Genomic DNA, 53,367 nt, shown 5'->3' with positions numbered 1-53,367 from the left:
TAGAGCAGGAGTCTCCAACCTTGGCAACTTTAAGCCTGGTGGACTTCAACTCCCAGAATTCCCAGCTTTGCTGACTGGGGAATTCTGGGAGTTGAAGTCCTCCAGGCTTAAAGTTGTCAAGGTTGGAGACCCCTGGAATAGAGCACCAGGTAGCGAGAAAAGCAAAATCTCTTTCAGAGGACAAGTGCACTTGTGTGTTTTGCTACTGAGAAGTAAAAATAGTGAGATATCTGTAAGCGTTAGAAAGACACACACGTCATATTCATGGCTCACCAACCATAAAGTGCCTTTGTGTTCCAGCAATTTGCTTCAATTAGGCTCATTATCTCGGTCCGCCCCCAGGCGTCTGGTAAAGGCAGCAGCTCCCTTGGGGAGAGGAATAGACAGCAGCTCCGACTGTACTTATCAAAGGCTGCTGTGGCCTGTGAGCTCACCTTTCGTTGCCCTTGACATTATCGGGTGTTAGCAGGTAGGGAAACAATAACTTTCTGGTAAACAGCCCTGTGTTGTTTTTCCTTCCTGCTCATTTTACATTCAACTTTCCCTTCTAGTCTCTAGACTTGCAGTCTCCATCTCTTGTACAGTTGGGGAAAAAACACAGTTAGAAGAGGCATTACTAGGCAGAAAGGTCACAGCTGAAAATGTAGCCTCAGAATTTATTTTAGCTATTCACCTTAACGGTGGTTTATTTAAGAGACAATGCTGAACTCAAAACAATAGCCTCTGGCTACGTATTGAGACAGAAGCTGAAATCAAATGAAATCGAACTAATGGCCTCTCAAGGTCTTAAAGGAAAAACCGGAGATGACCTTCAGCTACTTCTGTTTCACTTCTCTTTCCTCAGCCTGCTAATATTTTCTTCGAGGCAATTTCCTCCAATCTGGTAACCTCAAAATATACTGGATTTGCAACTCTCATAGTGCCACCTGTCATGGAGTTTGATTGTGCTTGATAATGGGAATTGAAGGTAGCACATCTAAAAACTTGGGAAAAGTTTACTTATGGAGTGGGGACCAAGCAGGTAAAAATCCACAACAAAACTATGGGGAACCGAGCCAGGCTTGACCATTTCACACATGGTTAAGTGCAGTCTGAACCAACCAACCAACCTATACGATCATCTGATACTTTAGAAGATTGGAGATCCTACTCTGAGCATCTCTGGCATGATTGGGTCACATTTATATAACAGCACAATGGCCCTCACAAAACTGGTGCATTTACTAGATACGTTTTTCCTCCTGGTTCAAGTATTAAAACTCTTTGTTGTATTCCTAAAACAATCATTGGACAAGAATTATAGACTCAGGCAGAAAAAATATTTGACTGCCAAGTGTCAAAATGGCGTAAGGCAATAGGATGCTGTGTGAAGGTTGATCATGTAACCTTTCCCCCTTTTCATTAGATTTTTGTAGCTTCATGGTATTAATGTTTGCCAATTAATGAGTTAAATCGTGCTTCTATGAAACTGCATGCAATGCAAAGGGCTTTCTCTAGGATCAACCAATTGTGTTTTGCTTTTGCAGAACCTACATCGATCTTCAAGTAACTGGAACAGCCTTGCAAAGCACTCTTGTTATTCTCAACATAGCTGAGAAACAGAAGCTGAAAGTAATGTTGCCAAAGTCAGACAGGACATCAGTGGTGCAATTCAATTTTTTAAACAACTGGTTCTGTGGGCGTGGCTTAGCTGGGGGTGTGGCTTGGTGGTCATGTGACTGGGTGGGTGTGGTTAGCTGGTCATGTGACCAGGTGGGCATGGCTATGTGCATAGGGACTACTCAGAGGGCTGAAAAAAGTCATTTCTGACTGGTCCTCGCACTTTTGACCGGTCCTTGCACTTATGACCATCCTCACATTTATGTCCGTTGCATTCTTAACAACCGTGTCAGTCATTTCACCACTACTTCTCTTCACCATGGTGACAAGATAGGGCGCAAAATGTAAAATGTGAGGACAGTTGGGACTACCCAGAGGGCTGAAAAAAGTGATTTCCGACACGTCCTCGCACTTTTGACCAGTCATCATTTATCCCCATTGCAGCATTCTTAATTAAATTAATTAAATAAAAATGACCTGCTGGAGCAGTCCGAGGCGGGCATTTGGGCCAGCTGCAGGGCAAGGTGATACAACCAGGGTAGGTAGGCCGCTGCTGCCCAGGTGGGAGGCGGGCACAGGCCTACAGGGCTGGCTGCAGGATGAAGCGATCAGATGGGGTAGATCAGGGGTCTGCAACTTTAAACACTCAACCTTAAACACATGTAAACACTTAAACACAACCTTAAACCTGGGTGGGCATTGCCAACTCCATATCACTTACTCCCACCCAGGTTTTGTGGCTCCCAGTATTTTCTTTTAAACAGGTATCTCTGTGTGTCTCTTTCATCTCTCCCATCTCTTTCTTTCTCCCCCCTCTTTCTCTCCTTCATCTCTCATTCTCCCCCCTTCTCTCCTTCATCTTTCTCCCCCACTCTCTCCTTCATCTCTCTTCCTCTCCATCTCCCTTTCTCCCTCCCTTTCCTTCATCTCTTTTTCTCCCTTTCTCTCCTTCATCTCTCTTCCTCTCCATCTCCCTTTCTCCCTCCCTTTCCTTCATCTCTCTTTCTCCCACCCTTTCTCTCCTTCATCTCTCTTCCTCTCCATCTTTCTCCTCTTCTGCCTGGGTGGCAGCGGCAGCACACCTACTGCACCATCGGGTTGCCCCTCGGCTTGGAGGTGGCACCTTAAGCCTGCACCCCACTGCGTGCGTCCGCCTGGCTGCGCCTGCAGCCGGCTCTTGTTGCTCTTACTGAGCTTTGCAATGGGGCAGACAGTGCCCCTCCTCCTCCTGGAGCCCATTACGATGCGAGCTTCGGCTGCAGCCTGGGCAGCCAGTGTTCCAGGGTGGAGAAAAGTCGTGCATCTCCCCCAGCGAATGGATGGACTAGGGCAGGGGTGGGCAATTGTGGCTCTTTTACAACCTGTGGACTTCAACTCCCAGAATTCTGGGAGTTGAAGTCCACAGGTTGTAAAAGAGCCACAATTGTCCACCCCTGGGCTAGGATAGGCTGATGCCACGCGGGTGGGAGGTGGGACAGAGCGAGGGGCGGGCAAGCCAGCAATTTAACAAACGGTTTGGTGTGCTGCAAGGCCAATAAATTACAAAAAAATACCAAACCGTTCGTTAAATTACTGGCTCGCCTGTCCCATTTATTGGCAAAGGGCAGGATGAGCCAGCAATTTAACAAACAGTTCAGCCGAACCGCCTAGAACTGGCAGAATCCCACCAATGCAGGACATGTATGGCCTGGAGTGAAACACAGCCCTTCCTTCCCAGGATAATTCCATGTATGTACCGGTAGATGTGATTCACCTTTTCCTTGTTGCTCTAATGCTTGCCTCGTTTTCCCTATTTTCTTCCATTGTTGTGAGAAGACTTGTAAGTAAGAAGAGATATGATATACCAGACCAAAAGTCCTATTTAGCACAATGTTCCTGTCAGATGCAATTGGGGATTCCACAAATGGAACATTAGGACACTGGCATTTCCCATTCATGTCCTCCAGCAATGAGCATAACAAGTCCTACTACTTCTATTACTGAAAGTCTCACATAGCTAATGATTGGAACCTTCCCCTCTTATGAAAATGCTATTTCTGCTAACATGGGTTTAATAATGTCTGTAATGGAGATTGCTGGAACTAGTTACTAGCAACAGGGAGAACTGATTTTTCTAAGAATGACCAGCAGGTCTGTGTGAGGAAACGATTTGGTACATCCAGGGCAGGAGAATTTTGGGTCGGTGAATACAGGAAAAAAACAAGTGAGAATAATTGGAATAAAAGTAGGTAATGAAAAATGTGAGGTAACATTTGAATTCTTGAATTCACACAATACCATGGTTACGTTAGCTATGATTTAAGGAATTATTCCAATACTGTAGATTCACATTACACACTGGACCTTAAACTAACGACCTGAGCTGGTTTTTCCCCAAACACAAAGTCATTAAATAGTCTGGTGAGTTGTGGCAGCTCAACTACAGAAACTTCTGTTTTATTCATGCTGTGTTACAGTCAAAGGATTTTAAGGGAACATCATAAGGATGGGCATGCATGAAGTTATTCTGTGTTCTGAGTTCATGCTCAGAAGGAACATTTTTTTGTACACATACCAATTTTAAAAATAAGAACATATTTGAGAGAGAGACTGTGATGAAGAGCTCCATGACTCACGTAGATAATCTCTGGGCTGCTTCTTACGGATGTCTGGATCAGAATGTTTCAATGCCCCTGGAAATGCCAGAGGAATTCTTCCATGCCTATTCTGGGGAGGACAGAATCTTAGGCTTTGAAAGAGACATATAATCATAGAGGGCAATATATTACCTGTCTGTTGCAATGGTTCTAATTTAAACCTGTCGCATAACTTTCCTATGAAGGTTAATACTTTTGATGGATGTGGCCAGTGCGGGACATCTGTTCCTGTCCATGTTAGTAACTGTTGTGTAGTCCAGTCCTTAGGTAAGATGAGCTGTGATGTGCATCAGGAGGAACCACCCAAGTTGCCAAGACACGTAACACCGTTTATTGAGGGTTTGATCTCTGGAACATTGGCACTGACATCACAGACCTGGAGGCAGCCCCCAGCAAAAATCAATTTACAGAATCATTCAGGACAGAGTTATCCTGAGAACAAATGGAGTAAGTGTTTCCATAGCACAGATGTAATGGCACAGCCATAAATACGCAATATCTTCATTCTTGAGAGTGAGTATTACTATTGCTGCCTACTTAAGATCACAGGCAGCACTTTTGGTACTATCCTGTCACTTACCACAAAACAATGCGCAAATTACCTGATAACCCAAGTGGGCAGCTCACAGCAAAATGGGCATTTATGTTCAGGTTGTTTTGGACTGGGGTTGTAGTGAAGTGTTAAATTCTGGGCATTTTACTGCTCAGAATCCTCTAATTCTCATTTCTTTACCTCCAGTTAAGAGGGACATTATAGCATTACTAAGTGGTTTCCTGAAATCATCCAGATGTTCAGGTGGACGAGTTATGCCCCTAATTCTCCAGATGGACACCACCTCTGTTGAATACCATACCTTCTTCAAGAAGCATGGCCCTTATTCCTAAGGTACTACCACTCCAGAGGCAAAAAAAAAAAAAAAAAAAAAAAAAGATTTTCAAGAAGGAATTTGGAACTCTTGCGCTCAAACCCAAATTCTGCAATTACTAAACTTGGAAATAAAATATTTAACTATACCAAACAATTATATAACTTTGCATGTTTTGTTGATGACTTGGTTTCCAGACCTTTTTGGCAGAATTTTCCATCAGGATATAGCATGTTAGGGAATAGGCAATAACTCTGAATATACACTCCCTTATGACTAATTTTTAAAAAATTGCACAGCCCCTTCTGCTCCATTTGTTTATCTTTGAGCAAATACTGCTGATGCATTTTCAGCTTGTTCTTTATAAAAGCAAGAGCTAGAAAGGTTTCTGAGATTCTCAGTTTGATCAGCACTAATCAATGTGCAATTTCTGAACTGTAGACTTTCAGACCTCCTAGCTATAGTACAGATTCTCTTTTCATCCAAAATCCACTTAATGTCATCTCCAACCTTTAGCCTATAACTCTCCCAGACCCATACCTGGGCTATCACTGACTTCTTCCTTTCTGCTCACCTACAATGGAGTTCACCCATGGAATACTATGAATGCAGACAAGAAGGAGGACATGAGTCTCATCAGGATATGCCTACCTATCTCAGAGAGGACACAACCAGACACTGAGGTATCATTTCAGGGAGCTAGACATTCGTCGGTTTCCAATCACACGTCCCACTCAGTGTCTCCTGGACTTCCAGCTCCACCATCCTTGCTCTGCAATATGGCTGTCTTATGAGAAAAGAATCAATGGGTTCAATCTGCTGGAGACAATGGACTGAACTGCTTTAGATGTTGCTCTCTCCCTTCACGTCAGGAAATTCATAGCAAGGAGGTAGTTCATTCACTGCTAGATTTTCACTGATGATGTAGTGGTTCCTCTCCAGATACTGCGTGCTAGTATGTACAGTTGCTTGGCTGCAGCTCACATCATTGAGGTAGTTGCCAACCAGTTTGTGCTTCTCATAGGTGCTGCTGCTCCTCCCGTTACGAGCATTGGGGGTGTTGCTGTATGTGTGTTTATACTCTTCTTCTATGTCCCGACCAAGTTTCCAGCGTGTCCATTTTTTGGTGAGTTCCGACTGTACCTACAGGGAGGACACACCAGCAAAAAGTTGGCTTTGTCGCCCTTTTGGTATGATTATTTGCAGCATCCTGATCTCCTTGTACAGCCCTACACCTCTGTTTGCAGTATGGGACAGAATATGGAAGTGTAAAAGGGGGAAAGGACGCTGGCTCTTGCAAATGAAAAAAATGACTTCAAATACCGTATTTTCCGGCGTATAAGACGACCCCCGACTTTTCCTGTTAAAATATAGGGTTTGGGCTATACTCACCGTATAAGACTACCCCTCTTCCAACGCACACCAAATAAAAATTAAAAAACATCAACTGGCTCACCCACAATGTAAAAGCAGCTGTGCTTGACCCAAAATGGCCCCTGCAACAAGCAGGAACCTCACACAGCCACAAAAAGCCCAAAAAAACAACTTTCACATTTTACACACACAAAATTCCACATACAGCTTTGTGAGATTTTGTGTGTTTGCGTAGTTAGAGTGAAACACTACAGAAACACACTAAATCTCAGAAAGCTGCACAAATATTATTTTATTTTTATTTTTATATGAAAACTAAATTTAAAACTTCCTAAACTTTAAATGGCTAGGTCTAAAAAAGAACAACTAAAAAAAACCCCAATTAACTATTTTTTTTAAAGCTCCCAAAGGGGAAAAAAACTTACCCAATAGAACAGGGGTCTCCAACCTTGGTAAGACTTGTAGACTTCAACTCCCAGAATTCCTCAACCAGCTTTGTTTTGCTGGCTGAGGAATTCTGGGAGTTGAAGTCCACAACTCCCTGCCTGCTTGATTGCAGGCAGGGAGTGGCTTGCTGATGGAATGGATTCAGGCAAGCGAAGCAAGGCAAGCGTTGCGACTAGCAGCTAAGGTAAGCAAGCTGGCGGGGGAAAACTTTTTTCCTTTTACAGGGCTCTGGCGATCCCAGCTGAGTTGCCTGATTAGCAGGCAACTCAGCTGGGATCGTCAGAGCTTGGATCGCCAGAGCCATTTAAGGCTCATCAGAGTCTTTCGGGCTGGTCTGCCTGGTTATAGGAGAACAACACCCAGCGTATAAGACGACCCCCGACTTTTGAGAAGATTTTCATGTGTTAAAAAGTCATCTTATATGCCGGAAAATACGGTAATTTGATGTGTAAGGCACCTACAACTACAGTTAGCATTTTAAATCCAAACAGTATGTTAGATTTACCCAAATCTAGTAATATTCCAGCTATATTTCTACCAAAAATTGCACAGCAGGCATGCTTTGACAACTAAAATACCAGTTCTGTGGTGCAGCCACATATGGATGTGTGAACTGAAAACTATAGTTAGAGCTGCCTTTTTAATTGCTTCTTGACTACTGAAACTCAAAAGTACATTGTACTCAGCTCCATCATCATTCAAAAGATTGCAGCTTGAAATTCTGGACCTCTCATAATTTAGCCACAAGGGCAAAGCCTGTGTCCCATATTTCTCTGTTTAGGACTCACCTCTTTGTTCACAAAGCAGTAGAGAATGGCCACCAGCATCCCCTAGGGATACAGAAGGGTAGTTACAAACATTGTAATAATAATTTCCAATAATAAAATATACGGAAGATATGGAAGAGCCCGAATTTTAGTACAGTTCTTGTTTCTCACCTGAAAAGAGCCAAGAAAGAGGTCAAAGAACAGCTTGACAAAGCGCAGGGTGCCCTGGGCTTGCTCATCAACGACAAAGGCAAAAACCATCTCATGGATGCCCAGCAAGGGAATCAGAGTTAGGGTTGATTTCGCCAGCCTAAATGAAGAGCAGGTGATTAGGCCTCATCTCAAGGAAAAACAGTTAATCAAATGTGTAGGGAAGAGACGCACCATCTTTTGGGGTGAGAGACAAGCATTACATTCAATCTTATTAAAGTGCATCAGGACCTGCATTCCCAGAAACTAGGCAGATCCAAAATGGAATTTGAATTTGACATGATGTGAATTTAGTAGTTAGTGTGATAGCTTCCCATGCATTTAATAGTTTCTTCTTTTTGTCACATTAAACATTTTTACATGCAAGTTTACACTCAGAGTAATGGGGGAGTCACACCAAAAATTGGCAAGGGCTATAGTCTTAATGTATTGATGGCTATTTTAGAAAGGGGGCTGCCCTGACCTAGAAAACCAAGGATGTCATAGGGAGGGTGAAAAAATGTTCTTTTCCCAAGAAGCTTGCCATTTGGGGAAAATGCTGAGAGCCAGTACCGAAACTTGTAGTCTGTGTATCGCATCTGGTGGGCACGGAGCTTAGAGACCAAAATCTGAATGATACGGATGAAAATGAAGAAATTAATCTGGAAGAAAGAAAAAGAAGCAGTGTGATTGAGTGGCAGGAAGAGATGGCACTGCATGAGTTGATGAGACCTCCATGCATAATAACCTTCTAGAGGATTTTTGAATAGTATTATACCTTTGATTTATTTTCTTACTCTTCCCAAATTTATAATGACTGTTTTGTAGCTTCTGTTCCAATACTGCTCATTTCTATCCTTAATTAGTGCTATAAGATTTCCTAGAGAAAATATTTCAATGACCAGGTAGACAGACTGATAGGCTGGCAGGCAGAGAAGTTCACAGGTTGGGACTTAAGTATTTAAGAAAAGTGTTATAGAAACACTGAATTCTGCTACTCAGGAGAAAATGTATGTTCATTACTGGAGAACCTCTGGTATTTTTTCAAAACTAAGTTATGTGCTAGTGTGGCTAATCACAAGAAGATAATAACTCTTAATAATAACTCTTGTTATCACATCAGACAAGCCAAAATCTTCAGCTGCTACACATACTGTAAGTGGTCACTCAAATGTGGATGAAGACCTGGTGCTCAGACCACAGTATAGTTCCAGGATCACAGGACTATGTTTCCTAACTGGTTTCAGTTAAGGTTGTTTAGCATTTTGGAGTGTGCAGAATTGTTCATGTACTGTAATAAGGTAAAGGTAAAGGTTCCCCTCGCACATATGTGCTAGTCGTTCCCGACTCTAGGGGGCAGTGCTCATCTCCGTTTCAAAGCCAAAGAGCCAGCACTGTCCAAAGACATCTCTGTGGTCATGTGACCGGCATGACTAAACGCCAAAGGCTCACAGAATGCTGTTACCTTCCCACTAAAGGTGGTCCCTATTTTTCTACTTGCATTCTTTACGTGCTTTCTAACTGCTAGGTTAGCAGAAGCTGGGAAAAGTAATGGGAGCTCACCCTGTTATGTGGCACTAGGGATTCAAACTGCTGAACTTTCAATCGACAAGCTCAGCATCTGAGCCACTGAGCCACCACTGCTAATCTCTTAAACCAAAATACCTTAAACCATTGTTTCTTTTTGCAGGATCACACTGCAGTTATAGAGGGCAGTTACGTGATTCCAGAAAAAGGTTCACTCATTCCCCTCCAATGCATTGTTCCATTCTAATCCAAAGCATTATACAGCCCTAGTTATATTCTCTTTACAATTAAACAATTGGGATCAAGTTATCCCCCACCCCACTCCCAAATATATATACTTATATGTACACTGGGCATTATTGTTATACGCAGAAAATAAAATGAGAAAAAGTCTGCTTAATATAAAAATCAACTTGATTGCAATCCGAACATTTGAAGATTATATGATCAAAATGGATAGAATAAAATTCACAAATCCAGTATACAATGTATAAATGGGGGGGTGGGGACGGGACCCAGAGGTTACTTGAAGAACTGCCTTTATGTAAATCATTCTGCTGGCAGGAGGAACGCAGACAATTCAGCTCTAGAATTTGCTAACATGAGATATAGAGCTTGGTTTCAAATAAAGATTGGACCGATTCATGGAAGTCACGGGATCAATGGCTATTAGCCTTGATGGCTGTGTGGCTCCCTCGGAAGGCCATCTGCTGCAAAACCATTGAGTTTCCTTATGCAGAAAAATCTATGAGAAGAGATTGCAGGACTACAGAGAGTCCTCAATTTATGACCACAACTAGGACCTGAATTACCATTGCAAAGCAATTGTTAAATGAGTCACACCTAATTTTATGATGGTTGTTAAAGCAAATCACTCCAGTTGCAAAGTGAACCATGCCGTCGTTAAGCAAATCTGGCCTCCCTCATTGACTTTGCTTGTTCGAAGCCAGCTGGGAAGATCGCAAATGGTGATCATGTGATCCCGGGATGCTGCAACCAGCGTTAAATAGATGATGGTTGCCAAGTGCCGGAATTTATTTTATTTTATTTTTATTTTATTTTATATTGGATTTCTATACCGCCCTTCTCCCTGAGGACTCAGGGCGGTGTACAGCCAGATTAAAAAACATGCAGAACAAATATTAAAAAACAATTAAAAGATATATAAATTTGGCCCGATTAAAACTCATTTACCAATTAAAAACGTTTAAAACATTTAAAAACAGTTAAAAATTTCATCTTAAGCCAGCCCGGCTTGTTTAAATAAATGGGTTTTAAGGGCGCGACGGAAGGCACTGAGGTCTTGGATTCTCCTTATCTCTGGGGGGAGCTGATTCCAGAGGGTAGGTGCCCCCACAGAGAAGGCTCTCCCGCTGGGGGTCACCAGCCTACATTGTCTGGCTGATGGCACCCCGAGGAGGCCCTCTCTGTGGGAGCGCACGGGTCGATGGGAGGTCGTTGGTAGCAGCAGGCGGTCTCGAAGATAGCTAGGCCCTATGCCATGGAGCGCTTTAAAGGTGATAACCAACACCTTGAAGCGCACCCGGAAGACAACTGGGAGCCAGTGCAGCTCGCGCAGGAGCGGTGTTACATGGGAGCGCCATGCTGCTCCCGTCACTACCCGCGCTGCTGCATTCTGGACCAGCTGGAGCCTCCGGGTGCTCCTCAAGGGGAGCCCCATGTAGAGAGCGTTGCAATAGTCAAGGCGAGAGGTGACGAGGGCGTGAGTGACTGTGCACAGGGAATCCCGATCAAGAAAGGGCCGCAACTGACGAATCAGGCGAACCTGACAAAAGGTCCCCCTGGTTACAGCCGTCAGATGTTCCTCCAAGGACAGCTGCATATCCAGGAGGACTCCCAGATTGCGAGCCCTCTCTGTGGGGGCCAATGACTCGCCCCCAATAGTCAGTGATGGAGTCAACTGACTATATCGGGATGCCGGGAGCCACAGCCACTCAGTCTTGGAAGGGTTGAGCTTGAGCATGTTCCTCCCCATCCAGACCCGTACAGCCTCCAGGCACTGGGACATCACTTCAAGGGCATCGTTGGGGTGGCCTGGGGTGGAGATGTACAGCTGGGTGTCATCAGCGTACTGGTGGTATCTCACCCCAAAGCCACGGATGATCTCACCCAGCGGCTTCACATAAATGTTGAACAGAAGGGGCGAGAGGACCGATCCCTGCGGCACTCCACAAATGAGAGGCCTCGAGGTCGACCTCTGCCCCCCTGCCAACACAGACTGCGACCGGTCGGAGAGAAAGGAGGAGAACCACCGCAACACGGTGCCTCCCACCCCCAACTCTTCCAGCCGGTGCAGCATGATACCATGGTCGATGGTATCAAAAGCCGCTGAGAGGTCTAACAGGACCAGAACAGAGGAACAACCCCTGTCCCGAGCCCTCCAGAGATCATCAACCAACGCGACCAATGCCGTTTCTGTGCTGTGCCCAGACCTGAAACCCGACTGGAATGGATCTAGATAAGACGTTTCCTCCAGGAATTGCAGAAACTGTCGTGCGACCACACTCTCAACAACCTTCGCCATAAAGCGAAGGTTGGAGACAGGACGATAGTTGGCCAATATTGCCGGATCCAGGGACGGCTTCTTGAGGAGAGGCCTCACCACCGCCTCTTTCAAGGCGGTGGGGAAGTAACCCTCACTCAACGAAGCGTTGATAACACCCTGGAGCCAGCCTCGTGTAACCTCCCGGGAAGCCAGTACCAACCAGGAGGGACACGGGTCCAGTAAACATGTGGCCGCACTAAGTCTCCCCAAAATCCTGTCCACATCATCAGGAGTCACAGCATCAAACTCCTCCCAGATAACATTCTCAAGACTATTCCTCGTCACCCTGCCCTGATCTACCCAGTCAGAGTCCAAATCCCCCCGGATCTGGGCGATTTTGTCATACAGGTATTGTCCGAAATCCTCCGCCCTGCCTTCTAAGGGATCCTCCCGCACTCCCGGATGGAGCAGGGCGCGGGTCACCCTAAACAGGGCGGCCGGACGATTCCCTGATGACGCAATAGAGGCGGAAAAGTAGTTAGACTTTGCCGTCTCTATCGCCACTAGGTAGGCCTTAATATGCGACCTTACCAGTGTTCGATCAGATTCAGCGAGACTGGCCCTCCAACCGCTCTCCAGGCGTCTTTTCCGGCGCTTCATTTCCCTCAGCTCCTCAGTAAACCAAGGAGCCGCACGAGATCGGCATCGGGTCAGAGGCCGCAAAGGCACAACTCGGTCCAAGGCCCCACCAGCCGCCCGATCCCAGGCGGCTACCAGGTCCTCGGCCGAGTCATGTGCTAGATCCTCAGGAAATGGCCCAAGCTCCGTCTGGAACCTATCAGGATCCATCAGGCGCCTGGGGCGGATCCATCTAATTGGATCCGCCTCCCTGCGGCGAGGGGTCGCGGTTCGAAGATCTAGGCGAAGGAGTGAGTGGTCAGACCATGACAAGGGTTCCATGTCTATATCCCCTATAACAAGACCACTCAACCACTGGCCAGAGACAAAAATCAGATCCAGAGTGTGACCTCCCCTGTGAGTAGGGCCATGAACTAACTGGGTCAGGTCCATGGCCGTCATGGAAGCCATGAACTCCCGAGCCACCTCAGACGTTTCACCGACGGATGGCAAGTTGAAATCACCCATGACTAAAAGCCTGGGTGTATCTACTGCCACCGTGGCTATCACGTCGAGTAGCTCAGGTAGGGCTGTTGCCACGCGGCAGGGAGCCAGGTACGTAAGCAACTCACATCCGGCTATCTGAGGCACAGTGGTCTCCCTCGGACCCAGATCCTCGTTAATAATAACCGCCACCCCCCCCACCCCTCCCCTGAGCCCTCGGCTGATGGAATGCTCTGAAGCCTGGTGGGCACATTTCAACCAGAGGGACGCCACCCTCCGGGCCCAGCCAGGTCTCCGTAATACCCGCCAGGTCCGCTCCTCCCTCTTGTATAAGATCGTGAATGAGGGGGGCCTTATTGACCACGGACCTGGCATTGCACAGCATCAGCCGGAGGCCCAGCTCCTGAGTATCTAAGCCACCTAGTATCCGAGCAGAGCCTTGGGGACTGGGGCAAGCAATTGCTCTCAGACAGCAAGTGCGAGCCCCCAGCACCTGATGTGGTCCCCTGCTCCCGCCATATCTGCCCCTCCCATTCACCGTGCCGATGGTACAGCCCTCATAGATATCGTCCCCCATCCCTTTCCCAATCCCTCGTCCGGTGCCCCCCGGATCGTTACCCTGTGCCGGGCACGGCTCTGACCCTGTGGAATTGTGATTACATGATTGTGAAGATCCTGCAATGGTCGTAATAGCAATAACAATAGCACTTAGACTTACATATCGCTCTACTCTCTGAGTGGTTTACAAATGGCACCATACTGCCCTCAGCAATCACAATCAGGAGGTCCAGCTGCCAGTTACTTTTTTCAGTACTGTTGTAACTTTGAACAGTTGCTAAACAAACGGCTGTAAGTCGAGGACTACCTATAGATGGGCCAGGGGGTTCATTCCATCTGGATACTTCTGATATTTTCTTCTTTTTGTGCCTATCCATTAAGGCCAATGTGGGCCACATGCATTTGGCAGGCTATGGCTCATCTATACCTCCCTTAGAGCACCTATGGCACAAGATAGGGGGCATTTTTAAAACAGGCTTTTTTCTATCCTGAAAGAAGAGTTTTAGCATATAACAGGATTTTTTAAAAGGCCTATATTGGGGTTTTTTAAAAAATATTTGAAATTGCAGCTGTTTATTTATAATAAGCAGTGATCTGAGCTTCACAATATTGTATTACATCCAAACTAGACTGTTGTTTCTCCGTGGCATATAATATATGTGGGTATATGCATTATTTTGTATCTATTGATTTATTTTGTCACATTCATGTGGTGTATATTGGAGGTGGCAACCCTTTGAGAGTTGTATGCAACGAAATTTCATTATAAGGTATGCCGATTCGTGTACATTCAAAGTGACAATAAAGTTATTCTAAGTCATTTGTTGATTGATTAATGGAAGCCATCCTGAGATGTGTAATTTTAAAAAAGTAAATAAAGACAGGAGGGAAAAGTGAAACGCCTTCACAGCTGAAAAGTAAATACTGTACATAGTTCCCCCACTCCTGCCCTTAATTGGTTAAAAGAACGTATAAAGAACAGAGCTGAAAACAAGAAAATGATGCAATTTTGAACAGAGCATTTAGCTCCCAAAACCCAAAGCTTCAACAAAGAAAAGAAAAAAAGGGTGGCTTACCAAAATGGCTAAGAATACAGGGAAACGCAGGATCCACCAGAAGCCCATATTATTATTGGTACTCCAACAACTGGGGGAGTGAAGAAAGAAAGAAAGAAAGAAAATGGCTACAGATTCTTATTCTTCAGCAGTCTTTCCTGCTGCTTATACATTGTATGGCCCTTGACCATGCATTTCCAAATCTTATGTGAATGGTACTTCCTAAAGCACCTGGTAATACTGGGGTTACAGAAAAACCATAGCCAACTTGCACACTATCTACACATTTGGATACTGCATCTTTGTATCATTTTTTTTTTTGGTAACTTACTGAATATTTTCGTAAAGGTATTTCACCACCACCCACGGCACAATGAAGAGGATTGGGGCTCCTGGGGGAAAAAAAGGGAACAGAATTATGCAAGAAATGATAATCTTTTCATCATAGCCAAAATGTCAGTGCAGGAGAAATCAATGTTCTAGATTCCACTCAATACGTATCTTCTGTAATTCCTAAAATATAGATATGAAGGAGGCAAGTTGTCATACTTTGAGGTTTTCTCATTCAGTTTGCTGAAGTTGCACAGATTCTTATTTGTTTCATTTGTACTGGGGCATTTGCCCCAGTACAAATAACATCTGGACTTTGATCACTATATATTTCCTAATCTTCATCTCCTAATCCTGATCTGAGTTAGCCCTTCATGCATGTAACTAACATGTTAAAAGCCAATGCAGAATTTCTAATTGTGTGAGTGGGATCACAACTAATTTGTCCTCATGTTTCCCAGATTCTGTCTTTATTGAGACCATCCAACTTCTCATGACTTGGTCATTATATATCAGTGGTGAAATGTAAATTTTGTTACTAGCGGTTCTGTGGGCATGGCTTGGTGATGGTGGGGGGTTTAATATGACTGAGTGGGCATGGCCAACTTTTTTTTTTTACTTTTAAAACCATTTTTTCTACAACCTCTTTGGCTGAAGAGGTTGTAAAAAAAATGCTTTTAAAAGCCTCTGACGATCCCAGCTGACTTGCCTGATTGGCAGAGGCTTTCTTTTTTTTTAAAAGCCTCTGACGATCCCAGCTGACTTGCCTGATCAGCAGAGGCTTTTTTTCCTTTTAAAAACATATTTTCTATAACCTCTTCGGTAGAAAAAATGCTTTTAAAAGCCTCTGATGATCCCAGCTGAGCTGCGGGATCATCAGAGGCTTTTTTTTTTACTTTTAAAAGCATTTTTTCGGCCAAAAAGGCTGTAGAAAAAATGCTTTTAAAAATTAAAAAAAAAAGCCTCTGATGATTGCGCAGCTCAGCTGGGCACTGGGGGGGGGCAGGGATTTTTGCTACCAGTTCTCACCAGATTAAAACCCAATCTCATAGACGAAATGCAACCACCGTCCAGAGGCCGGACTACAGCTGCATTGCCAGCTGCTGCACCCTCCTCCGATCCCCACACAAAGCAAACTAACACACACCATGAGCACATGACAAGACCTCAGACTCAGAGCCAAACCAAAGCCCGGGATGTTGCATCACAGCCATCTGCTCAAGACAATACATCACAGAACTCAGGATGTTACAACACTAAAGCTCAGGATGTTACAACACAGCCAACTACCCAGGATGTTGCAGCACAAGACTCAGGATGTCACAACGCTAGAACTCAGGATGCTACCACACAACCCATTACCCAGGTCGTTACAACACAAAAGGCTAGGACACACAGCTAGGACCTCGGCCACACAGGATGTTACGAAACAGCCGACTACTCTGCAAACATCAACTCCATCTACTAATCAAGATGTAACAACACAGCCAACCAACCCGCTTACAACAACAAAGCCAGCACTCCACACCTCCCCACACATATTTATAGACAGACGGCATCTCCGATCACACTTTGCTCGCACAAGAACGAAGCCACACCCCTGCTACACATCTAGATATTTAGATATTTTCATCTTTTGGAAAGCTTGCAAAGAGCACCAAATTTTCATTTATGGAGCAGAATGACACAACTTTCTCACCTGCAGGTAAAATGGCTGAGCTGAACTGAACCTACAAAACACATTCAGCCTTGGATTCAGAGATTCCCCATGGATGGACCACAGGACATCCCTGAAAAAAGGAAGACATAGGAAGAGATTTTCCACAATGCTTCCTTTCCTCAGGAGAGGTTTTCTGGAGAGATCCTCCTGAACAGTGTGGGAAATGGTAAGTAGGAGACTGCAATGTGTGACCTTCTGGAGCTTGCTGACTGCAGTTGCTATTATCAATAGAAATCCCCCCTTCGTTTCTCCAGAGGACAATACCACTTGATCTAAACCTAATTGCCTGTGGAACCAAAGAAGCAGTCTGGGTCAAATCCATACATCCTGGCTATTTTCATAATCATAATTGTTGCATGTGCTCTATGCCAGACATCAGGAATATGATCACATGCTCTAGTTCCACCTCCAGTTATAGTTTCCTGTTCTGATATTACAGCTGACTCCCTTGTGTTCTTTTCCTATGGATGAGGTTATCTGTGCCCTGGTGATTACTGACACTCGACTCCCCGTCCTGTACTCACCCCAGCCGATGCAGAGGTAGAGGGTGAAATAGCTGCGTTCAGAGAAGACAGTCAACACCAGCAAGTTGTACAGATAAATCCCCTCGACGAGCAGCCAGCAATAGTTGGCCACAATACCATACTGCATGAACACTGTGGCTACCTGGCACCCTGCTGCTGCCTGGAGAAAGGAGAGGAGTCAGGAAGAAGGAGAACCCCAAGAACATGTTGCTCTAAATGACAGGTTTCTGGGCTGGGAAACCTTTTTGTCCAAACCATGTAGCTCCCATGTTGATGTCTTATGGCAAAATTTCAACCTTGGCAACTTTTATAATATATGGTCTTCATACATGCAGGCTGGGGAATCTTGGAGTTAGGGGTCCTTGGTGCTCTCTGAGCTTGCTTGTCCCAAATATGCTATTTCAAGAGGCAACTGAACTTTCTGGTTTTTCTTTGAAGACATTTTGCTTCTCATCCAAGAAGCTTCTTCAGTGTTTGAGAATCTCCATAGATATCTGAGCTTGCTTGTTTTCTTGCAGATGTTTCATTACCCTAACAGGTAACCAGGGGTGAAAAGTAAAATTTGTTACTACTGGTTCTGTGGGCGTGGCTTGGTGGTGGTGGTAATGTGACTGGGTGGGCGTGGCCAACTTTTTTTTTTTATTTTAACTTTTCAAAGCATTTTTTCTGCAAATGCAAAAAAATGCTTTGAAAAGCCTCTGCCGATCAGGAACACAGCTGGGATCGTCAGAGCCTTTTCAAAGCATTTTTTAAACCACCTCTTCCGCTGAAGAGGTTGCAGAAAAAAATGCTTTAAATGTCTCTCTGACGATCCCAGCTGAGTTGCCTGATCATTTTAAAAAATGCTTTGAAAAGTCTTTCTGATGATCAGGCAACTCAGCTGGGATCTTCAGAGAGACTTTTAAAGCATTTTTTTCTGCATCCTCTTAAAGAAGTTGTAGAAAAAATGCTTTTAAAAGTAAAGAAAAAAAGTCTCTGATGATCATGCGGTTCAGCTGGGCATGGGGGGGGGTGATGGTGCAGGGATTTTTGCTACCGGTTCTCCAAACCACCCGCTGCCATCACTACCGGATCGGGTGATCCGGTCCGAACCGGGAGCATTTCACCCCTGCAGGTAACATCATCAATGCTAGTAAGGAGTGCTGTTTGCTGTCAGTTTATATTTTGGTGGCTTGCCTCTCTATGTGTGTGTGGTCTTAGATCTTGGAGTTGAAGTCCACACATCTTAAAGTTGCTAAGACTGGGAAACATTGGCTTATGGTTAAAAACTAACAGTGGGACAGACTGAAGAGTTTTGGAAGAAAAAAGAAAAGGATGAAACACTCTTTTAACACTTTCACAAGATTCAGAGTTTTCTGGGCAATGTACCAGTGGCCTTTCTTGAACTGTGGATTGCAGTTGTTAGTTGTTAGAAATTGTTTGATGAGAGCAAACACTGCTACTTCCCATATCCAGGATTACAAAATGTGTAATGCGTGACTTTCCAGATGTTGCCAAAGCAGAATTGCTAAGTGGAGCTGCTGGGAAATGTAGTTCAGAACTTCCAGAGGATCAGATGTTCCTCACCAAATAAATCTACAAACACTGAATCACTGAATGGAGATTTTATAGCATGACCATGACTCATTTTGAATCAAAATCTAGCTCCAGGATGAGCTTTCACAAGGATCTTATCTTCAGCAGTTACATATGAGAAGAACAATAGAGCATCCTTATGTGAAGATTATTGACATGAGAAGGTTATTGACAAGTTATTGGCATTTTGTACTGAATGTTCTCTACATGTAGGTTTCAGCTGACCTAAAAATGTTTTTTCCCCATAAGTTATTTTAAACCATCCCCAAACTTTTCAATGGTCCTTGGTTGTTTGGGCATGGGAACAGAAAAGCCGAGACTGTAGAATAGCAGAATGATGGGCCTAAAACAGAAATTCTTAGACTGGAGGTTGGGACCTCTCAGAGAGGCACAAGGATCTTCAAGAAGTGTGGAGGGGAGGTAAAGTGTCACAATTTATTTAAAAACTAAAAGGGTAGTAGCATTGTCAAAACTCAATCAGGCTTTTATTCCCTGTTGTGACTATGTGAGCCTGCAGTGGTTCATTGTAGTTCTTGAAATCTGAGAACTTCTAGTGATACGGAGGAACCACCAAGTCTACATATAAAAACATGTAATTATTTATATGTGCATAAATTATTTAGACATATGAATTACATGTCCATCCTAATTCATGTCCCAGAAATTCATTTATCACTTGAAGGGGTTGCATTATCACAAAGTTCAGAAACTCCTGGCATAAGGTTTATTGGATCAGTACATATACAGGTGGCCATTGGTTGGGTGGAAGCCTTACAATGTAGCTGGAAACAGGACAAAATAAAATAAATGAGGGACTATAAAAAAGAGTGCTGTTACCTTGTCATTCTGCCAAAGGCTCACATTGTAGTCATTAACCTTCTCACTGTAGCGACTGTGGAGCAGCGTGTCGATGGCCAGCACTGAGATGCCCTTCAGGATGAAGGAGGCGAAGAGGTTCATGTGGATGTAGTTGCGCATGCAGTGCAGCTTGCTGGAGAGCAAGGAGCTTGTCAAAAATGCCTGTCTATCTGGCTCAGGTCACGCTATACTTCTCTGCCCAAACCTTCACCCCATTGGGCCACTGTTCCTCCCATTCCCTGTTTTTTGCCCTCACTCCATTCATCAGTTTTTCAGTTCTTGCATCACTCTCTTCAACCCGCTGCAACCCCTCACATTAACAGTTCTGAAGAAAATCCAGTCTCTCCAGACTAGCAAGGTGTGTCTACTCCAGTGCATCTTCCCCCAAGTTGTGCCCAAAGTGAGATGAGATGGAATAGGTTTAAATGTCCTTTTAATCATGGCTTTCTCAATCTTGGCAACCTTAAGATATCTGGACCTCAACTCCCCATTGAAATCCAGACATCTTAAAGTTGACAAAGTAACTGTTTAATCAGTAGAGATGAAGCCAGATAATTTTAGAGGTTGAACTTGAAGACTAGGGCTTTCCTCAGTAGAGGATAATGTATATTTCACAATAAAATAATCCACACCTGTTTTGCTTGAGGGCCCCTTTTGCTCATTATGCTGAGTGAGACACTGGAAGTTTACTCTGATGGCACTAATAGTAGGCCTATGACCAAAATCTACCAATCCCCCCCCTCTTTCTTTTCTCCTCCCACTTTGAAGGAATCCATCTCATTCCAACCCAATCCATTTTCTTCCTTTTTCCTTCAGTGTTGCAAGGGTCAACCACCCTACCATCGCCAGTCCCAATCCAGTTTCCAAATCACCTGAAGCCTAGCAACACAGCCAAGGCCAGAAGCAGAGCACAGAGGGACACTGAGTAGCCCACCGTGTACATCACTCTGAAGCTTCCGTAGATTCTATCAAACCACTCCTGGAAAAAAAAAAAGAGGAAAAGAGTTCGTCTGATGCACGAAATCAATTCAGATCCTTTATCTATTGGAAGCCAGAAAAAGATGATCTTGTAGAAATTAACAGAACTTATTTAGATCTCTGCTAACCTGGTCTTCCTTGTTGTCTATCATACATTGATCAGCATTGCGCAGTGACTTCCCTCCAGGACCAGTCACCCACTGTCCATCTGGGCCACATTTCTTGAATACATAGCCTTGCTTCACTACAGAAATAAAGAGGAACATTATCATAAATATATCTGACTCCATAGAGAATGTCTACCTGTTCTGAGCTTTAATTGTTGATTCTAATGTCTGTTCTAAATTTAAATTCTGGCACCTTCTGACTTTCATCTCACGTTTCCCCAGAAAATTAGGCAAATCTTTAATGCATTCGCTTACCATTTCCCTTATTTTATATTAGTTTTATGACCCTCTTTTCATTCAGAACCGAAACAGTGTGCGTGTAAGCTTTTAAATTATATTTTAAAACTGATAAACTACATTAAATCTACTAAATTTTATCGAAGTATCTCAAATAATAGATAACAAAAACTAAATAAACAAAACAGTAAAAACTAGAAAAAGCCTTTCTACAGCTTTGAAATAATAATGGCATAGTATATCATTCATTTTCCCCACTGTGAATTATAGACCATATGTAAGGATATTGACTAATATATGGCCAACTCTTAGGCTGAAAGTTGACATACCGTATTTTTTGGAGTATAAGACGCTCCAGACTATAAGATGCATCTTCCTTTTTTGGTGAGGAAAACAAGAAAAAGAAATCTGCCTCTGCCTCCCAGCAATTTTCCCTCTTTGGAGCAAACAGCAAATAATCTGCTTTACTTTCATTTTCATTTTCATCATAGCTTGATTAGCACAAGGAAAAAGAAAATCTGCTCCCAGCAATTTACCTCCTTGCAGCAAGCAGCAGAGGCCCTGCAAAACAGCTGAGAGTCGGGAGGCCATCCAATCAACTTGTGCTAATTAGGCTGTGCTGAAGCTGAAAGGAGCTGTTTCTTATTGCTGCTTGCTGCAAGGTAAAATGCTGGGAGGCAGAGGCCAAAGGGTGGGGGCCAGTGGGTAGGCAGGGGTACATTCGGTGTATAAGATGCACCTAAATTTTCACCCCCTTTTAGGGGGGGGAAAGGTGCGTCTTATACTCCGAAAAATATGGTATATCATTGAATTTTTTTACTACCTTGCAGGCCTATATAATAGAGGAATACAGTACATCATATCTTCTTATTATATCTCCCTGTGTTAGGCAAGGTAGGCTAGTAAGTTTGTTTATCCCAATTACCCAGTGAGTTTTCTTGACTGAAGATGGAAGTGCAAGAGTCTCCCCAGTTCTCCGACATTAGAATCATCACACATATTGTCTAGATACACAGTCCATTTTCCCGGCTTTGGATTTGGTGCAATGCCAATCATCTCCCTAGTGTAAATACTATACCTTGATCATACCAGGGCAGGTACCAGGGGCAGGAAACGTTGACAGTGCTATTGAGTTGTGCATCAGGCCAGCATGAATACTTATCAAAGGTTCGGTTACAAACCAAATCTAGAGAAGAGAAGAAAATACAAAGATGGGTACAGCAATTATATGAGTGTGTGTGTGTGTGTGGGGGGGGGGTTTCTCATTTCTTCTATTTCCATGATTATCTCTTTTAGTTTTATCTCACATTATGAGGACCCAAAATGTTTTATCCAATAAACTCTATTGGGGACTTGACTTGACTCAAATAAGTTGTACTGAAGATATATCTGTGAGATCATTCCCCCTGCTTTACTCTTGAGTGAATACCTATAGGATTGCCTAGCAGTTCCTGCCTTGTACTTCATTCATAAACTTCAGCCTTGAAACTATTTGTGTGTTTCTGTACATACATGAATGCATCACTCTCAAGGAAAAAAGTGATTTGTTCAGTTACATTCTACTATTTCTGTGATGCCTTTCTCCATTCCTCCAATGCCACAGTTTTCAAAATTCTTGCATAATAGTTTTCAGGATGTTATCAAAAAGCATAGGATCCCAGCTTTCAAAAGCATATGATTTCAGCAGAATAAGCTGGAAGAAAATCAGTAAACACTTTGCCAAACTGTCAATGCTTTCCCCCGTCTCACTTTCCTTGTTCAGATAAATTGTCAGCTGATACTCAATCTCCAGGGGGACCTTGTCTCACCAGTAGATGGTGGCCAAAGGCTCATATTGCGATGGCATTCTTCACTGTAAGCCTTCCAACTTTCATACACGTATTCATATACATATTCCATAACCTGGGCAGAAGCTCCCTGAGGAAAAGAAAGAAAAAAAGGTGAGCTGCCCTGCTCAGCGTTTGTGTATTTGATCTGAAGCAGCCAGACAAGAAGGAGAAACCAAGACCCTTACCTGAAGGCAAAGAACCAGTGCAAGCAGGATTCCGAGAAGGTGTGACTGGGACATCCCTCTGGAGAGCTGCAAAACTGCATAGGGATGCTCCTGGAGCTGTTGATATCCTTACAAGATGTCCTACTGCTGTTTTATCAGGTGTCCTGCAAAGGATTAGAAAGGGGGGAAAGCAAAGTTACTTATGCTTGCGTGCTCCTCGCTGCTGAACTGTTAGTTCCCAGCTTCAGGAGCGCGTCTCCAAGGTTGATGACGCAGGCGGAGACAGGGTTTTCTGGGCTACATCCAGATAGTCAGTCTAGTGCCAGCAAATCATGGATTGAAAGGAACCTGTCAGGAATAAACATGGCCGCTGAGCCTCCTCCCAGGTCAGGTGTTAAGGACTTACTAGTGTTTTGACTATCTCTGGTTGGTGCTGGGGCCTCCCACACTGGAGCCAGGGGGAGTGGAGGATACCCAACTTAGGGGACTGCTTCAGATGCCAGCCATTGCAATTGGAGCCTGTTGGGGGAAGGGGAGTTATTTCTGGGCTGGATTTGGTTCCACCGCTGAATGCTTAGAGTTGCAAGCACAAGGACTATCTTGCCTCATCGCCTCAGAACCACAGTATGGCCTCGCCTTGCAGAGACTTACATACCTCACCCACAGACGAGCGCATGTTTGCCAAAGAATAATATGCAGCCAAGAAAAAGAGTACATATAAAAAAATAAAACTAAGCTTTCCTTACAGAGGATCCAGCAATTGACTAAGCACATCTGGAACTAGGAAGACCACCTCATTTTCTTGGAAAGGCACCTTGGCCTGCAGTATGGACTGATATACTCCCCTTGCCAGGGAGTGGAAGAATTGCAGTGCTCTGGATGGTAAGTTAGTTGTGTGATGTGTGGATGGTAAATTAAGTGTGCATAGAAAAGTGTGCAGAGGGCATAGAAAATAAAATACATTAGAGACGTTATGTCAGGGAATTAAAAAGTAAGTTATGTGAGGGATATACAGAAACAGTGCTGCTTGGGGGAACCAGCAGAGGGTAGTATAGCTATGCAATCTCTAGGTACGCTAGCAATAATAAGATGACACCCAAAGCCCATGTGCGTGCATGCATGTTAGTAAGGTCAAAAGTAGCAGCATGCATGGGAAAGCAGGGAAGGTTATGTTCCTTGGCCTACCAAGACGGAGGGGCTGAGGTCTGCTGAGCACAGGGGACTGGATGCCTCCTGATCTCGTGGACACTTTTCTTTGCATTCCATCCCATTGACAGGGCCTGCGGTTTAAGCCAGCAGCGACTCTCTCCTCCTGATTCAGCCAGTATCTCTCCCCCACCCTCCCCTTCCCCCCAGTCTCTGTCTAAAAAAATAAGGAGGGATGAGGGAGAATGTGCCAGCACCACTCTGGCTTGTTTACAGCTCCTGGCACAGTCCAGTTAGGACTCAAAAGGCAGTTAATCATTAACATCCTCCAGGGATCCCTGGCTCTTCAGGCCTTGTTGTCTCCTAACTCAGGAGCCCCCTTCCTGTGGCTGACAAAACCCCCCATGTGCCCAGAGTTAGACTTTCTGGCTGGAGAGCTATGCTGGGTTCCCATGGGCAGGTTGGGCAATGCCCTGTGTTCGTGCAGAATAAACTCCAAGGCACCCGTGAACTAATGCCTTCAATCCTTCTCTAATCTGGTTAAAGGCCTTCTGAATGAGACTGCAGTGCTCCGGACAAACAAGCTATTCTTCGCTGGGTACCTTGCAACAACAGGCCAAGCTTTTGGCACCAGATGCTGCCAGAGCTATGCTGAGATTAAGAAGGGGCTGCTCCGCTTACCCCATGAAGCAAAAAGCCCTTGGCTTGGATTGCTGGAGTTTTAACTGTGGAGCCTTGGAGGGACAACTTCCCACCAGACATCAAGACTTTCCATTCTCCAGTATTCTCTGAGCGATAGAAAAGGCTGGGAAATCCTTTTTTGCTAGAAGGCAACTGTACCTTTCAGAAATTATCAGGATGTGATTAAATCCAGAGTAGACAGTTCAGGTTTAGCAAGAAAAGGAGTACCTGTGGCTAATAATTCTTGCTCCTTCCCCTTCGTAGCTCATGGAAACAACATGCTCATCCAATCAATTAATTTGTTTAAGGCATTTGTAGACTACCTAACTGATCACAATGAATCCACAAAGTGGGTCACAGTAATTGGAACCTATAGTCAAGCCAGCACCCACCGGTACAGGCAAGAATAGTGTAAATCCAGAGCAGTTGGTGATCCTTCAGTCAGTAGAGAAATAACTGGTCCTTCACTGATACGATTAAATGGCAATGCATAAATGCAAATTTTTTTCAGCCATAGAAAGTCTAACTCAAGGGTCTGACCTGAGCATTCAGGGTGTGAATACCTGCTCTCCTGCCATAGAAGCGTGGCCGTTCCACAAGCCAACTTCCAAAGCACAAATCTTTTGAATATGTAATGCAATACTGTCTATATACTTTGATGCATTTTTCTCTCCCACACATGAAAGCTACTGATTTGCTCATGTTTAAAAAAAATTCTCCTAGATATGCTTTGTACCTTGCCTTTTGCCTCTAAGCTTAAACCCAAAGTGAGTTAAAACTTGAGGCCCTGCTTTATGGCCGGTCTGCATTTGATTGGAGGATGGCAGAGGCTTCTCGGTAGTTGCACCACAGGCTCAGCTTTTCCTCTTTGAAGATAAGGGCCTTCTATGGGGATTTCTGTGTTCACACCTGCTTTTAATTCTTGTATGCTTCGGTGTGATATACAGTATTCTGTGGATAAATTGCCTGCTGCTTTCAGGCATCAATCCAAGCACAACATGCAATCTTGTTAAGCTCTGTGAAGCCGTGTTGAACCTTCCCCAGGTAATGACTTCTGGCTCACGATTAGCACTCAGCTGTAAGGTCTGGCACCACAGAATATTTAATGGACTAGCTGCTTATGAACATTTGATTTATTTTCTTTTTGATGTCATCTTTTATGCCTCCTACACTTTTCATATCCTTTATGCTCGTACACCTTCTTGTATTATGTTTTTTAAGTTTTAAAAAGTTTTTATTAAATATAAAAAATTCAGCATCTACATAAATATCTACCTTCTTGTATTAATTATATTACCTTCCCATTCCTTATGCTGGTTTATGAGCATAATAAAGTTTGATTCAATTTGATTTTGATAACGATATTGTTCATTACAATCCACTTTTGCAACTAGGGTCAAAGTAAGACATAATTGTGTAAAATAAATACAGCGGTGCAGATTTTAGACTCATGGATTAGGAGGATTTGTGAATCAATTGTCAGTTTTAGTAACTAAAAATAGTTCTTCCGCTTAATGTTTACCGAGAACCGTTTGTTGAAAATCAGAGCGCTGCATATAAAACATCCTCCAAATTTTTTGCAGTGTCCAGGATATTAGATCAGTATTATCCAAGATGAGGTTTAAATTAAGGGCTTTCCACATTATGTGGAAATATGCATATCAGAATTGGTTATTTTTCCCAGGGAAAAACAATTAGAGGGTAGAGCATGGCACTTGGTTATTTTCCTTTTGGCTAACTCACAAGTGTCCCCTCCTCCATTTTCACAGAAATAAGGAAATTCCACTTCAACTAGGTAACACTTTTAACAACTACACAAACAGTGTTGTTCAAGAATAACAGCAAGAATATCTTTTTAGGAATGTAACACAGGCCTGAATGCATATAAGCACATGTAATATAAAGAATATAGTAATGCATGTAAACTATTTTTGCAGTTAAGTGAAATAATTATTTAAAGACTTAAAAGATTTAAACACTGTGAAAAGTGTTTCTTGAGGATTAAGATAAAGGTGCTGTGGAATACTTCTTTAAAAAAAGAGATAAATAGATTCACAAGTAGAGGATAGTCAGATTTTAATGTTTGGTATTATTAGCCAAAGGTTTCATGGAGCCAAATAGATGTAAAGCCTTGAATTAATTAATTAATTAATTAATTAATTAATTTATTTATTTATTTATTTATTTTTTCAAATTTCTATACCGCCCTTCTCCTTTCGGACTCAGGGCGGTGAACAGCCAAGTAAAACACTTTATATACAAAAGTTAAAATAGATTTAAAAATAATTAAATAATTTGGCCCATAATTTAAAACATTTCAATTTAAAACCAATTTCAATTTTAAAAACACATCATAAAATCAGGACAGCCCGGCTAACTGAAAGAGGTAGGTTTTAAGGGCCCGACGAAAAGTCCGGAGGTCTGGGATCACTCATATCTCTGGGGGTAGATTGTTCCAGAGGGTAGGTGCCACCACAGAGAAGGCTCTCCCCCTGGAGGTCGCCAGCCGACATTGTCTGGTCGACGGCACCTTGAGGAGGCCCTCTCTGTGGGAGCGAACTGGCCGGTGGGAGGCAATTGGTGGCAGAAGACGGTCCCGTAAGTACCCCGGCCCTAAGCCATGGAGCACTTTAAAGGTGATCACCAACACCTTGAAGCACACCCGGAAGTCCACCGGAAGCCAATGCAGCTCGCGCAGGAGAGGAGTAACATGGGAGCGCCCCGTCGCTCCCATAATCCCCCGCGCGGCCGCATTCTGCACCAGTTGGAGCCTCTGGGTGCACCCCAAGGGGAGCCCCATGTAGAGAGCGTTACAATAGTCCAGACGAGTTATGCTTCCTTGTTTCAGAACTTCCATTACAATAGCAGAGCAAAGTGTTTAGGGATGGATTGGCATAAATTTATTGTCTTTTCTCGTTTGGAAGTGGCATGGGATCCCTGCCTTTCTACCATGTAATGCCACACTGTTTCCTTCTTTTCCTGTGTCCACAAGTGACTTTGATCAAACTGTTTCTAATTTTCATATCTTCATGAAAGAAGCTTTCTCAGATGAGCTGCAGGGGAATATGCATGCCTCCGAGGTGTTTTATAAGTAATTAGCCCTCCTACATGGGCTATACAATGTGCAGAAGGTCTCTGTATGGTAATTCTGCTAAGATCGAGATAGCAAGTGAAATAGTTGAAAAGTTCATATTATTTACTTATTTATCAAATTTCTATAGTTGCCCATTTAGCCCAAAGCAACTCTGGGTTACATACATCATATTTATTAGGATCCCATTTTAATTAGGCTAATAAAAGTCACAAAATGATTGAGGTTTTTTTTAGCAGGGAAGCAACAGAAAAAGGGATGACTATGATTTTGCCAGAAAAGAATGATGCAATACAAACAGAAAAAATAGCATTTTTTGCCCTAAAATAAGCCCTGATATTTTGATATACTTATTACTGACTTTCTGGGTATACTGTCAATGTCTGTTCTAGATGAAGTCTGCCCTGCTGGGCTTAGACCTGGAAATAAAGCCTTGAACTCCCTGATTTGATGCTCTACATCTAAATACAACACACTGAAGGTAGAAGCAGAGTCTTACTGATCAGGACTGAGTAGTTTGTGTCCAGCTCTCTGTCTTTAGAGTGTCCTTTAAAATTCTCCATTAAATCCGCAGCAAACACCCCCCCCCCAGTTCTATCCTGCTCCCAGGATTTATTTATTTATTATTTATTTATTCATCAAATTAAGTTATTCTTATCCTTGGGAAAATCATGTTTCCTTTGAATAGTGTCTAACTGCTGCTGCCTGAGAGCTAGAAAGCTCATTAATCAGAGAGGCTGGAGGAAGCTAGCAGCATGAAGAGCTGTCCATTCTGTTGGGATGAACTTTCTCCATATTAAAATAAGAGACAAATAGATGTGTCCCTTAATTGGAAAGAGGCTGTACAGCCTCTGCTCACCTTGGCTCAGGTTTCTTGGACTGTGAACTCCACAGGCAAATTTCCCCCTCTGACAATTATATCTCCAAAGCCAGAATGATAAGAAAGAGCCACCTCCTTCACTACTGGAAACTGCCCCTTTGGTACTGCTATCAAACTTTAATGCAGACTTCCTTGTTGTGAAGGAAGAAGCCCTTTTGCAATATCTGGCAATGGTCTCCAATTCCACACCCAGGAGAATTTAAGAGCTCTCGGGTTGCTGGAATTTGCAGAGATATTGGTATATGCATGCATTGGGAGGACAGACTAATTTTATTCTTCGTCAGCTATTTACCTTTCCACTGGAAGAGTTTATTTTTTTATTGTATTGCTGGCAGAGAAGTACCCTCCAAGGAAGCCCAGTCACACACTATCCTGGGAGCTGCAGATTCTTCCAAAAAAAGAAAACCTCTGCTCTAAATTTGCCCTTCCTAGAAATAATTCAGTTTGTGCTTCTTGATGTCCCTTAGCCCAGCTGGACATGCTACTTTTCTGGCCCAGTCCATGAACTTAAAGGGCCTCTTCCTGCTCCCGCCCATCTCTGCTGGGCAGGGATTTTCTGGTCAAAAGCTAGTTTCTTTGTACCAGACACATTCAAGTAGTCTCACCCAAGCTGCATTACTGCTCAGGCCCTCCTAATGGTTTCTGGAGTCTGCCTTGGGAAGAAGGCAAAGAAGACACACCGTTGATTATGCTCAGCTCAATCACAATAATTGGAAACGTGTTCTCCCAGCTGGAGTGGCCTCTCTTCTCCATGCTTAGTAAACGTGCTCTAATGAGTAATGACCCTGTTGTGCAGGCTAATGACCCTGGCCCCTGGGAAGAAAGTATCAAGGACTTCCTAAAACTGATTCTCTACAGCACCCAAATTTACTGATTCATGACATAAGCTCAGCGGGTTAGGAAAGGAAAACTCATGTTTTCAGTGTTCAATCTGTCTTGCAAGATTATAAAATACAATTGTAAGACTACAATTACTTTTTGCTTATCAATTAAAACGGGAAAGAACCCTCAAGGAGAAAAAAAAACCCTGCATTACTCCACAAACGCTGGAAATTTCAACTGAAAACAGATTCTCAATAAATTGAACTACACTAGATGAGCATTCCAACTTCATCCTTAATAAGCAAAAGGTTTAACAGATTAAAGCCACTTAAATTCTTTAGTGCATCATGTTTCATTATCATAATGTATCCACCTATGAAACAATACATAACATGAAACACAAAGGCTTTCTTTCCATCTGTTTCAATCTTTTCTATGTATTTGTTTCAGCAAATTAGCCAATTATCGGATCCTTGAATCTTAAACTCTTTTAACGTTTTAAATTAGGCCGTTTCCTTCCATCAAGTGATATTCAGAAAACTGCAGGAATGCAGCAAAATCTTGATATTCCAGAAGAACCTTTAATGGCAGTAATTAAAGTATAAAGAGTATAATTTAAATGAAAGCACAATAATAGCCAATAATTCCTAATAGGATTTCTCCTTTCGGACCAGGTTTTATACACGTTTGTGACGAAGCTGATAATATTTGACAATTGCAACTACATTCCTGCCTAAACAAGATATTTGGAGACAGGAAACTTCACGTAAAATCTCGTTATCCAGTGTAACTTTCCAGCAAAGATTGCTAGTGACTAACAAGTTGGGTTATTGATCCTCATAGAATTATTTTGACCATCAAACACAGTCCCCAACTCTATGCAGAAATCCAGATTAGTGCATCCCTGAGAGATGGTTTTCTTCCCTGTGTTTGAACCTATCCAGAGAATTGTAGGTAGCTCTGCTGCCCTGTTGCACAAACAACAACAAAAAGGAGTCTTATGGGCCTTTGTAGACTGACACATTTAGGGCATAATGTTTAATGGATGTGAGTCCACTTCCTCAGTTTCATTTGATGAAGTGAAAGGCAACCCATGAAAGTTTCTGTCATGACAAGCTCAGAATCACAGAATTACAGAGTTGGAAGAGACCATTTAGGCCATCAAGTCCGATCCCCTGCTGAGCACAAGAGTCCTAATTACAATTTCTCGACAGATGGCTATCTATTTTCTGCTTGAATACGTCCAATGAATGAGTGCCCACAACCTCTCTGGGTAACTGGTTCCACAGTTAAGATATTCTTATTATGAATTTTATCCCCTTAACACTCAAACAGGATCTATCTGTCTGCCTGGAAGGCAATTGCATTATTTTGTACCTTAAATAGGTCTCAAATCGTTTTTTCGTTATGACATCCATTAAAGGTATATAAAGAGTGTTATCACTTGGGTTATCCCTATTTGGGCTGCAAAAATGCAGACAATCACGGCAAATGCACTTGTATGTTTTTCTTGGGTGGTTTTTTTTTTTTTTTTTTTTTTTACAGCCAAGCCAAAAGGGCCATTGAGGGTTGTAATTAATGATGGAGAGGGAGAGATGCACCTTAGCAACCTCAAATAGCTAAGAGGAACGTAGCAGATGCTAGTCCCTATCTTCTCATTGATGAGATAGCAATAGTTCTTAGACTTATATACCGCTCCATGGTGCTTTACAGCACTCTCTGAGCAGTTTACAATGTCAGCATATTGCTCCCAGAGATCATGAATGAGAAGTCATAAATCATTTGTATGCCAAGACTTGTGCTGGGGAAACTTAAAATTGGAACAGCTACAGATAAAAGGACTACCTCCAAGGTGGGAATAAGACAATGCTGCATCCTGAGATATCTTCTAAAAATAGTTAGTGGAGCATCTTTGAACTGTGATCATGTGGAAGAGCCTAAAGACACAAACTGGGGATGGAGGAGTTATTACTAAATGAAAGAAACCCTCTAAATAAATGGTTATTATGTGGCTTGAAATGGGTCAGTGCCATTCTACAATTTTACTGAAAAGGGAGGAAGGGAGAGCAGAACGATAACTTTTAGGGGAGAGAAATAAAGAAGTTATAGAAATGAGGTTTATTTTAGGAGCAACTCTTTTCTGCGTATTTGTCAGAACTCTGTGCAAGATTCTGAACTACAAGTGCCCATATTAGATCCAGAGAATTGCAGAGTTCAAGAAAGAGAACTGCATGCATATCTTTGGAATTATTACTTCATGGTCCAGATTTAAATGTGTGACTATCCTGCAACTCAGTTTCAGTTACCTTTGCTTCTAATGTCTTTTAGCCTCATTTAATTTAATGAACCATCTGGAGGGAGGCTTGACCTACATGTCTGGTTCCTATCAGACAGAGAGCTCTGGATTCTATCCATTCAAGAGACCAGAGAGAGACTGGAGATGCATTGGTTGAAATGTTATTTTTAGGCACAGAGTAAAATGTATCACAGTACAGCTGCCTTTGTAGATAGAAAAAGCCTTAATTCATACTTCCTCTACTTAACTTGAATATAGACTCACCAATTTTTGACTCACTTTTGCAAGGTAAATCAATCTGTTGGTACTGGGTAGGTGGGTGGGTAACTGAGAAGCCTATTGTTGGAACTCCTGATAGTTAATAAAAATCAAGGGTGTTTAGTAGTCCAAGAACTATAAATATAAACATGTGCCCAGATCATAGCACAGGCCTAAATAATCTTAAGAAGGTTTCTGATTCATAGTTCCAGGAGAATATATAAGGCCGTGAATAAAGAATGAAGGAAAGGACAAGAATAGCACTGCTCACTACACTAAAACATCTGGATGATAAATAACAAAAGCAGGCAACCCTCATGGCCAGAGGCTCTAATTTTACTTTTCAAAATTTGGAGATGAAGTGGAATCCATGGCTTACAAGGTCCTACTGGGTGATACACTATAATTCCTGAAGCCAGAACTGAATTTTTTGGATCTTTTTAAAGGGGGGTTTACTAGGTGATTAATGGGCAAAACCAGTGCACTAAATTTTGATAATGCATTACATCTCTATTTTGTCCTTTTAAAAAAAAATTAAGACTGTTCTTGTTGAAGGTCTTATCTATCGATTTTGGTGTGGTATGGATGGACTGCTTGGGGGCATTAAAAAAATGGATGCTATCCATGGCCTGTATTATACAATTTTCCCTTCTCTGATAAATAGTCAATATACAATCAAATAAATCACTACACTTCTGAAATATTGACATCATGCTGGCTGCATGACTGGGGAAACAGCTTTGGACAGCACTGGCTCACTGGATGAGCACTGCCCCCTATAATCGGTAATGACTAGCAAAGTAAAATCCGCAGGGACTCCCTTTTTTTACCCTTCTGAAATGTATGGGATGAATTTTATTTTACAGTAGAACAACTATTGTTGGCAATAGTAACAACCCTCCATTTGAGAGCATGCTTGGTTACTCTGGGATTCCTTTCTGAATAAATTATAAAATCATGGGTTGGAAGAGATCTTGAAGACTACTTGCTCTGACCATGGCAGCAATTCATTATTAGACCATCCCAAAGAGATGGCGTTTAGTGATGATTACATAAGCAATATATTATTAGCCCCATTGTACATTTTAGCAATGTATCGCAAGATAGGCATGTGCGTAAAACAAGGATTAGAGATCAAAACATGATTAAGCGAACTCTGGGTACATCACTGGGTGAAACCTCATCATCCACGATGATCTTGAAGAAATTTGTTTTTCAATGCTAATAATAAAGTTGAGTTAGAACCTAACTGTGAAAATAGAACCTCTCTGTTAATCCTAACCAGGATAAAATTTCTTGGCCTCTTACAGTAAAGCCTACTGATTCTGACCTCTGCTGCCATTGTTTCAGAGGAAGGGGACAGGGGGTGGGGGACCCCTATACTAAAAAAAAATGATCAAAAGAAGACCATCAAAAGAAAATGATGGTCATTGCAGTCATATATATATATATAGAAAGCAATACTTTTTGTGTCAGAAGGAGCTAGAATGAACCCAGTAGATCTTAGGTCTTACATTAAGGAAATAATGGCTCAAGGTTGACTCAGCCTTCCATCCTTCTGAGGTAGGTAAAATGAGGACCCGGATTGTGGGGGCAATAAGATGACTTTGTATAAAAAAGAACACCGCTTAGGAGGGGCAGAAAGCCCTACTAAGCAGGTATATACAAAAGTATGAAGGCTATTGCTTAACGCATTGTAAGCCGCCCTGAGTCTCCGGAGAAGGGTGGCATATAAATTGAACCAATCAATCAATTAATCAATCAATCAATCAATCAATCAATCAATCAATCAATCTGTGGAGGGAATGGGATGTTATCAATAAGCTACACTGGTTCCCAGTGGTCTTTATATATGTATATTTTTAACTGTATTTTAATATTTGTACTTGATGTTTTTACTTGGCTGTTCACCGCCCTGAGTCCTCAGGGAGAAGGGCGGTATACAAATTCAAAATAAAATAAAATAAAATAAATAAAAAATATAGAATTATTCCTTGCTGCTACTATTACATACTACTCATATTAAGATTTATCTCAGATCCTTCAGGATGTCTCTATTTTCATCTCTGTCTAGAGCCATTTACAGTTCCAAAAATAACAGAACAGGGTGAAATGCTACTGGTTTGGACCGGTTTGGCCGAACCAGTAGCGATGGTGGCGGGTGGTTCGGAGAACTGGTAGCGACGTCAGCATGAGGCTCCGCCCACCTGCCCGGTCGTTGTTACTTGGTTTTAACCAGGAAGTAACCTGTTTTTTACCCTCTGTGCATGCGCAGAAGGGTCTGCGCATGCATGTGAAGTTTGCGTGAGCGTAAGTGAAGCGAGCACACGTGCAGGGCGCGTGCGCTTCCAAACCGGTAGGGAAGGTAAGTAGATTTCACCTCTGCCCCAGAGTCAAACTTAACAAGCAGGAATCCCTGTACAATTTGTGGCATTTAAATAGATTTGGTTACAGGAAAGAAACAAAGGAAAGTTAGGCAGCATTCCTCTCTCCTAGAAGAGATTCTGCGTACCAAGGGTATATTTTGGAGTAGCTGAAATCGCTAGCTCCAAGCTGTTGGGTTTCTCATTCTTGGCTTAGGACAGCATTTCAAAGCCACACAAATGGGGCATGGTGAATCCCAATTTGCACTCCTCAAGAGTGTCACCAAATTACCCTGGCCAAAATTGGACATAGAAATCACTGATTTTTGGTAGTGCTATCAAACTTTTGATTGGAGGAAGGAGTATAATAAACATGTTTATTACGGGGCAATATAAGCATGTTAAGACTTAAGGCTTTTTTCGCCTTAATTTCTTCTTGAAAAAAATGGTCTAATCACAGCATCTGTATGACCCCTCCTGAAATTTTCAGGAATCCAAAGATTTTGAAGATACTAAAGTGCAGCTCTGACCCTGAAAATGGCAGTCCAGTCCTGACTTAAAACATTTGGTGGACAAATATATGGTGTTATTATTGCTGTACATTGAAGTTCCATTTTAGTTCGCTGGTTTAAAGTCAAGGAGAGACCTTTTCTCCATTAATCGCCATATAGTATTTTTCAGAACTATCCTAGAGTAATGCAGAAATAAGGCTACAGCAAGAAGTGGGAATCTGTGGCTATTTTATACATCTTCTTTCACTACCCCATAACCTTTTAGTAATACAAGAATGGTGTAATGGTATGGTATCATCACACTCAACTTTTTCTATTCTCACTCTATTGGCTGCTGCCTGCTAGAGGGATACAACCTGGAATGTGAGTTAGTATCATTATTTAATATATTTTGTATTACTAGATTTTTCTATAGAGTAGAAGTCCATTTTTACCACTGTCCATTACAGTGGTAAAAATGTAACCTCTGCCACTTCTTTGGAACAGAGAGTGAATTCCATCACTGATAACAAAAGGGAGACCTTAGGATCCTGGAAAAACTATTATTTTAAAAAATGATAACAAAGAAGAAATGAAGAGAGTAAAAACTCCAAATTAACTCCATGCTCCATAGCAACAGAATGTAGAATGGCAATCAGAAATGGTACATGAGCAGTACAATCCTACACATGACTTTCCAGAAGTAACCTTTTATTGAGTTTAAAAGGGTTTATCACTGATTTAATGCTGTTCTTGTAATTTATTCTGTAATTTCATAATTTGTGTTTTAATAAGTTTTTCCGTCTGTGGCAAAATGTTATGCCATTGCTATTATTTTAGTGGTGGGGTTTCACATCCTACATAGGATTTTTCTGCCAAGTTGTTATCAAAGTATTTATTAATCTTATGATTACAGACTAGTTTTAATTAACACTTATCTTAAATATTAGCAGCTTCTCATTTGGGTTTTTGAAGGGCTCTCTAGTAAATGCCATTGGTTCTTGTGACTGTCAGTTGAATTAAACCTTTCATGATTTGTCACCTTTGCATGCCATAAAGAATAGGGTAGAGATAAAAGATAGATTGGATGGATGGATGGATGGATGGATGGATAGATAAAAGATAGATAGATGGATGGATGGACGGACAGACAGACAGACAGACAAGTGGGGAGGGAGGGAGAGAGGGAGAGAGATACAGTCAGTCAGATAGACAGACAGACAGAATATACAGATCAGTATCTTCTTTGCTGGATGCTTCAATTTCAGAGTCAGCTGTCTTTGATATTTGTAGGTTCATATTTATTTTATTAAGAAGTGTGGTTCAGATTTAAGAGGATATCACTCTCCCCTCTTTCAGTAACATAAGTACAGCTTGATCCCATTCATGTTTACCCTGAATGTCGATGTTGCTTACTTAAACATAGGTGCACACAGAACAGCCATTCTAGTCAATTCTTTTGGAACAGACCTTTGCAAAGAGATAATGGAAAAATAAAGATTTTCATCTTATAGCCCTCCTCTGAGTACATATTTATTTACTTGATTTCTATAGATTCCTCTCTAATCAAGGGACTCTGGGCAGCATACATCATAAGATGTAAAAACTATTAAAACTATTAAAACAGTACAGAATAAATATCCATGGCACGAAGTAAAACGGTTACTACGGATGTTAGTCAGGAAATTGGCCTCTTTACACACTGGGGCCCCAAACCTGGGCAAACAACCAAGTCTTCATATCTTTATAAAAGGCCTACAGCAGGGCGTCAAACTGGATTTCTTTGAGGGCTGGATCAGCATTGTAGTTCTCCTCTGCGGGCCAGGCAGAGGATGTGGGGAGAGACGGGATGGATGCCTCCTGCAGCACCCTGCTGGCCAAAATGTTTTGGTTGCCTAGACCGAAAATGGGGCACGGGGGCCCCGTGTGCCCTGTTTTGGCTGGCAGAGTGTTGCAGGAAGCCGTTAGGGTTGTCTTGTTGGAAGGTCTCAAAAGGTGATCATATGACCCTGGGACACTGCAGCCGTCATCTATATGAGTCAGTTTCAAGGGTCTGAATTTTGATCACCTGACTGTGGGGATGCTGCAACAGATGCAAGTGTGAAAAAAAGTCATAACTTTGGTCACTAAATGAACTACAGATAGTCCTCAACGTACGACCACAATTGAGCCCAGAATTTATGTTGTTAAGTGAGAAATTTGTTAAATGAGTTTTGACACATTTTACAACTTTTCTTGCCACATTTGTTAAGTCTGGTTCCCTCATTGTCTCTGCTTGTCAGAAGGTCACAAAAGGTTATTATATGATTCTTGGACACTGCAACTGTCATAAATGTGAGTCAGTTGTCAAACATCCAAATGTAAATCACAAGACCATGAGGACACTATAACGGTTGTAAACAGTGATGGGATTCAAATAATTTAACAACCGATTCGCCCAGGGTCAGGTTGGCCGTCATGGGAGGCGTGGCCCAACCCTCTCCTCCAGCACGCTGCACATGCAGAATGAGCCTCCCGCGACAGCCAATCTGACCCTGGATGAACCGGTTACTAAATTACCCCCCAAAGTGGATCCTGGGTGCTGTGCTGCAATGGAGAAACAGGAAATGGAGCAGCCGGCACAAGGGAAGAAGGAGGAGAGGAAGAAGAAAGAAGGAAAGCAGCCTCCTTGTTCTCTCGTGCCAACTGCTCCATTGCCCATTTCTCCATTGCAACGCAGCACCGTCATGTTTCTCGCTGTTGTGTGAGGGAAACAAAAGTTTGTGGGACTTAAAAAAAAAAAAAGTTCAATCAATCAATTCCAACTTCACAAGATCATTTTTTTTGTGTGAGAAGTTGGAATTGATTGAACTTTTTTTTTTTTTTAGTCCCACAAACTTTTGTTCTCTGCACACGACAGTGAGAAATGCAACAAAGAAACACAACATAGCTGGAAATCAGGTAGGCAAAGAAATGCTTGGAGGAAGCGAGGGCATCTGGGCACCAGGCGCTGAAACAGCCTTGTCCATCTCCAGGAGTTGCCCAGGCTCACTGGAGGGAAGGCTGGCATCTACCGGCACTTAAACGTGATGGCATTCCAGCTCTGGCCAGGAAGGGGCAGCCAGCATGGGCACTTCAGGCAGGACACCCATCTGCTTCAGAATCTTCGCTGACCCTCTGGCGCTCTTCCGGCGCTTTGGCCCTGGGCTGCCATGTTATTCTCAGGCCCCAGCCCCGCCGCCTGAGACAGTTTTTGCCTGAGTGACGTGATCAGTTTCCGTCGCTCCTCTCTTGGACTTTTGGGGAGGTTCCCCCCACTCCACCTTGAAGGAGATCTAACCGGTTCGCCAAACTCAGCAAAAAATTAGGTATCGGTTCTACCGAACGGCTGTGAACCAGCTGAATCCCACCATTAGTTTTAAGTGTGGAAAATTGTCATAAGTCATTTTTTTCAGTGATGCTGTATCTTTGAATGGTCACTAAATGAACTATTGTAAGTCGAGGACTAGCTATACTGCACCATCCACCATTACCCATGCTATGGAAGGATGACAGCACTTGCAGACAAGATCAGAGCTGCTTCCCACTTTGATTCTTCTCTTGCTCTTTCTCACATATATGCAAACACACATGCAACGACACACAGGTGCCAACATTTCACTTAACACTTGATCTTCAGCACTCAAGATAAAGATTGTAGGACTAGGAGGAAGGGGGTGTGTCCTCTCTTGTTAAGACGCTAAGGGATTAGCCCCTAGTGCGTTAATGGCACATACTCCATGGCTGGGTTGGCATGGAAGCTACAATCCAACCCAGCAGGAGCTTCCTTGCTTGGCTGGGAACGAAGGGAAGCCCTGAGGAGGAACTGATGCGATGAGGTGTGTGGGGTTGGCTTTTTCCCAACAGTAGAGATCCAATACCTTTAGCTAACCTCCTTAAGGGGAAGTTCATTAGATCCATCATTGGCAGGTGTTCAACAGCTGCCCCCTCTCTGCTCTTCTCACTTGCTTTTCCACCTCAGCTCTTGCTCCTTAATTCTGATTTTCTTTCTCCTTCACTAGTCTTGCTGGCAGGTTGCTGGATGAAAACAACAGGCTGAAAAAATGACAATGGATCAATTGAGACAGCTCTACAACCCCATGGCCAGATGGGCAATCTCTTCGACCCAGTCCTTTTCCTATATCTGTGCGTAAAATAGCCACAGAAAATCTAATGGTTTCATTTTTCAGTATTACCCAAATGTCAGGATGCGGGAATGATTAGCCCAAAGAAGACAGACACTAGGCAATCTTTTTCGCAATAATTTTTACCATGATGCTAATGGCATTTCATAGGTTTCATAGGAGCTCTTTAGGGTTGTCTGAAATTTTCAGATTTTAACAGCTCATTCCAATGGGCTCTGTTATTTGGAAGGTAATGTAGGGGGAGGAGCTTCTTCATAATCACTTATCAGTCCCTACCTTATATTGTAATACAATGATGGAAAACTGCCTGACTGTGGAAGATAGGAAAAGCTGGCACTCGGCTGGAAGCAAAATAGGATAAAAAAAGACAATCTGGACAGAGAGCAAATGCAGATGGATAATAGTATCTATTTTGGGATGGAGGAACAAACTTCTCATATGCCTGCATCTTTTTAAAATGCTAGCACAAATGGCTGATGTTGCTTTAGCAACTACAGAGAATAGGAAGGCAGTGAAAAAGTGATACTGAGATATTCTCCAGAAGAGATGCTCTTCCTAGATTCTAGCTTTTCTGCTCTGCTATTTTATCCCACTTATGCAAACCAAGAGTATATTTCCTGGATATATGATGGGAGTCCAAGAATAAGAATTAATTGAGTTTGGAATTTGCCCACATTGATCACTGTAATGAAGAGTCAGAGGGGAGACCCTGTACACACTGTATTTCCCAATCTAGGCTCCTCCAGATATGTGAGCTTTTAACTCCCTAAATTCAAAGTAATGGTCATTTTGCTGAAGGAATCCTATGAAGTCCATGCATATGGAAGGTGTTAGAGGAAGGTTGCTAACAATAACTTCTCATCTGAATGGTGCTTGGTACTATCACAGTTTTAGTCTCCAATTCCAATTCTGTTCGCCTGTCTTGTAGCACAAGTAACTTTTCTCCTGATCTTATACACTGTGGGAATCTTGTCTCTAGATCAACTCAGTCTGGTCCATATTTAAGATCAAGATATGGAACATCGCTGAAGGCCTGTCAATTCTGATCTGAGTTTTTTGGAACCTTCCAATTCTATGAGTTCAGGATCAATGATTGATTTAGCTGCTGAAGAACCAGCTGCACCTTTCCAACAAGACAGCTTGCTGAGGCTGAAGAACATGGGTAGACTGGCCAGCACAGCTGGTGAAGAGCTGGTTAACGAGAGTTCGCGTGCCAAGGCCTGGCCGGCTATCCCAGCCAGGTATCCTGTAGTGAGCACTGGCTCCAACGTCATGAGTTGCAGAAGGATGCCTGGATGGCGCACATCTTGGCAGTTCCCTGAGCTCATGGGTCACATAGCTTTTGTCCGAATATTATATTGCACTCCAGTTCCCGTTGCTTTTTCTTTTTCCCCCCCTCAAAATCAACAACTCGGTGGCATGGAGAGAAGATCCACTGCTATTTTGCCTAGGGAAGACAATACTCCCATTAAGAAGAGCTATAGTCACCAGCACTCATGGGGGTAGGGTAGGGAGGTGACACATTTGCACATGCTCGTGTTCAAAGATTGCTTCCGAATCTTTTTCTAAACCAAAGCACTAATCTTACAGCCCTTACTGTAATCTTATCAGATGGGAGGAAACCATCAGAGATAGAAAGGGGAAGTCACAACTCTGTCATTCCGATGCAAAACTAGTCCCATCAGTTTGACTTTATTGGAGGAAGTGCTGATGATGGCTGTCATCCAACCGGGTAGGTCAGGGATTGGTGACACAACAGGAGTTGTTATTCTGAGGCTGCTTCCCAAGCTGCAAAGTCTCATGGTGAGTAAGGCCTGTTCAAACAGAACTCTTTGCAATCACTCTGTTGACACAACCCAGCCTGGAACTGAGGCACAAAGGGCACTGTGGAGAGGATGAGATGGGATCCAAAGGACCCTGCTTGGGGCCTCCCATTGCTCCAAGGCTTTCCAGGGAACCATGTAGCCCTGTGGCAGTAGCTCAGCAGTCGCTCCTTGGGCCTTTGACAAAGAAAGGGATAGCAATCAAAAGTAACCAGTTGGCTATCCCCACCAATGAAGAAGAAGTACACATCCAAAGCAGGTGTGCCACTAGGTTTGTTGCAAGTTAGCTCCAGAGGGTATTTGTCAATGTTAGGGCTCAAATCCTAAAGTATGTTGTTATTCACTGCACAAAAGTAGACAATTTGGGGCTAAACTTTATCTGCCGCATCTATAAGAAGCACAGCCAAAAGTAAGGATGCAGCCTGGAAGATTCTGGTACAAAAATACCCAGTCAGGAAGCTTACTTGTGCAGTTAATTCTATTTCAGTTAATTCTTGTTTAGTGACCAAAATTGAGAACAGCAATTTGGTTGTTAAGCCAAATGTAACCACAACTGTCCCAAAGATGCTTTTTCTAAAAGGCAACTGGACTTAGTTTTTCCTTGAAGACGTCTTGCTTCTCATCCAAGAAGCTTCTTCAGTTCTTCAGTTTTGACTGAAGAAGCTTCTTGGATGAAAACCAAGACTTCTTCAAGGAAAAACAAAGTCCAGCTTTTTTGGAAAAAGCACCTTTGAGAAAACCATGACCTGGATGGCTGAGAATTTCCATAAACATGTAACCACAACTGTGCTTATGAACTTACTTCAGCTTTCCTTTGATTTACAGACCTGTGAAGGTCAAAAATGTGAGGATTGGTATAAAGTTCTATTTTCATCACTGTTGTGAATGGCTGCTAACTAAGGCAATCATTAAACAAGGATTACTTGTAGTTTACATCACAGATGTTAGGTATATAAAAAGAGAGATGAATCATATGTACTGTACCTCTTAGTTCTACTTGAAGAAGTAGAAATGTACAAAATAAATACTTGTCAATATTAATTCATTCAATTTGTCAAAGGGAAAAAAAACTAGATCTTAGTGAGAGAGTGGGCCATTTGGTAACTTCAAATTTTGTGTGACCCTTGGCCTAAGCAAACAAATGAAACCTCTGATAAAACCAGTCTCTCCTAGTCTGCTACATAAAACAGATTGAATGAGACAGGTAGACAGACAGACAGGAAACAAGAACTGGGCAACCCTATCTATTTTTTAAGCCCAGTCCACTGTGGCACACAGCCAAGCTTTTCAGAAGCTGCAGTGGGACAGAATGTTCATTGGATTTTCTCTCCTCCCCCTTACAACTTTCTTCTTGCTGCATCCCGGGTCAGTGTAATTTGGGAAGAGTTTGATTTTTTTCTTGTGGGGCATTGAAAGCAGCAACTCCCTAATCAGATTTTGTGAGGAACTCCAAATAAGATTTAGGATTAATTTTATTGGTTAGTGTTATTGCAAAGGACAGTGGACCTCAGTAGTAAAAATGTTGCTCCCACAAATACTGGAACATTTTCGAGAAACAATTACCCATTAAAAGCCTTCTCAAATGATATCCTATAGGAGCACCAGATCTTTCTCTGAAGGGGAGAGAGGTTGAAGTCACAATTCTCTTCCCAATCACTGCAGAACCCCTTGGATTCTCTGACAACAAGGGTGTGATGTCTTACAGGCATTCAAGATCAACGGCAAGCTTGGATCTGTAAGTATGATAACATTTGCATTCTCACCAAATGCTTCCAAATTAAGGGTAATGAATGCCAGCTTTGGAATTGATGCATAGATATCTCTTTACTTGCAACTGATGGTATGAAAAGTGTAAAGATAAAAAATAAATATGAAAAAGCAATGGAAGAAACCCCCCCCCTCCTTCCTCTCTTTCATCATTATCTTTGGATCTCCATATACAAACACGAAAGTGGAATTGCTCTCTGTCTCTTGAGCCTAGAGTACTGCACACTCCTTATCTGCTTAACTAGAGTTCCTATAATCACAGCCAACCCAGCTGAAGAACTGGGTTGGGACTTTAAGTGCTGTTCTCAGTGGCATAGGGTACTTTGTTTTTATCCTCAATTTCATAGGGGGAAACTAATATTTCTCCTACTCCCACCTAGACTTAATAGCTGGCTGTCCTGAGACTTAATAACTGGCTGTCCTGACCTTAGTAAGAACCCAGAATGCACCAAATAGGCTGTGGTTAGGGACACAGCCAAAGACTTCTAACCTCTTACAATGTGCCAAACCAAATGAAACATTTTTTTCCCCTGAGAGAAAACAACAACAGGAAAGATACAGGAAGGACATCCCCTGGTGCTCCTATTACACTTATTATGTTCTGCAGGTGTGCAAGCGAAGGAGCCCCTGTGCTTTTTCTAGTGGTGGAACCACAAAATGCTCTAAATATAGGATTGCTCTGCTCAATTGGAATCACAGGCATGTTTTGCTGGAAGCCCCACTGCACAAAGGGTTACTTTCTTCTAAGTAAACATATAAAAAGATTGTTCAGTACTTCCTTTGAGTTGCAACTTGTTCTGATCAGGCCGCAGATTCTAATGCAATGTTGGGAAGTATGCCTATTTCTGAATTGAATGAATCTGCTCCTTCTTCTCAGTGTGTAATGGAACAGTGGTGAAGTCAGGTAACTATGCTTTTTAAGACAAGCAAAGTTTTCCAGCCCAAGCTAAGATTTTATTATGGTGGTGTAAGACCAATGATCAAGCATTTTTGATGGCATGGCAAAATATCATGAGTACTGTGGAAATACTAGGGGATTAATAATCTTGATTTGGCCACACAGTGGAGCAGCTGCACAACCATTTAACTATCTCTAAAACTCACCGCAGATGCAATAAACTGCCTCTAATAAGGAGAACTACTGTATCATATCTCATATATACTTCAATAGATGGGATTCGTGTTTTTTAAAAATTAGAAAACTTTATCACTAAGCACATACAGAAAGAACCAGTGAAAGCTTCCAGATCTGATTAAATTCAGTATTTAATTATAAAAAAAATGTAATTAATTATAAATTAAATACTGGGAAAGAGTCAGGCAGAGAACAGAAAAGCTAATTCTGTTTCATCCCTAATTCCCAGGTTTACTCTCAGGTTCATGCTAATTGGGACATGAGGAAGTATCATAACAACAATGTTCTAATATGAGTTCAGTTATATTAAATGAGAACATGGATGACCTCATAATGCATAACCTTTCTCTGTTACAACCGGGATCATTCTGTACGTGCACAGAACAGATTCTTCGCTATGTTTATAACAAAAACAGTAGTGATCTCTTCCAACTTCCAAGTCATGGAGGTTTTAATGAATTATACTCAAGATAAGGAAAACAAAGATTATGGGAAATTTACAAACCATATTAGACATCTTTCAGTAAAAAGGAGCATGTAAAGCAGAGATAGAGCAGTTCAAGTTAGAGAAGAGATAAGAAGAAATGTTTATAATTTCAGTGGCAACGTGCAGCTTGGAATCTGTCTGTAACCGTCTTCTGCAGCCTCTTTTTCTGCAGTTTTGATACATGCATCTCCTCTTACCCATTTAAAGCTATGAGGTACAGAGAACTAGAATGCAAAACTGGCTATGGAGAATGGGAGTTGTAGTCTAGTGTACTGGCAAGGGCACCAGATTGGGAAGGCTGGTTCCTACTGTGGGATGTTAACACAGTACAGATATATTCTTTGGGCTATTAGGGCTACTGATATGGGCTGTAAAATCCAGATGCTACTAGAATATATATACAGAGAGAGAATTCTAACTTGTTACATCCCAGATGTGGAAGCCCTGGTGCTAACTGTTCTCTATGTCAAATATAACAGTTTTCAAATAATTAAAAGTCCTTTAAAAAGTGGCATACCTATCAGATTAATCTAATATACTTTTTTCACAAATAATATGAATATTTATATTACTGTATAATTTATTTGCTGTGTATTACTGTACAGCTTTATCATTAACACTCTAGACCTTTCCACAATTTTGTTCTATTTTTCCCTTTTGAAAGACATTGGTATATAACATAAATGCAGACACAAAATGTCCAGGCCATACTACATTGGGACAGAAGGGCAGGGACTGGAAACTGGATTTTTGAGAAATAGGAAAAAGTCTTTCAAGGCATTTTAAGGTCATGTCAGTGCTCCATTTCATATTAGAGAATCAAACAATAGATTAAAAGGGAACTATTGGCTCAAAGGCAGCTTTTCTAAGAATTTGCTAAAAAGAATGAAAATGTTGTCACAGTTGAAAAGAAGAAAACAAGTCTAGCAAAAATATAGGCTTATGACCTAAACCTTCTCACTCTTGTCTGGACTAAAGTTCAGAGGTCAGAACTAATTCTGGGGGCAAAAAAAAAAAAAAGTCTGCTCTTCATGCAATGGCTCAAAAAGTTGATAAACTTGCTGTTAAGTCTTGACTTTACCTGACAATGAAGAAATGATACACTGAAATATCCCTATGATCAGATCCCCATAAACTCCAGTCTTGTTCTCACTAAGGATGTCACCAGAGGAGAACAGCTAACCCAACAGTGCCAAAAAACATCAGCTACCAACTTGGTTAGGATTTTGCTATCATTCCATTATCTTGCTGCAAAGAGTACCAAAAATTATTATGTGATACTCCTGACACATTAGTTTTGCATGAAATGGTATATTGATAAGAATAATATTGACAGTAAACCCAGCAGAAGATCCACTCTCAAACACCAATCTTTAGATGGGCCAGGAATTTATTGCCACTGCAAAATTATTTCTAACACCTCTAATTTGAATGTGAACCCAAACACCTCAAGGATACTATCTTAGGATCCTTCTTAATTTTACCAGGGGATGTTGTGAGATTACATCATGTATCTAGAAATTTTAGACTGAATCACCTGAAATGGATGTTGCTCCTTGATTAGAAGGGAGATGGTTAATCCCCCCTCCCCCACTTTCCCTATTCCCATCTTTGTGTAAGAGTTCACATGGGACACTCTCTTTGCTAAATATTGTTTGCTCAAGCACTGGGCACGCTCTCCCCGCAGCCACCTTTTCTTCTGCACATGCAGCAGATTGTCATTAGTATTAATTAAGTGGAAGTTCTGCCAAGTGTTAGGTAATTAATGAACTAAGCCAGGCCAGGCCACAGACAGGAGACCAAAGGCTGAGGGCAGCCAGCGTTGGAGTACTACTAAAGTAACAAGACACAGCAGAGCCTGCAGAAACAATACGGGGCGAGGATAGAAAACAGGTGCAGAAACTGCAGCAGCGAAAGCACCGGGTGAAGTGAGTTGCAGCTCACCGAAAGTCAGACCGTATCCATTTGCTAGGTTTTTAAAAGCCATAAAGTTCTGAGCTGAATTTACAGTGGAGGCTCATTCATTCTCTCTCTGTAAATCAAATGTAATTATGTCTATATGTACATTAGACACATCCTAACTTATAAAAGAATCCAAATTGTTTCTACTTATTGGTATATTGTTCAACAGCACCTGTTGATACAGCCATATAGACATAAGGAATAAATAATACCAATCTCATAGATGGATATCTGCCCTTTGTGAATTGTCAACAGCAAAATAGTAACAGACTCATAATGCTGGGAGAACGCCCCTGCCCGGTTCCAGGCCGGGTGCAAGATGGAGGAAGCCCGCTCGCTCTTACTATGAGACTATGAGAATTAGGATTCCTGGCAGGGGGTTGACTAAAGATACTTACTACTGAGCCCCCGACCCTTACGACACACCCGAACAGGCATACTCGGCGTTGCGTCGGGAATTTTCTACCTAAGTTGCCCCCCTCCCAAAGAGGAGCGCCTTTGAAGCGGGGAATATTTGGGAGCTCCCTCCTTGAAAGTTTCCAGGATTCGCTCGTGTTTATTCCTCAACCAATACTTACCCTCTGCACCCGGCGGGGTTGTCCCGTTTTGTCCGCATGGGTGATCCCGGCTGGGACCGGACTCCCTTTGCTCCCCAAAGCGACCCTCCAACCGGAGAGCGCACAAACCACCCGAGGTAGGGATGGAGGCGAGAAGAGGCTGCCGGCCGCGCGTGTGCACAGCTCGCTCCCTCTTAGCCCTGGCACGAGAGCCGAGCGGACTCCCAAATGCAGCCGCGAAGGCTCCCTTCCACGAACTGCCGCGACGAAATCCCCGAAAAACTCATTTTGGGACTTTTGTCCCCACTCTACCCTCGCCCTCACCCCGGGAGTCTCAGGGACCTTCGAACCGACCGGGCTCCAACCGACGACCCCCAGTTCCTGACCCAAGAAGGACGCCGCCGTTTCCCCCCCGTCTCCCGGCGCGGACCTACCGGGTTGGCGTCTGTTTTCGGCGCCTCTAGGGCGCATCCCAAGGCAAAGGGTTGCGGGGCCGGCAAGCTTCGTTCTGCTCCCGCCCTCCCCTCGCCGTCGATTGTCAAGCTCGGTTTCTCTCAAAAACTTTTATCAGAGCCGCGACTCGCCGCAGCAGCCACTCAGCGGGTCGGGGGAGGGGACCGACTGGCTCCTCGGGGTAACCGGGGCGGGGCAGGTAGCATGGATCGCGCCGCTTCTCTCGACGGCAGGTGTGGGCAGGGAGCCGGAGAGACTCCAAGCCCTCCTCCGGACGCCCGGCAGAGACCCCAGCGGCTGTTTCTGCGGCTCCCTCGCCTCTCTTTCTCCAGCTCCACAAGTTATAGCTCACCCCTCGAGGTCTTTGAACAACTCCTCCGCCTGCTCTGCGGCGCCGGAGTCCCCCTCGGCCGTTAAGGGAGAAGCGAGGTTGGAGGCGCCAAGACTACGGAGGGGGCCTCTCACCTGATCCGCCTTATCCGACTGAGGGGGCTGCGGCATGCGTGAAACTCCCGCGTGAGTAACGGGGGCATGCCGAGGCTCCCCGCCTCCTTCGGAGCACACAAGTCTCCCCCGCGTGGCGTGCTTCAACTTTCTAACCCGTGTGCGTGGACGCGGGAATGATCAGAAAAGGTCTTGGAGAAAGACAGAAGGTGTCCCTCGTTCAGGAGGCAAGACAGTTAGAAGCAATAACTCCCCTTTTAATGGGTGAATAGTAGGTGGGAAGTAATGGAGGAATCCTTCCCCCGTCAGATTCACAACCTACAGGAAGTCCTACTCCTAAATCCAAGCTTAGAAAACCAAGAATGTGGCTTGCACACTTGGAGAAAACCCACTAACTCTACCCCCAGCTCTGTTCAGCATCATATCCCAACTTTGTTTTCGTGCATAATCAATATTTGATTTCCAATAACTGGATACCATTTGTGTGTGATTCAGTATATGAATTTCAGATATTTTTTTTTAAAAAAAGGCCGCCTATCTGAGGATACTTTATTTTGCAATGTTTTATTGATCATGTAAATAATCCCCATATAGGTAGTCTCACTTAGCAATCACAATTGGAACCACCTGTTTGGTCATTAAGCAAAGCCAACAGTTTGGTCATTAAGCAAAACGGTTGTTTAGTGACACTGACTGCTTACAGTATTTTAGCTTTCCTTTGCTTTACTGACCTGTGAAGATTGTAAATGGAAAGATTGGTCACAAAGCTAGTTTTTCATCACCCTCATAACTGCAAATGGACCAGTGGTGAAATCCAAATTTTTATACTAACGGTTCTGTGGGCATGGCTTGGTGGGTGTGGTGTGGTGTGGCTTAGTGGGTGTGGCAGGGGAAGGATACTGCAAAATCCCCATTCCCTATCCACTCTGAAAGTTGCAAAGTTTGGAGACCTCTGGTGTTCTATATACCATCCATTTATGATTATAATGCAAAGACATATCTCCCTTGAAATTCAATCAGTGAGAGGAAGAAATGTTTGCATAATCCAATTGTTTATAAAGAAATGGGTGTGGGCAAGCCAACACTTTACAGACTAGTTAAATTGGTTAAATTTGGAAAATATAACTAAAGCTAGAATAAATAAATGTATAGAAGAAAGAAAAATTCAGGCAAGGAAGAATCAGCATGGCTTCTTACAAGGGAAATCTGCCTCATCAACCCTTTGGTAATATGTTAGTTCTACAATTTACTATCCCCTTAAAATATTTTCTTTAAACATCTTTATTTTTTTTTCAGGTTGTCCTTTGAATTCTCAAATTCTTTTTTATGAAAGGTTACAGAAACCATATGTTACCTCAATCACCAAAAAAACTGCAGGGATATGTCCAGGCAGTGAGTCTCTAAAATTGGACACATTGAATAAAAGGGAGGGGGAGTATGACACTTGAGAGCATAAAAGTCAATATTCTTGAATAACAATCAAGAAATTGGAGAACAGGACTTTTACAGGTCAGTATAATCCAAAACAGAGGAGTCAATGGTAGTTGCCAGTGTGTCAAAGAATATATAGAGCACTGAGGCAGAAAATGACAAGATCTGTCATTCTTGATCCTCAGACACCAAGGAAACTACTTCTAAAGTACTTTCTATGAATATTGCCTTAGGTCAGTCATGGTGTATGTAGATTAATTGGCCTGTTCTGGATAGGATTATTCTATCTATGAAAGACCAGGTTCACAAACTGGAAGAAGTTCTCTTGGAGAAATGTGTTAAATTGCCAATCTGTTTAAATACAGCAAAGTTAACTAGACCTGTGAGAGGCATTAGCCCACCAAATGCCAATATTTCCAAGCAAGACATTTATAGTATCTCTCTGTACAAAATGTAATAAAGGGAGGGGAAAATGCATGCGTTTTAAAAAATTGAACTAACAATACTACATACTTTGTTATTAGATCCAGAAATTGTTTCCTTTGCTTTATGGAAGAAGGAATCAGAAGAATTAAAACAAACGGAAAAGGAATAAGTATATAAAGGAATATGTTGATCAAATCTATATCAACTGATCAAAATATTTTAAAAAATCCAAATGTCTATAGTCTGATTTACATCTTAGCATATTGCTCTTACTGGCAATGTGGTAGTTACTCATTTATGTTTCTATAATATCTAGGGAAATTTCCCATTAATAATCTTTTGGGACTATTTAATTTTTTAAATGACTGTTGGTCTCCTCAATTTAAAACAACCTTGGTTATTACATTAAAAAAAATTCTGGTTCCCTTTTGTTTGACGTCTCCATTGTGTTGAATTAAGGATTATAAATTCTTTGGGGCAAGAGCCAATCTTTTTGCAAATTGCAATTTCTAGACTGCTAAAACAGAAATCAACAGATTGTACTCCAGGAAAGTTGTACATACAATGAAATTGTGGTCAGATTAGTAATATCTGATTAGCATATTAGGTTATGCAGAAAATGAGGTTACTGACAAGAACTAAACTGATAGTGATTAACAGAAAAGATATATTGGAGTGTTACCGTATCTCATTGAACAAATCAGCTCTGAGCAACAGTAATGAAAAGAATAAATTTCATGCCCATCTGAAAAATTATAAAGGGTCTTCCAGATAATTTTCCCATGAGTTGTAGATAAGGAATTCCAAATAATGAACAGTACTGGTAATATAGTCCAGCTCATATTTTCTTAAGCAATAGGAATTATGCATGAGAGGGAGGGAAGGGAGGGAGGCAGGAAGAGAATTTATGTGGGAGATGTTGATGAACATTGCAGCTTAATATAGGGGTTTCTATGAGAAGTAAAAAAAGGAATTATAAGGTAGTAGCCCTTAAGTCAAGCTCAATTTTAGTGACTTTATACTTGCATAACTTACATAGCAACAATGTGGATGTCATTTGCCATTATATTCTTCCAGGATGTTAACTTCTGTAACCCTGGGATTTTGTAGGGATTGTCATTCAGGTTCTATCTAGGTAGATCGTACATCCTGTTTAGTATTTTGAAATACTTTAGTTGCTGTAAGCAGTCCCAGAATGTAATGTAATGGTTCTCTCAGGTTATGTGATTTCTCACATACTACAGTACACTATCAAAATAAATGCAAATGAAATATTAACAAAATAATGTAAGAAACCTTTATATTTGATGGCACTGTTGGTCTTTCAGCTTTATATTCAAGTCAGTAGGATCAATTCAAGGGTAAGAGGTTAAATATTAAAATTTGAGTCTCTTACTAGATATCTTAGATATTGCTGAGGTGGGCAAAAATCTATTATTGTATTATTTTCAGGAAAAGGACAGATTTGTTTGTTTTGAGTTAAAATTGTGGCATTATATAAATAATTTGTTATGTACATTCACAACTTAAAAGGACTTGTTATAAACAAACAATATTTAATAATAAATGTGTGATATGAGTATATTTAAATTCTGTGCATTTCTGGAAAAGGCACAGAAAAAGGTATCCAACACTATGAAGAAATTGGAATATGTATAAAGCAGATTAACTTTGAGAGCTTTTACATAAAATTCTCCTAGACTTTAGCTCAGTGCAATCCAGTTAAATTGCCAGTATTCAGAATAATGAAAACTGTTTCACTCAAAACCACACAGAACAATTACCGAAATGTCACAAGATTTGAATGTGGTATTATCATCAATAGCTTGAAAGAAATAAGAACCTTTTAAAAACAACAGCTTCCTGAAATCACCCATATAAATGCTGGGGTAAGGCGAAAAGGAGGTAAATGCAAAAGAAGGGCTATTAACTTCATGTTTTGTTTGTAGGCGTTTCAAACCATCTGGTTGGCTGTTATGGAAAACATCTGGTAGGTCATCCTTAAGCTTGATCTAATAAGACTCATGTTCTAATATATTTGGTGCAGTAACGCCAATGCTGACCGCTGATATGGCATGAGGGACTATTTTGTTACTAGGATATTTAGGCTAGAAGTTAAATCTATGTGATAGATTTTGAGGAAGGTCACAACACATTCTGCCTTGGTTCCAGATCAGTAATTCTGCAATTACACTAATTGCTAAACAGCAACCTATTACAGTCACACTTAAATTCCAAGGATGCATAGATCTCCATTCAGTTGTCTGTTTTTTGCTTTGTTGTCTTCTCTTTACTTTGTACATTGATTGAAAAATATGCTCTGAGGTGGTTTTTCTTTCTATTCCTGTTCACAACTGCTACATTATCTGCAAATGGCTCTAAGAAACCACTAGCAACTACTGATGGGAACAGACCAACAGCATTGACCTCATTTTGCCAATTATTTATTTGTATCCCATCTTTATTATTTTTACAAATAACTCAAGGCGACAAATATACCTAATACTCTTTCTTCCTCTTATTTTTCCCACAACAACACTGTGAAGTGAGTTGGGCTGAGAGAGAGTGACTGGCCCAAGGTCACCCAGATGGCTTTTATGGCTAAGGTAGGATTTCAACTCACAATCACCTGGTTTCTAGCCTGGTGCCTTAACCACTAGACTAGACCAAAACTGGCTCTCAAGGAAGCCAGATTTTCATTGAATCAGTCCCAGGAATCAACCTCCACATATGCTACAATCAACTAGAGCAGGATAGTCAGCTCTCACTGCTGGTGAGGTCAGGCCTCTGGGATCATCTTAGTCCAATGCTGTGAGATAGCTAGAGATACCTGTGTTTCCATATTGAGCAGAAGTTTTTAAATACTCTGGACACATCTAAGTGACCTTCCAGCTGTTTGAATATTGTTGCAGGCTGAGCTGCCTTCCTTCATAGCCTTCTTTATGGCAAGCCATTGTGCCTTAAAAGAAAAAAAAATGCTACTAAGAGTGAATGGAAATTGAAAGAACCCAGAACAGAAATTATTAGTGGTCAACTTCTGGTGGCACCGCAGGCGTCGATGGCAGCTCCTTTGGGGGGGGGGGGAGGGTTGGAGGGTTGGAAGGGGAGGAGGGAGGGGGAAGGGGAAATGTCTGTAAAACTTTTTAAAACTTTTCAATAAAAAAAAAGAAATTATTAGTGGTCAAAATGGTATATAGATAAAATGAGGGCAGATATACACGTGTTTCTTATCTTCCATCAGATGACATCTGTCTTTTTTCAAAGGATATATCCTGTGTTGAGGGCCATACATCAGAAATAGAGAGGCCAGACTCAAATATGAGAACTTTTTCTTCTCCATCTTTTTCTTTTTCATCTGTATAGTCCAATTAGTCTCTCTCCCTACCTCTCTCTCTCCCTCTCCCTCCTTCCCTCCCTACCTTTCTCTTCAAGTCAATTTTCACTCCTGGAAACTTCCTGGACCAGTCCCTGCAATTTCCTTGGCAAGGTTTCAGAAGTGGTTTGCCATTGCCTCTTTCCTAGGGCTGAGACAGAATAACTGGCCCAAGGACACCCAGCTGGCTTCATGCCTAAAGTGGGACTAGAACTCACAGTCTCCTGGTTTCTAATTTGACGCCTTACACTAAACAGGCTCTTAGTTGCTACAGTAGCTAAATTAAATTA

The 53,367-nt window shown here is 42.3% G+C and overlaps 1 protein-coding gene across 3 annotated transcripts; it reads right to left on the bottom strand.

The window, feature by feature from the left end:
* Nucleotides 1-4,543: 4,543 nt before the first annotated feature.
* On the bottom strand, nt 4,544-48,178 carry GCGR (glucagon receptor). 3 transcript variants are annotated; one of them, XM_034412880.2, is made up of 14 exons: nt 47,385-48,178; nt 23,050-23,192; nt 22,844-22,952; nt 22,114-22,221; nt 20,760-20,875; nt 20,526-20,632; nt 19,633-19,786; nt 17,221-17,380; nt 14,978-15,038; nt 14,668-14,737; nt 8,452-8,540; nt 7,861-7,999; nt 7,711-7,752; nt 4,544-6,244 (listed from the first exon to the last, which is right to left on the bottom strand). In XM_034412880.2, the coding sequence occupies exons 2-14, from the start codon at nt 23,101-23,103 to the stop codon at nt 5,945-5,947; spliced, it is 1,509 nt and encodes a 502-aa protein (XP_034268771.2). In that variant the 5' UTR covers nt 23,104-23,192; nt 47,385-48,178; the 3' UTR covers nt 4,544-5,944. The 3 variants fall into 3 exon arrangements, with proteins under 3 accessions (XP_034268771.2, XP_034268772.2, XP_087743232.1); XM_034412881.3 differs by having other exon boundaries at nt 47,756-47,960; XM_087887106.1 differs by lacking the exon at nt 47,385-48,178 and having other exon boundaries at nt 23,050-23,245.
* Between the last annotated feature and the right edge of the window lie 5,189 nt (nt 48,179-53,367).

The sequence above is a fragment of the Pantherophis guttatus genome, chromosome 2, assembly GCF_059756535.1.
Source record: "Pantherophis guttatus breed Tessera chromosome 2, ASM5975653v1, whole genome shotgun sequence".
Classification (NCBI taxonomy): Eukaryota; Metazoa; Chordata; class Lepidosauria; order Squamata; family Colubridae; genus Pantherophis; species Pantherophis guttatus.
Note: the sequence above shows the minus strand (reverse complement) of the source record. Positions and strands in the feature narration are given on the sequence as shown.

Bases quoted from the DNA above. Each gene is read 5' to 3' on its own strand.
- GCGR (XM_034412880.2), bottom strand. From the start codon at position 23,103: ATGTCCCAGTCACACCTTCTCGGAATCCTGCTTGCACTGGTTCTTTGC. The intron at 17,381-19,632 runs GTAACAGCACTC...TCCTTTCTCCAG, and splicing joins GCCTTTGGCAGAATGACAAG to GCAGCAGCAGGGTGCCAGGT. The intron at 8,000-8,451 runs GTACTGGCTCTC...CTCTTCATTTAG, and splicing joins TACACAGACTACAAGTTTCG to GCTGGCGAAATCAACCCTAA.